This window comes from Protopterus annectens, chromosome 8.part0 (genome assembly GCF_019279795.1).
Source record: "Protopterus annectens isolate FY-2018-M chromosome 8.part0, PAN1.0, whole genome shotgun sequence".
Taxonomy (NCBI): domain Eukaryota; kingdom Metazoa; phylum Chordata; order Ceratodontiformes; family Protopteridae; genus Protopterus; species Protopterus annectens.
Window position 1 is genome coordinate 1,535,444,040 of NC_056741.1, and position 72,089 is coordinate 1,535,516,128.

Sequence of the window (72,089 nt, forward strand, 5' to 3'; positions counted from 1 at the left end):
CTCTAAAGTTGGTTACCACACTTTACTAAATAATAAAGAATCAGGTTGGATTATCCAGCTGGGGGGGGGGGGGGTTGTTTAAACCTGGTCTTAATGAGTTGTCATAGTTTTTTAACCAACCAATGACATTTTTGAATGCTAATGATGTTTTGGTTTTAAGGGTCTGTTAATTTTTGTTGTTATTCAGCACCTAGGAAGGCTGTTGCCGAAGCCGGTATGCTGTTTGGTTTTAGAGCTACCACAATAAAGGAGCTTTAACTTACAGCCCTCTTTGTGCTGAACCTTTTTGTTTTTTCTGTTCTTGGCTGACCAAGACCTGTAGGCTATGTATGTGTAAAAGGTTCAGTCATGAGGCAGTCTGACAACAGCCACAACTGCATGATGTATATTTTCTTGCAGCACTGCACAGACCAGCATGTATATATGTAAATGACTATCTGTGTCAAATACACATCATAGGTATAACTGACAGAGCCTTTGATACAGTGGTTATGGCTGAGGATATCACTGTACAAAGTGTGTGATGTACCATATACATAAAGGAAGCAATGAAGAAAAAAGGGCTAGTCATTAGTGTCAGGGGGAAATGAATGTCTGCATTGTATGAATGCATGGAGATATGCGAATCTGTAATGAAAAGAGAATATTCGTATAGCAGCATCCTCTTAAATTATACAAGTATTCTGAATACCTCATTTGGAAATATGAACTGTGGTGCTGAGAAGAGATTTTATATATGTATGTACTGTATTATCTTAGCACATGAGTATTGATGAATCATGCTATCACTAATTATTACTACTTTACCTGTTAGTGTCTTAACTACTGGAGTGTGGATAGCTATGATATGGTTGCTTCAAATTAATCTCCCTTGAAAGATGCTTCATTATTCTTTTTCTCACACATGGGACAGAGTGTGTATCCTTGTTACTATATATTCATTCACACTGCCAATGAATATAATATATTTCACTAACCCAAGTAAGCATAACAAATACCAAATTATCTGAATATGAATTACAAGATAGTACAGTTTGTAGTATAACTGTAAGAAGTTACTAAGTAGATTATATGCTTTCCTGTAGTAAAAACAAATTATCCATGTCATATAATATAATATATTATAATATAAAAGCAAATGTGTTTAGTTCCCACCCCCCCCCCCCTCCCGTACCATAACCTGAGAGTGGTCCATCAAGAATGATATTCAGTTTGTCCTCTATGCTAGTGATTTCTTTATAAATGTGTGCTTAGTAAAACAGTATTACTAATAAATGTCATAACTGGCCAAAGAGAGCTGGGTTCTCTTGTCGGTGACATGCTTCTTATCTCTCTGTTTGAGAGGAATATCATTATGTCGTCAGGAATGGAAGCTGGGAATGATTTATACAAACAGTGTTTAATATCTGGAAGTATTAATGACTTTCATTCCAGGTTTTTGATAATATACAGGTATCTGAAAGGACCAGGATGTTAATTTCTAAGTAGAATTAAAAGCATATCATTGCCAAATGCTTCTGAATGCTGCATGATTGCCATGACCCAATGATTGCATTTGTTTAAGACTAGACTACTGTTTAGGTTAAATAAACTATAGTACTAATCCTACTAGTTAATAGAAGTTTGAGAGTCTTGTTATAAATGTAGCTTGGGTTGCCTTGCGAGATGATGGCTTTTTATGTAAATAAGTATTGTAATCGGGCTCTGTCTTATTTTCTTTTATAAAAAGTAAGATTCTGTGTTTCACAATAGGGCTAGTCACCTCAAGGTATAAACACTGGCTCTGGGTGATTTGATCATAATGACTAATGTTGATATGACACACTAACCCCATATAAAAATTGGAAAAGGGGACTGACAATGAATGCCATAAGCAGTTCTTGTTACAGACTGCGGAAAGCTCTATGACAAAATATCACAGCTTTCGCCTTCTCTTCTCAACATGCTGTTGTAGGCTACATGATTTTATATGCTTCCACCCTACCTAACCTTTCTTGGGGGTTATCTTTCCACATGCTGTATAACTTTAAACCGTTTCTGTTCTAGAAACATAGATTTTCTCATCAATTGATAAATTGTACATGTCCCAGTTCTTAACATTCTAGTTGTTGTCTTCACATATGCCTTCTTCCAAACCCAATAACATAACATTTAGGGACGTTCTTTTCATCTGAAACTAGTCAATATAGACAAAACAGTGATCCTTCCCCTATAAATATCAGCCACTTAGTGATATAAAGACAATGATCTCATCCTTCTAGAATATGAGATGAAAGCGAGAGACAGAAAGATGACTTGTCTGGCCTGAAAATGCAAATTTGCCATCGTCCATGTCATCTTAAGTTGCCCACCAAATAAAAATTACACAAGCTATTAGATGTATCATTCTTTTGTATAAATTGTTTAAAAGTATTCCAAAGAGCCATGTAGAAACCTTAATGTGCACTAGTAGAAACAGCCATTCATAGAGAACAGGTGTTACAGTGAAAATATGCAAAAAATATACCTCCCAACCTCTGAGTATTAAAAAACAGGTCAGAAGGAGGAGTACTTTATTTTTCACATTAAAACTTTTTTGTATAACAGACCATGTGTAGTTACTGGTAGAGATTATTTCTATAGGCTTAGCTTAGTTATTTAATATGATATGTATCCTTAAAACAATTCTATATAAGGAACACAGCAAATGTAGGAGGAGCAGGGATAAATTTGAGTTCACAATTAAATCTATGCCTAAATCATAGCATTTGAGTGTTACACATGATAGACAAATCCCCAAACATGTTGTAATGGGAAAGGAATCACAGCAGCCAGTAGCAGCTTTTTCAGTGTACACCTCTTATAAATTTATTTAACAGCACAATTTTTGTGTACATAACAGGTGCATATTTATTACAATTGTCTTGCCCAATAATTGTTACATTCTACAGTACAGGATATGTCTCCTTTGGAGAGAATTAAAATAGACAATTGCTAACTATATACCGGAGGAAAACAGATCTGTTCACTTGAAAGACCTGTGTTTCTGCATGTCGTCATGGATGTTAAATCAAGCTACTATAACAAAGTAACTGGATATGAGGTAGTCTCCAGCTTAAGAACACAAACATTTCCCACTGCCTTGTGACTCTCCATTAACACGCAATGTCCTGGACATTTATTGAAAGTAATAAACTTCCTTTGTGTTTGCAACAAATTACCCTAAAGGTACCAGATGAGTGTGCACCTGCTAGCATTTTTGTTCCTTTTTTGATTTTTTTTACTGCAGCATTTACAAGGGAGACTGCATACTTGAGCATAGAACTGCGTTGGTGATGTCGCAGTAGCGTTGTCGCCTCACAGTAAGACGTTGTCCTGTTCGATTCTCAGCTAGAGCGTCTTCTGTGGGGAGATATGCGTAAATGGGCGTACCTTCATTGAAGGTTGTGCGTCAGGGCTGGCAACTCGGCATGTAAAAATCTACTGCCAATCATTAGCAGACCAGAGTTCCGCTGTGGCGACCCCTAACCGGGAAAAGCCAGAAGACACAACAACTGCATACCTGAGCATGAACTCTCTCTGGATAACTATGGTAAATAGCCTTAGTATTGTCATTATGTATAGTGAGTGTCCTGTACAATCTCAACAAGCAATTCACCTGACTCCCAATGCAGCTTTTTGTCTCATAACAACTGGCCTTGAAGTGACTCCTCAGTAATATGGTGCAAACAGTCCTGTTTTCTAAAGTGCTGTCTAGAAACAAATCATTTTGTTAATAGATGTATGATAGATGAAAAGCATGTATTCCCTGGATGCATTAGAAAAACAGTACATCTGTAAATTATGGCTTCATTCTGTAACTTCAATATTACTAGTTTCATAAGTTCAGAAGGTATTTCATTCAGCTTGTCAGAATCTGCAGGCTAAGATTTCTAAACAGCATACAGATAGCTTAAATTACAATACAGGTAGCTGAACTGTCACACATCTCAAATCTTAATTCTGAAAATCAGTGGCAGCTGGTGACTTCAAATCAAAGGGGGGGCTACAGGAGACAGCTGAATGGGCTTGGTCAGCTAGAAAGAAATGTGGCCAGCTAGAAAGGGATGAAGCTATGTTACAGAAATACTCATTAACTTGATAATTATTTTACATTCATCTTAAAATACAGACAAAAAAGTATAGCAGTTTTGCAGCGATATATTTACAACAACAGTAAAGAGGAGGGCAATTTGTTTAATTCACACCCAGCCCCAATTCCTGTTGCCTACCCCACCCACATTATCTGATTTGATCTTGCGAGGTTAAAAACAAAAACAACAAACAAAAAAAGATAATACTGTCATTAAGGTAAGTATTATTTTTTTTCACATAAACAACACTCAGTTCAGAGCTTATGGTTGATCTTACTTCAGTCAAATAAACAAAAGCAAGCAAGAACTGCAGTCATTCCATTTGCACATAAGCACTGCCCCATCCCAACTGCCTACCCAGAGAATCTGCTTTGAGCCTACAAGGTTTAAAATAATTTATTTTATTTTATTTGCAGTTTGTTTGCCAGGATGGTTCATTGGGCTACTAGGAGCCCATTTAAAATGGAATCCTGGGGAGAAAAGCTCCAGTCAAATGAACAAACAAAAACAAGTTACTTAGAAAGCAAGTTACAACAATAGATAGTACAGTAATACGGGTAATAAATGGCATTAGTGAAATGCAAAAGTAGGCAATCTTTAAAAAAGAAAATAAAAGTGTTCTACAATCATAATTAAAAGTGTTCTACAATCATATTTATATGCAAAACCTGTTGATTGTTAACAGATGCTTATAAAAGTGTTCTACAATCTTAATTAAACGTGTTCTACAATCGTATTTATATACAAAATCTATTGATTGCAACAGATGCTTATAAAAGTGTTATACAGTCATATTTATATACAAATGTAATGATTCTGACAGATGCTTATCAGAGTTAAGAAATCATAGGAGGAAGTTTGCAGATGAAATGGATCCTAGGGAGTAGCTTAATTTGGGGGACTTTATGCAGGATGGGAACAGGAGCATTCCCATTGGGATGTTAGGTGGGAGTGGAGTAAGGTTTTGAAGGAAAAGAGGCTGCTAGTGGTACAGATTAGTGGAGGGAGAGAATTCCACAGGCGAACTAGGGAGAAGGACAGAAGATGATTGCCTGGTGGATGAGAGGGTTTGTTTAGTTCAATGAGATTTTGGGAGTTAGCTCTTAGGGATCTATTGGGCAGATGCATTTTAAAGGTGCTGGCAAGGGAGGGGCAGCGAGAGGGACTAAAGATAAGTTTGTGTGCTTGGGTAAGTTGAATATAGGTGAGGAAGTTGGGTAGTTCTAGCCAATTAAATTTGTGAAGGACAGTGCAGTGGTGTGTAGAAGATCTGTGGCCTGTTGTAAATTTTGAAATTTTATTGTAACAGGAGGAGAGTTTTGCTTTGAGGGAGGATTGTAGGTTAGTAAGGAGTGGGGCTCCATATAGGAGGGATGGGATAAGGTATGTTGTAGAGAGTATTAGTTTGGTGGAGGGAGAGATAAACCGATTGTGGCGATAGAGCATGCCAAGTTTCTTATGTGTTTTACTAATATTTGCTTGTAGGTGGATATCACACTTGAGCTGGTCATTGATTATGACTCCTAGTAGTTTTGCATTGGATACTATTTCAAGGGGCGTATTGTTCTGACTGGTGATAGTAAAAGTGTTTTTGTCTATGATGGTGGTTTTTGAAGGAGTAAATAACATACATTTAGTTTTTGTGGCATTGAGTGCTAAGTGGTTGTCTAGCATCCATTGTTCAGATAAGGAGAAGGCATTTTGGGCTAGTTTTGTTAAAATGGGGATGGAGGTGGCAGAACCGATTTTGGTGGAGTCATCTGCACATTGGATGAGATGAGTGTTAGGGATAGTCTGATAGAAGTTGTTTATGAAAACGTTAAATAGTAGGGGCCCAAGAATGGAACCTTGGGGTACTCCTGTGGGAGTATTGAGGAATGGAGAGGTAGTTTTTTTCCATCTGTCTGCTTGTTGCCTATTTGATAAATAACTGGTAAACCATTTGATAGTAGTGGGGGATAGGTTCAGTTTAGAGTTTGGTTAGGAGAAGGTTGTGAGAGATGGTTTCAAAGGCCTTAGATAGGTCTAATAAGAGGGTGGACACAATATGGCCAGAGTCATGAGCTTTGTTAACAGTTTCAAGGAAGGAGAGTGATAGTGGTGCTGTGGCCAGGCCTGAATCCATGTTGTGAGGGAGTTAGGAGCTGGTTATGTGTGAGGTAGGGTAACAGTTGTAGGTGGATGCATTTTTCTAGCAGTTTGGAAATAGGGAATAGCAATTGTTCAAAAATTTGGGATGTTATTGCTGCTCCCACCTTTGTGAAGAGGAATAATAAAGGCCTTTTTTCAGGGTTGAGGTACCTGACCTTCTGTGATCGACCGGTTTATTAGGATACAGATGGGAAGGACTATGGCTTCTGCAGATATCTTTAAGAAGTAAGAAGTAAGAGAGAATTTGGTCTGTGGGATTGAAACTTGGTTTCAGCTTTAGTAAGAGTTTTTTAATAGTAGAGATGGGGTTGGGTTGTATGGAGAAGAGAGGAGGTTTGGAGGTGGAGGTACTTGAGAAAGAAGAAGTACCAGAGGAGGAAGAGGCCTGCGACTGTTGGGATGTGGAGGTAGGATGGTTAGTTAAGGAGGTTGTTAGCTTGGCAATGGAATCAATGAAGAAAGAGTTGAACTGGGTAGCTAGGTCAATGTCAGCAGCTTTTGGGTCAGGTCTTTTTTACCAGGAATAAGACGAGAGGAGATTCCATCCCAGAATTTTTGGGGGTTTGTGTTGTGATTAGTTTGTAGTGTAGAAAAATAAGATTTCTGGTCTGAAGTAATAAGTTTTTTTTACTTTGTTATGCAATAATTTGTATTCATTAAGGGTGGTATTAGTTTTGTTTTTCTGATAACGTTTCCAAGCTTTGCCTAGGAGACTCATAAAGCCTAAGGTATCTTTAGTTTACCATGGGATGGATTTACTTTTAATTCATTTTGTTTTCAGGGGTGCCAGGGAGTCTATCAAGTGCAAGAAAGTTGTATTGAAATAAATAACAGCATTATCTAGGGGTAAAGTTTTTTAGTGGATTCCAGTTTGTTTGTTTAAGCAAGTTTATAAATATATTGGGGTTAAAGTTTGTTAGGCACTGGTTAGAGATATAGGTATGGGATAGTTGTAAGGAGGAGTACAGATGGTGGGCAAAGGTAGGAAAATGGTCACTGAGTGGGTCAGGAAGACTACCACTGTCAGAGATGTAGTGAGGATGAGATACTAGAATCTTGTCAAGTGTACTTCCAGTAGAGAAGTCCTTGGAAGGTCTAATTGTGGTGTTGGTGAGCTGAGAGAAGTTGTAGAGGTTTATATTTAAAGGGTTTGTGGGAGATTGAATAGTATCCCCGTTGATGTTTACATCACCCAGGATTATGGTCTTGTTAGTTACGTTGGTAGAAAATCAAGAGATAATGTCTTTGAGTATTGTGACATTGTCTCCAGGAGGGATTTAAAGGAAAACAATACAGATGAATTTATGTTTGTTTATCTAAAGTAGGGTTGGAATTAGTTCTGTGTTATTAAATTGTGGAATAGGTTTGGTGAAGGTAGTAACAGAGAGGGAGGATGAATAGAGGAGAACAACTCCCCCACCTTTTTTGTTTGTTCTATCTTTTCTAATTATGCAGTAGTTGGGTGGTAGTAGTTCAGAGTCTTTTATGTGGAGTTTTAACCAGGTTTCAGAGATAGACAGTATATCTGGTTGATTGTGGAGAGGCCAAAGGTTAGGGATTTTATTGCATATGTTTTGAGCATTTAGAGCTGTACAGTTGCAGGGATTTAATGGTTGTGTTGTGGGAATGTGAGGGGGAAGTTGAGTTAGGAGAGGGAAGGTGGCCCGGGTTTGGGTGGATATCGCCAGAGAGAAGGATAGTGATGATATGGCAAATATGTGAGAAAAGATGTTTGGATAGTTTAGTTTCATGTTTATAGGATGATAGTTTTATTGGAGTAGTATTGGTAAGGAAGGGTGCAGATTTGCTGGAGATGGGTCTGCGTTTATAGGGGAATAGTGTAGTATTGCTGTAGTAGAACAGAAAGGGGGAAATGAAGACTGAAAAGAGTGTGGGTTGTTTGTAGAATATATTAGTTGTGTGGAAGGGAGGAGAGTGATAAGTGTTAAGAGGTGTAGTAAGATAGTTTAGATAAGACAAGCTGAGAAGAAAAAGTAATTGGGTTAAGGTTGAGGAAGGTAGGATTGGCATGGTGACTTTTCAGATTATAGTTGTATGAGAGTTAGGTAGTTGCTGGGATGGGCTGTAGTAGATAAGATTGGATTTTTCTGAAAGTTAGAGTGTGGGTTCACTTAGTGGTGTGAGATAAGTTGATTGGCTGATTGGAGAGGATGGGTGTGGTTATCTTTCTATAAGTGCAGAGATGCTGGTGTGGGTGGGATTTGTGGGTAGGGTAGGGGGAGCAGAATGAGCCCACAGGGCAAATGGAGCAGGTAGAGCCAAGGAGAAGGAAGAAGGCAAGACTGTGAAGAACAATCAGTGGACTGAAAGGTAAGCTCAGAGGTAGGAAGGTATGGAGATGAAGCACTGGTTTACTATAGTTATTGACAGGTAGGAGCAGAGATGGTCAGAGAGATTGTAGGCTGAAAACAGGGTAATAATTAAGCAATAACCCATGCCTGGGTGTGGATAATGCTGGATATACCCACGGTTGGTGTGGTTTGCTCATGAGGGAGAAGCCCGAGTGGCCAAACAGACAACCGTGGGTAAATCCAGCATTACCCACACCCAGAAGTGGGTTATTGCTATTATACAATGACATTATTTAAGAAAAAGATACTTACTTTTCTTAAATAATGGCATTGTATAATGCCTCCGTGCTGCCCTTCCGCAGCTGTCTGGTATTCTGCGGCAGTTCTGATGTACTGCGCATGCGTATGCTTACGCAGTACATCAGAGCTGTGGGTGGAAGCAATGGAGAAAGCAATATCTCCATTGCTTTTTACAAAGTGTCTTGCTATGCTAAAGGAGTTTAACATAGCGAGACAGTTTTAAAAGAAGCAACGGAGAAAGGAAGATCTCCGTTACTTTTTTTAAAGCTGTTTCACTATGTTAAACTCCTTTAACATAGCAAGACAGTTTTAAAAAGCAACGGAGATCTTGCTTCTCTGTTGCTGTAAAAAAAAAAAAAAAGACTTATACTAATGGAAAAGGTTTGGGCGACCGGACCTTTTTCCATTAGTAGAAGTCTTTGATTTACAACGTGCACGCTGACCAATCAGCATGCACATTTTGGAATATTAATGTGGGGTCGTGGTATAATAGACCTTTTAGAAATGTTTCAGTATTTGTTTAATGTGGAAGATAAAAGGAATAGTTGGAGTAAGTATATGCTTCCACCTAGTGGTCAAACAGTTAATAACAGGAGCACTTAGAGGAGTGTAGAGAAAGTTGAAAAATAATGGGGTAAGAGAAGTCTGCGGTAGGCTGCTAGCCATCATACGCAGGGTTAAATACAATAGTAACAGGTAAGGTTATTTTTTCCATTAGGGTACATACACTTTTCTGGGCAGTTCTTTAGGACAAACAAAGAAATTAATGAGAACAGTGGAGGATCTCTTGTCAGGAAGCCAGGTATGTCTTGGAATGGTGGAAGACTTCAGGGTTAACTTTATACACAGAAGGCAAAACCAGAAGCGGAGCCAGCAGCCTACGGCAGAACAGGACTGGAGGGGACAGAGTGTGGTTTAAAGAAACTATTAATGAAAATAAAAGACCACAGTTACATTACTGTATTTCTTTCATATCACATAGCCAAGAACTTGCATGTGATGTTACTTCAGTTCACCCATACACACTTTACTCATGCAAAAGTAGAGTTCGTTTCAACAGCAAAACATTGACAAGCTATCCTAATTTACCTTGACTAACCCTGTAAAAATACTAGGATAAAAAAAAACAAACAGATGTCATCCACAAACAGCTCTACAGAACACCTTGCATACTTAGTATCTCTTTGACTCCTGCCAAGATATTATCCTACAATAAAAAAAAAGAAAATCATCAGCAGTCCCAAAAACACACTGTGTCCTTAGTATCTGCTTAACCCTGCAGGGGTAATATTAAAAAAAAGCCAGTCATCAACCAAAACACATAGACCACTAGCATCTGGTTGGCCCTGTCAGTGTATTAAGTTGAAAAAAAAATCATGAACAGTCCCAAAAACACATTGCCTCTCTAGTATCTGGTTAACCTTGCCAGAATATTATATTAAAAAATAAAAAAAAAACAAAGTCATCAACCGCTTCCCAAAATGCATACACCACCTACTAGTATCTGGTTAACCCTGCCAGAATATTATATTAAAAAAATAAAAAAAACAAAGTCATCAACAGCTTCCCAAAATGCATACACCACCTACTAGTATCTGGTTAACCCTGCCAGAATATTATATTAAACAAATAAAAAAAAAAAACAAAGTCATCAACAGCTTCCCAAAATGCATACACCACCTACTAGTATTTGGTTAACCATGCCAGAATATTATATTAAAAAAATAAAAAAAACGAAGTCATCAACAGCTTCCCAAAATGCATACACCACCTACTAGTATCTGGTTGACCCTGCCAGAATATTATATTAAACAAATAAAAAAAAAAAAAAAAAAGTCATCAACAGCTTCCCAAAATGCATACACCACCTACTAGTATCTGGTTAACCATGCCAGAATATTATATTAAAAAAATAAAAAAAACGAAGTCATCAACAGCTTCCCAAAATGCATACACCACCTACTAGTATCTGGTTGACCATGCCAGAATATTGATAGAAAAACATCACAAACAGCCACCAAAACAGCCAGCTCACAGCAGATTCAGTCTTCTACTGTTATCTGATTTAATCTGCCCGACTCCAGGCCCAGGATGTCGGAAATAATAGTTAAATTCCTCTGCACCATTTAAAAAGTATCTGGTCAAACCTGCCAGGAAAATAATTAAATACAGAAATGATTTGGTCAACCCTACCAGGAAAAAAATGCAAAAAGTATCTGGGTGGCACTGCCAAAAAAAAAAAAAAATCACTCAGAACTTAAGTACTGTTTTTTTTGTTTTGTTTTTTTTTAAAGAGGAATAATTTCAAAAAAATCCTTCCTTGCCAAACAGTCCTTGGCTTCTCTTACCTAACAGTAATTTGACTGATTGACAAGCAAAATTGCAGTGCTTCACATAGTTTCTTTTTTCTCCTGCTCTCTCAGTCATCTCACTCTCTCCTTCGCAAATTAACTGTGTTAAAGCACAGGAAGACAATACAAGAGCAACAGGACTATTCAACAGCCACAGCATGTACTCAGATTATGTGACATGGCTTCTGACTTAACAGTCCAATCTGGTTCTAATTTACTGCAGTTAAAATTGCAGTGACTTCTGGACATCTTCACTGATGTCTGCAGTCTTCCCTATCCAGACTGTTTTAAAAACAGTCTGGTGACAAGCAAAATCATTTTTTTCTTTTTTTTAAAGTGGAACTTGAGCACGCATGCGTGCAGCTTAGCTACAAATTCCACAAAATGTCTTCAGCTTTACACACTAGTCTGCAGTTTGAACTGTTACTAGTGTGTAAAAATCACTATTTAAATAAAGTCCTGCTCCACTCTGCCATCGTATACTGTCATGAAATTTTATTTAGAAGAAATGACAGCTTTTCAAAATCAGAATAAGGCAAAGATTACATGTGCTTTGTGAATAAGCATGTCTGCAGAGTATGGCTCATAAAATATATAGAGTAATTAGTATATCTTGGCCAATTCAGATCATATGCATGTGCAACAGGCTTTAAATCAGATTATATAATGTAAAACATAAGAAGTTGTGCACGCTGAGGTTGACTATGTACCTTTGGCTGTGGGCTTATATTCTGAAATGAACAGTAATGTGACAAGAGTGACACGCTAGAACTTGAGCAACCATTGCAATGTACAAATAAATAAGAAGCACGGGAAACCTGAAGTTCCAACAAATACTTAAAAATAAAAGAACATTTGTGTGGGATCATCCAATGCTAACTACTACTAAAGATAATGAAAGAACCACTTGTCTCAAAACTACATATCAAACTTAAAACAAAGTTAATATATAATCCCAACAATGGACTGTTATCATGCTGTTTTAATACTGAAAATGCTTAAACATATGACAACAGCCTCTCTATTATAGAACAGGATGATTACAGCACAGAGGTTTACATTTGTAGAATGACAAATTGATTAGTTACGTACTCCATCCAGTAGCCCTTCCAATGTTATTATTAATGTTATTAATTAGAAATGCATACCAAGAGACATAAAAGTATAAACTATTGAGACATGATAAGTATAACCTTAAGGTATGTAGAATCGGGAGATTAAAATAGTTTCAGTAACTCTATGAAAAAGTGGGATAATAAAAATAATTTCCAAGCATATTTAAATATGGTGCCAAAAATACAGGCAAGACCATGCCAACTACGGATGCAGGTGACCTGAACATGTAGTTGCGGACAAGACCACTGCTGGCAAACATCAAAAACACAACAGTCCTAGTATGATGAACTTTAAATATGCCCAGACTTTGGAGTGGGGTCCATTCTTGCCATGGCATTATATGTTTTGAAAAGTAATCCCAAGACAAGTCAGATATTGCCAGAGGTATAGTGGCAGTGAGACGAACATAATGAAGTGCTGTGAAAAATAAAAGTATTAACAAAATAACACAGTAGTCTGGAGACCTAGGAAATGTAAATAGTAATCAATTTTGCAAATGCACTTAAGAGAATATAATTTATAGAAAATACTGGAATACTTAAAAGGAAATAATGAAAAACAAACAGCAAATAAATTAGAAGTCTTCTTCTTTGTCAGACCCTAGAATCCCATAACAACTTAATGTATTGCTGTAGAAAAGGCTAAATAATTTACAAAGACAGATACCATCTAGCCCTGCATTAGAATAGTAAAAATAATAAGAAGCCCAGACTTCTTATGGTAATAAAAGATGACAAATAAAAACTGGACTTGTGAATAATTGTATGAAACGTCCCCTTTTAGGAGTGTGAGACCCTTAATTAGTAGTCCCACAATTACGAAAAATAAAATGGGATCACAAAAACAATGCAGTGAATCCCACAGCTCATGGTAATGTAATTAAAAATTTTGCAAGGGTCTTAGCCTCAGAGTTAATACATACTCCCAATAGTAGAAGCTCAATGTGAACCTAATGTCAAAAACTGCCATAATGAAAGAAACATCTAAATTACTACATTTTTTTTGTATCGTTGCTGTCAGGCTCAGTCACTGTCCAATCGAACAAACTCATCCCTGTCCAAACCAAAGTACTCTGCTGAGTGCTGACTGTTTCTCACTCTCTTTTTCCCAACGCGCAAAGTGTGAGAAGAGACCGTGAACCAATCAGTAACCATTCAGCCATCCACATTACATACGTGACTGTGGATGTGGCGGTCCAATCCCCTTCCACTTTACTGGGGTTACAAACCGCATAGACTTCTGGACATCTGTACATGAATGCCTTCTCTTCTTAATTTACAGAAACTAGTTGTTTTTTTTTTTTTTAAAACCCGGAACTTGCCGAGCTTGCGCAGTTCGAGTTCTGGGACTTTCACAGAGAGCCAGTCGGACTCACAGCTAAGCAGCCAGTATACTGAATAGTATTCTAAATTAAATAATTTATTTTTTTAAATGATTTCTTTTTCTTTCGTTTCACAGGTGGTGGGGGCTGCAACCCTGCAGTCCGATGGCATGAGCCGCCACTGCTGAAAATGTTTTTTGAACTGCTATTTCCAGAGTAATTGCTGAACTCCATACACTATTTTGAACCTTCTGAGTTATTTTATGCTGGGCAGTATGTTTTTGCAATTTAGTTTCATTTGCTTGCAAAAGTGACTTAACTTGTTAAAGCTAGTAATAACATTGTACTGCAATGTTACCTTACAAATAAGTTTCAGGTATCTGTCCTATAACTGCATTGCACAGCTGTCACTTACTTTACTTATTTATTTATTTGTATTTGTTTTGCAGGGTAGAGCACTGATTTCTGACCTTTTTTTCACAAAAATCTTCTTGTAGACAAGTTCCTTACAGAACTGTTACCAAAAAAAAAAAAAAAAACAGCATTCATAAGTTTGCATCATCTCCATTTCTTACTTTATTGTCTAGAGCTGGATACTCAACCGTGGGTCATGTACTAACTATATTTTTTTCATATCATTTTTATTTTTGACCCAACTAACAGCATCTGGTCAGATTTTAGGTCTTAAAATAATATGTAATGTAAGACATTTTCAAAAGAAGAAGAACTTAGGTGTCTAGGTTAAGATATTTCCATATAACTTTAGAGTGAATGATAAAAAAACCTAAATTAAACTCGAGAAAGGGGAAGGCTACCAGTACCTGGTACCTTTCACATATAAATATTAAGTAAAACTGAGGTGAGAAAAGGCATTGATAGCAGCTAAATGTATGCAAAATGACTAAGGAATTAGCGGATGTTTCTTAAACTAAATATGACAATATGAAGTTTGTATCCAGCTCAGCAGGGAGAATGGAACAGGAAGAATAACTATTCTTCCAAGCAGTGTGTGTGTGTGTGTGTGTGTGTTTGGAGGGGGGGGGGATAAGTTGAGAATCTAAAGCATATGCACCAAGTCCAGCAGGGTGGTAAGGTAGAAGGTTGTCCACATTTATTTAGCAGCCTAGTAAAAAATGGAACAAACAGATTTATTAAAAACTGTTGCAGCAGAATAACTGAATGACTCATAATTTAGTACAGTGTCACTAGGAGCAGGAGTTTTGCAATACAACAGTGGAAAAGTACAATGCACATTTGTCTTTTTATTGCATGGCTTCAACTTCAAAATGTCAGGGGAGCAAGCACTGATATTACCAATATACCAATTGATCAGTGAATCTAATATCTTGTACGGCATCAGATCTGGTCTACTAGCAAAAATAAAAAAAATGCCTGAGTCTAAGTAGAGACAAAACAACAAACTGCAAAAGTATCATTCAAGCAGAATAAATTACAGCTTTACAAGGTTTGATATGATCTGACCATTCAAACCATCATATCCTTCAAACTACAAACAATGAAAACAGGAACAAAGGCCCCGGAAATGTAAGAACATCCAGCTAAAAACATGGACTGCTAATTACCAAAACATTTAAATACCAAATTGTGCACAGCTCTTTCCACTTCAATGGCAATGTAGGATAGTTTCAGAAAGACATTTTACAGAAAGTGACAAAATAATGGGAAATAAGCAGAGGATTAAAGGGACTGCAAAATCTGTAGATTTTAATGAACTGTATTGCAAAATTTTACTGCACATGGTCATTTATTTTTGCTTCCTAATAATGGATGTGTAAGATGTGTCCTCTTTTCTTAAATTGTTTTGTTGCCAGCAGAATGCTGGTCATGTTGTGTTGTTTTCTGTATAATAGATGGGTTCAAAAAAATCACGTGTGTAAACTGAAGGGATAAAACAAGTTTAAAAATATCAACATACCTCCAAATATAGGGACATCCTGTAATCCAAAAAGACAAAATCCAAATGAAAACTTGTGAAAGATGTTGGCACTGACACTGATACTCCAACATGTGGAACACAAATTTATTGTAGTACAAAAGGCACACAAATACAAAATGGTTAAGTGCTTTTCATCTCTGAAATAGCAGACTTCTTCAGACCGTCAATAAAAACCAAAAACTCAGTTTAAATATAAATCACATGGTTGTTTAAAAAATTCATTAACCAATAGTATTTGATTTATTATTAAATGACGTCAGCAAAAAGACTTAAACACATGAGATAAGTTGAATAAACTAGAATAATATAAAAATAAAAATAAAAATAAATGGTGAATGCATTTATAAGTTCAATGAATTCATAAATGAATAAATAAATAGATATGTGAAATAAATACACTAATGGTTGTCATCTCGCTAAAAATATGGTTTCTCCTATTCCTTGTTTTTAAAATTATAATACTAACCAATATGAATTTCTATGTGCGTGTAAATTATGTGTCACTATCATAGCTAACATTAGTTCTCAAAGAAGAACAGGCTTAACATTACATTTTTCACAAGTGGTTGTTTGAAACAACTATTTGTTTAAAACAAATAAATAAAATATGATACAATAAGGGACAGTGAACAAAAAACTTTTTAATGAGTTAAATTCTTCAGTTTTAAAATGCATGCAATAGAGGTGACTTCATTTAACCCCAGGGGGTTGTAGGAGTTCAATCTTAGTTGCCAAACCAGCAATTGTTTTTCCAAGATTAAATGGTAAAGACCCTCTTTTGTACTCATTACTACTTGACAAATCACTCTGAAGAGAAAGTGGTGAGTGAATGTTTAATATTTATTTGCAGTTGTTCATGTTTTATTGTTGATCCTTCATCCCACTAATATTATTATTAGTAATAATATTATACCTAATAAGTGAACAGATACAGTTAAAGATTGATGCAAAAGCACTTGTGAGGTGTCTGCATTGTTCTGTGCAGCTTAAGTGCAACCCTTTGCACTTATTCAAGGTATACACCATCTGAAAACTGTGACTTCTGCTTTATAATAACGAATGGGATTAGGGTCAACAAGAGCTGCTTCGCAAACTGAGCAACAGTTTCGGTATTAAATTAACACAGAACCACAAGTAACAGGCAATCTCTCCTATTTTAAGTAAATAGCTTGCAAAATGGTCTGAAAACTGCGCAGATGTATTATTTGTTAGTTTACCTAGCACAGCAGGAGCCATCTTCTGCAATGTGGAAAAAGAAGCTTCCACCTAAATACAATGATTCTCAAGATGAGTGACTGTACCATGTATTACACTGAAGGTAAACCCAAATCTTAGAAGTATAATTATCTGCTCAGGCTGAGGATTTGCATGAATAATGAAATACTGGGCGACACACTACAACAAAAATTAGATGGTCAAGTAAGAAAAGAAATGTAGCATCAGTAACGTCTGCTAAACATTTCCTACATGTTAAAGTGAAAGATTAGCAGGCATTCTGAAGGACAGTTTAGAAGATAATCCAATGCCTTTTCCATAGAAATAGTCTGGTTGAAAAACTTTGCCTTTCTTTTCTGCTGTGTTGATCTAGGATTTTTGACTGAGAATTGCACCTAGTCATAGAAGTGATATACCAGGACTTTTCAGTAGATTGCAAGAACAATGATTTGCATTTCACATTGAGATGTGCATGATCGAGAGAGCAAAAGTAGTGTAACTTTGGAAGAGGAGCTAAATCATTTTGTACATTATTTCTTCATGAAATATTGTCTGATAAGGGAAGCAAATAATAATAGACTGGATTTTTACAACAGTAACTAGTACCGATTTGATGAATGTTTAGTACTACTGGTAATGACAGGATTCTTATTACATAGTCTGCAGAGGAGGTACGATTACCAAAAAGAAGATGCAAATTAAATGGGTATGCTTGTAAACTTATACCTGTGATATACCTCCTGACAGTAGCAGATTTAATGAAATGCCTGTTTTGCACAGTCAGAAATGTACTGCAGCACAAACATTAATACAGGTGTATGTAGAAATAGGCTGTGTGCCGTGAAGACTAATTTCTATTACTTGTTTTTTTGTTAAATCAGAGTTTCAGTTGAGTGTTGGGTTTTATAAAGAAGCAGCAAATAAATTGTTCAGAAAGTATTTTATGTGAAAGCCTCTTTCCCATTAAGATGAAAACCAGGAAAATACTGCAGGTGGTAGACTGACAGAGGATTTGACTGTATGTCACATGGTTGCCCCCAGTTTTTAGGCATCTCCATAGTTTAACTCACAAATGAATCAACCAGGGGTGTGTTACTTTAGGGAGTAAATGATTAACATGTATCTACATCTTCTTTTAATGTCCACCACTGTATTTGGAGGGATTTTGGGGGACTCCACATAAATGCAGAATGCAACTTTTATGTGTGCTGGTTAGTGCACATTACTAATGGATAGTTGAGAAGAGTGAGACAGGGTAATGCAGATTGAAAAATTATATTGAGCTACTTACTGCTTGATGTGATGGATTTGAAGTGTTCTTTAGACACTCGGTCTTGCTGGCTGGATTCTGCTAAAATTCAAAGTCTGGTTATATTTGCATTCACAGTCTGTTGCATACAGAAACTTGCAGAATATACACTGATGAGAGAATATACTTTGCAGCATCAACTTTAGAGAGCAGTAACAAATAACTTTTTATAATAAACCAAACGGAACAACGTTGCAGCTTAAAAGTACTGTTCCAACTTTACTTCTCATATAGTACAGATGATGTGAAAGATATAACATTTACCTCAGGACAAATGAGTCCCTACCATACCTCTAACATAACTGGATTTATACAGCTCTTTATATACACTTTTAGTCATGCATAAACATATACATTTCCTCTTGATATTCTATTTTGGAGAATTGCTCATCCTGTAGAAACAATACTAAGCTTCCTTGTTTAACAATGTCTTGTACGAGACCAGCTTTTCTGACAGTGTGAACATCCTGTATTCAATTTGGATCTTTGTATAAGAACATCTGTTCTTGTGCCAATGCTGATAAACATGTCCTGTTTTCCATGCAGAAAAACATATTTTTGAGGAAACACATTGTAAGAGACCATTCTTTAAAAGCAGATTTTGCATTTTTGCTCTTGCATACATCCAGTTTTTAAGTCTGTAAGGGAAAAATGTCCATTCAGCAGGTTCCTTATTTTGCAAGCCATGGTCATTTAGTATGACTGTTGATCACATATTACTAAACTCTGTTTCTGCATTTAAGCAAGCATTTTCTTTCAGCATATTTACAACAGAATTAATTTCAGCCTTATATTCATAAAATCTAACAATTCCCTCTGTCTTTAAACATTAAGAAACAAACCTATAGTCTTCTTTTGATACAAGTCAAAATGCAATTTTACATAGTTAATACATTATTATTAAGTATTACTACAAAACTGAATGTATTTAAAACTTTTTCTTTTGCAGACCTTTCTGTGAAAATATTTTATCAATTATGAGCTTTGTCTGCTTTAATGTTATTTTTTTTAACTTGATCAATTTATTCTTTTGCAATCACATAATTCAATTTATGACTTAGAACTGTTCCATTAACTCTTTGCAACTGTTGAATTAACTATAAGAGACAATAACTATGTGCTACTGCAAGCATTTATACACTGCTGAAAATATACAGTTTTAATGTCATTTTAACCATCACATTGTGTTCATGTCTCTGAACTGCTCAATAACATCTTGGTAAAATACTGAACTGGGCTTAGATAATAAATATTTGAAAGCAATTATTTTACTGAGGTAAAACCAATGATATTACAATTTGACAAATTACTTTCAAACTTATTACAATGTATTCTGTACAGTATGTATTTACATTGACTGTTTGCTGTTCATGCATTTCAATCTAGTAGGTACCCTGGACCCATTTTTTCTTTAAATATGTTTTTTCACACATATTCATTACTAGACATTAATTTCATTTGTACTGAATTATTCTACATTTGTACATACAAAGACTATCATTTGTACTGAAATTTTCTACATTTGTACATGCAAAGACTATAAAGTACATTTAGTCTAATCTTACAAATTTAATAACATTAATATTGAGCAAAATCTTGGAAAATGTTTATGTCTCTTTAGAAATATTTAGTGGAATTGATACCAAACCCATATGTCCTGTTATATTAAACTACATACTCAGCAATTAAAAATATTCATGCTTTTTTATACCAACATTGTTTTGCCAAAAAAAAATATTAAAATAGTGACCAATCTTGTTCAATTTTTTTACGTCTTTACTCTCTCTTGTATAGCTGTAATCAATTTTAAGCCATCTCTTGTTTTTTAAACCATCTCTCGTATAGCTTTACATTTTAACAGGTTGTAAATACAGCTATTAACAACTTGTAAAATATCTTATCCTGTCAGGTTTAATCCAGTTTACCAGTATTTTTAATACACTAATACCTGTTTTTCCTCCCCCTAAAAGAGTATTGTCAAGAAGGAATGAGATATTTTTTCCTGTAGCTTTATTTTAGACCCTTGTTGTTTATTTTTTCTGTAGCTTTATTTCAGACCCTTGTTGTTTATTTTTTCTGTAGCTTTATTTCAGACCCTTGTTGTTTATTTTTTTCTGTAGCTTTATTTCAGACCCTTGTGCAGTACTGCTTATACAGTCAGTGTAAAACTCAGAAAGTACATCTCCCCCTGTAGTATACTGCAGCACTATTTACCTGCTTTATGCTGTGAGAATAGAATGTATAAAGCTTTTGCTGTTTATTACCTCTAGTAGGTATTTATACCCTCCTGCAGAATTGATTTGAACTGTACTCCTGGCTGGCTCGCCATTGAAAAATTATGTGGCTCTGCTTACTGGAGCTTACTTGCTGTGGGATTTGAACTGTATGTATACTATAGCCCATTTGCTGGCTGTACTTGATGCAACTGAGTTTTTTTTCTTTTAACATTTACTTGCAAATAGATTATCAGTGACATCTATGCACAATTGTGACATTTTATTACAATTACCAAATAGTGTTGCATGTAACCATTTTATCATTTATGTTTTAATAACAATGATGCTTTAGAAAAACTCAAGCTACTTGTCTGGTAATCAGTCTTGTTTTTTATCTTATCTTTTTAACATTATTTGTAACTATTCATCTAGTCTAGGAAGGTCTGAGCTCACATTTCATACTCTGTAAACTATAGTTAATTCTTTTGGCATTTTTCCTTTAATGTGATTGTGATTTGCATAACTATGCATTTATACAACATAAATAGACATTATTTTACAATTAGCTTAAATGGATTTCAGTATTTTTTTATTTATTTAACTAACTGTCCTGCCATTAATTTTACAAAAACTGTTTGACAAATACCATCTGTGATTTTCTTTTTAAAATTTAGAACTTTAACTGTTTGGTGTGGTGTTACTATACAATTTAAAAAAAATGTAAAAAAACAAAATAGATATTAGTTTAACCAACACATGTTTATATTTATAGTATTTATATTTGCTGACATCTGCCTTTTGCTTTTGTGTATTGTAAACAAATGTACTCTAGATGAAAAGAACATACATGCATGTCTGTCATATATCTGTATATCTTTATACAAGCATGTCAGTCTTGTGACTTTATTTTTTACTCTTATTATCTATTTTATTTAATTTTATACACTAGAACAGTTTTGTTTACCTTTTGACTATGCTAAGAATGGCATTCATATGCTTTACTTTACTGTAGTACTGATAGATGTCTTGCTTTAACTGAATGAAAGTAAAATATTTAAAAATGATTTGCCCCTACCATCCTAGCATTTATGCTTAACCATTTTCAAAACATAAACATATTATAAAATATATTTCTTTTGCACAGATTAACTGTGTATGCAGGAAGTTCCCAGTCTTTGTCAGTTTAGCTAATTTATTTCCTTCATTTTGCAACTGCTGTTGAATTTCCTGTAATGTTGCATGGTCTTTCTGACATTCTTTAGTAAGCTGTTCTGCTGAATTTGAAACTCCTATGCACTTTTGAAAAGATGTATGTATAACTTGTATAAACTTCCTGAACTCATTTTGTCTCTCTTTCTGAAGTTTACTACATTCCTTTGTAACAAAATGTACTAGGGGTTCTATCAGTAACTGATTTGACTCACATGTGGTGACAGGACATAACTGTTCAACATCTGAATATAATGGAAACACTTTACCCTTAGTTAATTCTTTATCATGAACAGATCTGTCTTCACAGTCTATTTTTTTAGTAATATGATGCAATACTTTTTTATGGCATAGTACACGAAATGCAGGTTTTGTTGAAGCACACAATAAACATTTGTCATATTTCACATGGTTTTCTTTGAGATACCAGTCAAATATTGTAATGCATTTGCATAATGCCTTACTATCAACCTGCCCTAATAAGGTTTTACATTTACTAATGTGCTGTGTATACCAACATAGCAATTTACTAAAGTTTGGTTTACTCCTGCATGAATTATAAATAATATCCATACTGTCTAATATACAAACTGTCTAAGAATATACAAACTATGTAAGAATACACAAACTGTCTTAAGAATATACAAACTGTTTAACATCATCCACACTAAATATGTGACACAGAAAAAAGTCTTACCAGTTAGCAAGAAAACAGGTGATCAGGCTGTTATTGCAAATGGCTAGAAATTTTTCAGAGTCACTTGAGAAGCTGGTGAAGAACAACAGGCAGCGGACTACTGTGCTAGTGGACATTCACCTTTTCTTGAAGAATTTATGGCACTGCGAATTTCTTGAACTAGTCTCACTCCGGATTTTAGACGTCTAAAAAACTTTACTACTGCAAGCTGCATAAACTGGAATTCTTCTGTATGGATTTATACATACGTACAAATGTTAGTTACTGCAATTTGACTGAAGTGACCCTCTGCAAGGCTTACCACCACTCCCCCTGTGTTTGAATTGCAGATTGTAGGTTCAAATGCAGGCTAGCTTGCCATTGTCTTTGAACTGCCCATTGCAGGATAAAGGAAAAATGTCCATTCAGCAGGTTCCTTATTTTTCAAGCCATGGTCATTTAGTATGACTGTTGATCACATATTACTAAACTCTGTTTCTGCATTTAAGCAAGCTTTTTCTTTCAGCATATTTACAACAGAATTAATTTCAGCCTTATATCCATAAAATCTAACAATTCCCTCTGTTTTTAAACATTAAGAAACAAACCTATAGTCTTCCTTTGATACAAGTCAAAATGCAATTTTACATAGTTAATACATTATTATTAAGTATTACTACAAAACTGAATGTATTTAAAACTTTTTCTTTTGCAGACCATTCTGTGAAAATATTTTATCAATTATGAGCTTTGTCTGCTTTAATGTTATTTTTTTTAACTTGATCAATTTATTCTTTTGCAATCACAGAATTCAACTTATGACTTAGAACTGTTCCATTAACTCTTTGCAACTGTTGAATTAACTATAAGAGACAATAACTATGTGCTACTGCAAGCATTTATACACTGCTGAAAATATACAGTTTTAATGTCATTTTAACCATCACATTGTGTTCATGTCTCTGAACTGCTCAATAACATCTTGGTAAAATACTGAACTGGGCTTAGATAATAAATATTTGAAAGCAATTATTTTACTGGGGTAAAACCAATGATATTACAACTTGACAAATTACTTTCAAACTTATTACAATGTATTCTGTACAGTATGTATTTACATTGACTGTTTGCTGTTCATGCATTTCAATCTAGTAGGTACCCTGGACCCATTTTTTCTTTAAATATGTTTTTTCACACATATTACTAGACATTAATTTCATTTGTACTGAATTCTTCTACATTTGTACATACAAAGACTATCATTTGTACTGAAATTTTCTACATTTGTACATACAAAGACTATAAAGTACATTTAGTCTAATCTTACAAATTTAATAACATTAATATTGAGCAAAATCTTGGAAAATGTTTATGTCTCTTTAGAAATATCTAGTGGAATTGATACCAAACCCATATGTCCTGTTATATTAAACTACATACTCAGCAATTAAAAATATTCATGCTTTTTTATACCAACATTGTTTTGCCAAAAAACATATTAAAATAGTGACCGATCTTGTTCAATTTTTTTATGTCTTTACTCTCTCTTGTATAGCTGTAATCAAGTTTAAGCCATCTCTTGTTTTTTAAGCCATCTCTTGTATAGCTTTACAGTTTAACAGGTTGTAAATACAGCTATTAACAACTTGTAAAATATCTTATCCTGTCAGGTTTAATCCAGTTTACCAGTATTTTTAATACACTAATACCTGTTTTTCCTCCCCCTAAAAGAGTATTGTCAAGAAGGAATGAGATATTTTTTCCTGTAGCTTTATTTTAGACCCTTGTTGTTTATTTTTTCTGTAGCTTTATTTCAGACCCTTGTTGTTTATTTTTTCTGTAGCTTTATTTCAGACCCTTGTTTATTTTTTTCTGTAGTTTTATTTCAGACCCTTGTTGTTTTATTTTTTTCTGTAGCTTTATTTCAGACCCTTGTGCAGTACTGCTTATACAGTCAGTGTAAAACTCAGAAAGTATATCTCCCCCTGTAGTATACTGCAGCACTATTTACCTGCTTTATGCTGTGAGAATAGAATGTATAAAGCTTTTGCTGTTTATTACCTCTAGTAGGTATTTATACCCTCCTGCACAATTGATTTGAACTGTACTCCTGGCTGGCTCACCATTGAAAAATTATATTGAGCTACTTACTGCTTGGTGTGATGGATTTGAAGTGTTCTTAAGACACTCAGTCTTGCTGGCTGGATTCTGCTAAAATTCAAAGTCTGGTTATATTTGCATTCACAGTCTGTTGCATGCAGAAACTTGCAGAATATACACTGATGAGAGAATATACTTTGCAGCATCAACTTTAGAGAGCAGTAACAAATAACGTTTTATAATAAACCAAACGGAACAATGTTGCAGCTTAAAAGTACTGTTCCAACTTTACTTCTCATATAGTACAGATGATGTGAGAGATATAACATTTACCTCAGGACAAATGAGTCCCTACCATACCTCTAACATAACTGGATTTATACAGCTCTTTATATACACTTTTAGTCATGCATAAACATATACATTTCCTCTTGATATTCTATTTTGGAGAATTGCTCATCCTGTAGAAACAATACTAAGCTTCCTTGTTTAACAATGTCTTGTACGAGACCAGCTTTTCTGACAGTGTGGACATCCTGTATTCTATTTGGATCTTTGTATAAGAACATCTGTTCTTGTGCCAATGCTGATAAACATGTCCTGTTTTCCATGCAGAAAAACATATTTTTGAGGAAACACATTGTATGAGACCATTCTTTAAAAGCAGATTTTGCATTTTTGCTCTTGCATACATCCTGTTTTTAAGTCTGTAAGGGAAAAATGTCCATTCAGCAGGTTCCTTATTTTTCAAGCCATGGTCATTTAGTATGACTGTTGATCACATATTACTAAACTCTATTTCTGCATTTAAGCAAGCTTTTTCTTTCAGCATATTTACAACAATATTTACAAACAATTAATTTCAGCCTTATATTCATAAAATCTAACACAGATAGTTAGACTAAGAGAGAGAGAGAGGAGATTGAGAAGGGCTGTCTGCTTGTAGAATAAGGTGAGGACTGCACAAGGGTGTTTCTCTCATTACTGGGAGACTCACCAAAGTGAGCAGCAGCACAACTCTCCAAGGATGTCCTGTGTTGTTAAGGGACTCTAAGCCTGCTATTCGAGCCAGGAAATGCAACAGCCCTTTGATTCTGAGATCTGGAGCACTGGGATAACTGTCTATATCCTACATGCAGCCCATCAGGCAGGGAGACCTGTGATCTATTTGTGTATCTAGGATTTTATATCCAAAGGTGAAAATGTCTAACATAGGGTCAGTATGGAAAGTAGCTGTAAAACATGTAGAGAGAGGGGTGCACTAAGGTAGACCAAAGTAAGGTACATAAAAGCTCTACTACTATCCAAATATTAGCTACAAGGCTTCACTCCTGCAACATGAAGCATTAATACTTTCATTTCATACTACCTTATTTTCAGGAGTTAGCATTCATTTCTAGAAGTCACACAAGTATCTGATAATAAGATTTTACTGGATTCCATAGAAGGAAAAACATGACTTTTGATGTGTGCTTTACTTTAATTCCTGAGTGAAAATATGAAGTACAATGTACTGTGATTGGAAACTGTGCCTGCCTGACTACATTAAGTGACATAACCTAGTAAATGAGTTGTGCATAGAAGCTTACATGCTGCAGATTTTCTATATCCAGCACTGAGTGATTTGTAAAAGAGTTTGTTTGTTTGTTTGTTTGTTTGTTTGTTTTGCTGCCTGCTAGCTGTTCTGCATGTGAGGTCACCGTACAGCAAGGTCAGGTAATTTGCTCTTTCCCTGCTGTTTTGCAGTTTAGACATTGATATAAATAAGATAACAGAGGGTGTAGGGTGCAAAGGGGCTTACCCCTTGCATAAAACTTGTGTATGTGGTGCACCAGTCACAGTTGTACTGCATTCCTCACCACAACTAGTGGTATGTACACATTATATGTCATGTACTCAGTATTATTTCTTGACTTTGCAGTATGCAGTCTCTTGTCATAGTTACCAAACTAGCTACAACTACAGTTTCAACTTGCACTTTCATTTTTTTGTGCTTACCTGGTAAGCCTACAAGGCACAACTGCCTCTTTTTATTAGTAATGTGCAACACTGTTTGCCATTTGTCTGATCCAAGTCACATAACCAAAGTCAGGGTATTAAACCAGGACTTCAGGATGAAGTTCATAGCCTTAATCCATTGCACTAAATTGCTCCTACTTGAGGTGAAAATATAGTGTACTGTGTTTAACTGCAGCACTTGCATAACTGCATCCATTAAGTCATTTTTATTAATGTTTTTTTATATGTTGATGTATGATATTACCTGGTAACTGCACTTATTCCTTTACATGTCCACAAAGTAGCCCTTTGCTTTTCTGTGGGTATTTCTGGCTAAGTGAAGTAAACATTAGGGATATTCCTGCAGCAGGAATGTGTTATAACCCTTGCTGTTTATGGCAATTGTGTACAACTGGCTTTGCAACCATATGTACTGTGGCTGTCACAGATGCCATGCAAAACACAGACCTATGCTGCGTGCAACACACTTGTGATGGTGACTGAAATGAATAATGCATGCAAAGGCAGTTATGTCAAATGTATACCACAATTCACCGACTGAGCATGAACTATGGTCTTTATGCAGGCAGACATGAAGGTCAGACAGCAGTATGGGACAGATGTGCCTGCAAAATGACCATCTTATTCATCGTGAGCATTATGTTTACTACCAGGATGAGGCCTTAACAAAAAGACAAATTTTCCTGAAGAAGTTCTCAATTACAGTTTTCCTGACCTTCTTTTTGGTAGTTGGCAGACTGTGCAGGCAGGTCTCCCTGGCATCCTACAGAATCCTCTGCTGCTTAATGTCAATGTTTTTGCTGATAGAACATCTGTTTTTGGTGATCTCCTTCACAGGATCTTGAGATGAGTATGCTTAGATGTCTGAGTTTGTTAACTCAGATCATTGTTAGGCTAAGTTTCAATATGTTGATTATAATTTTTTTTTATTTTACATTTGTTAACCGGGAAAGTCCGACTTGGAACGAGCCAAGTTTCAGCAGAGGCCCAGGGAGAAATGCTCCAGACGCATGTCTTTGTAACGTGGGAGGAAACCCAGACAAATGCAGGGAGGACATGCAGACTCTGCAAAGAAGGCACCCCAGCTGAGAATTGAACTGGAGAACCTCTTGCTGTGAGGTGACAATGCTACTGCTGCACCACTGCACCATCCACATATTAATTTTAAAAAGTGAGACAGAAATTGGGTTCAAGATTCAAATGCAAATTTCTAAGTTAAGAATTTTATACCCTAAAACAACTTGCAGGTATTTCTTGTTGAAATGTTATTTTTTGTCCAGTGTCTCAAAAGACTGATCCCAGACCCAACTGGCTGACAGAAGAGAAAGGGAAAATGGAACTAATTTCAGAGTACTTGCCATGTGCATTTTCTTTTCTTAGTGCTGTTTGCACTTTGCAAGAGAAAAATCCATTGCTTGGTATCAAACACCAGTGAAATTCCAAAGAAAACAAACATTCTTTGTCGTAAAGTACATGGTATCACCAGAAACCCAAGCAGCACAATGAAAGGAAGCTTGGGTCTTGGTACCAGAAACTGGCTGCATCTAAAACATAATGAAATCTGCACAGTATGTAGCTCCAACAGAGCATGAGGTCCATGGTGACAGCGAACATTTCCAGTAACCACTGAAGTATAATACAGTGAGGCCTGTATCAGCATCAAACAATAACTTTGTCCTAGAAAGGCTACTTTGATGCTGTCCATCATTTAGTAACCCCCCCCCTCACACACACATACAAGCATTACATACTATGGGGGACACTACTAACAAACTGGTATCAGAAGTTTCTGTCAGGGGGGAGGGTTCAAGGCATCATGGCACCAGAATGTTGATACTTTCAATGCCAGTACACAAGAGCAGGACACAGACTTGCAAAGTAACAGTACATAAAAGGGAACTAGGTTAAGAGGGAAAATCTAACAGTTACCAGCAAGTATTTTCCAGTCTGCATGCACATGCGCACACACACACACACACACACACACACACACACACACACACACACACACACACACACACACACACACACACACACACACACACACACACACACACACACACACACACACAAAATCCTGATTCAAAATAAAACTGACTACTGTCACCTTTACATGGTGTTCAGAATTTCAAAGAGATCCTTTTGATCAGGGATAATTCAGATCCACCCTCTTCTATCTGTAAAAAAGGCCAGTTAATTAATTCTGGAACTGGCAAATTCTCTCTTAATAATGCAATGATGCAATGGTACTTTCTGTAAAAACTGTTCAGATCAGTATAAACCAGGTTTTACAGGGAAAGACAGGTCAAATATCCATAGTTCAGAAAGGTTAGAAATAAAAAACAAATTCAGGTACTATGACTTATTCTTCATCACCATCATCATCGAGATGACTGGACTCAGTCAGTTTTTTTGCTGCTGAAACACGCTTGATGGAGACAATTACATTAAGGAAGGCATATCCAATCATAGCTGCCAGTCCTACAACCAAAGACAGGATCTGTTTGCGTCTTTTGAAGGGGTCATCATCCAAAATCAGTGGAATTTCCAGAAGAAGCCATTTTCTTTGAATTCAGTTCACCTTCATTCCCTGGGAAATAAAGAGACAAGATGGAGGTACAGAAGCTGTAAAGATTATCTAGAGACTTCAGGTGTTGTTGCAGTTTTCCTTTTGGAAGCTTTGCCTAAAGCAATAGGGCAGGGTGACTAAACACATATGCATCCAGGGAGGCAGGCAAATCACCAAAGAAGAACTTCTGTGTTCCTAGTTTCTGAGACAGCAAGTTCATGCATTCACAGGCCTCTGCAAAGAGCTCTTTCTCTTTCTCTTCATCCTCCTCACACCAACCACTGCTTTTTGTCAGCCTCTCTAGGTACTTTCCCTGAAGATGATTTGGCAGGAAGACGTTTAATGGAAAGGGAATGGCTTCTGCATACCACTTCCGTGTAAGGTCAACATAATTCTTTGAATCCACCCGAAATGAATAGATCACTGCTGGCAGCAATTTTTCCTCAAGTAGTGAGATTAAGGCCATGGTATCAGCTCCGTGTTTGGCTGACAGATCATAGTCTGCATTGTACTTCTGTTTTCGGAGGTGAGTAATGATTTTATGAGGCTGACACAGCACACCTTCATCAACAGAATTCAGTGCAGGTAAGCTGCCTGAAGAACTTCTCCAGGGGTTGGTAATCTTGTGCACTCTTGCATGTTTAGCATAAGTATAATACTCATGATCATGGCTTCAGCAATGTATCCAACTTCTTTTGACGTGCACTTGAGCCTACACAAATGATTAAGATGCACCTTGCGACCCTCAGCCCATTAATTCTCTGTGCTCAGCCCTCTTTGAGGAATGGCTAAAAAGTAACATTATTCAACATTGCTGCAAGCTTGGATCCTGGACCCTTGCCTAAACAAGTCAGAAAAAGAAATATTGCTTGACATTTAATTTTTGGTCACAAGCAAGCATGTGGTATAGTTCTAGTAGTTTAGTACTAAACACATTGGAAAGACATCACTTAAAACAATTTGTGTTTGCTTGGTCACTCAGCTGAGATCTTAACTCTATAGCTGTGCCAGTGAGGAGTCATATTGGGGATCTGGAAGAAGAGGGAGAAACCAGCCCCGGACTGACTGTGGTCTCTGTGCTCTTAAGGCAAATTGTACTTGATGCAGACAGCTGCATCTGAAAATACTGTGTGTACCTGTCATCCTTCCAGTGTACATCCCCCACTGTTGCCAGTGGTGAGGATGGAGGCTCCTTCAATCATACTGGTTAGCAGTGGTGGGTAGTCACTTCCTCTGTATGTTGGATTACATAGATGAAGTTCTCCAGGAATCTCTTGGCTGATGACTAGGAAATTCCAACACTGTCTTCTACCAGCACTTTAAATATTCCTATCATCCGTATGCTTAGCCTGAAAAGGAACACATTGGCCACTGGTTCCATGTGTCTGTAGATCTCAGGAGATGGTGCATACTTGGTCCAGGGGTGTTACATTCATTCCATACTGCTTCAGTTGTACCTTGCCAGTAATGGCAAGTGTTATGTACAAGTGATACCAGAACTGACACTTAGTTGCTCATCTGTAGTCCAGGATGGCACCTGTGCTTTCGGTAGCATGGTTGTTATCTTGACCACTAAAAAGGGACTCCTGCCCATTTTTCTAGTTAGTACTCCACTCTGACTGCATTGCTGACCTATCCCCTTTTTATACATACCAAGGATGACAGGCTAAAATGTGCCCATTTTGTGTAATGACTCCGTTATTCAGGTACTTCGCCTTGATTATCATTTGGTGCTCATACTACTTACAGAGGGTGACACAGTGACTTGCATTGCCACCTCAGAGCAAAGGATAGTCTGGATTTATTCTTAGCTGCTGTGCCTTTTGTCTAAAGTCTTTGCATTCTGTGGGCTTTCTCCAGGTACCCTGGTTTCTTCACACCTCTCAAAGATATGCAGTAGGGTGTTTAGCAACTCTAAATAGTGTGTGTGTGTGTGTGTGTGTGTGTGTGTGTGTGTGTGTGTGTGTGTGTGTGTGTGTGTGTGTGTAAGAAAGCCATGGGAATCTTCCATTCCTTGACTAGTAAACTCCATGCCTGGCAGTGTCTGTTCATGTAATTGCTATAGGAGTTAGAAGCAACTCAGCGTGGGTGGATGTTACTTACTGTACTGCTCATTAGGCAATTATAAAATGCTTTGTGCATACTTGTCTTTAAATCTACGTGGCTTTTTTTTGCTACTGAATATAGGCACAGTGGATTATGCGTTGATCTTAGCAAAAGAACTTTTCAACCAGCAGTGTACTTCTGCTCCGCAAGTTTTGTTTGCATGCATTTGTTTATTTTACAATAGTAGCTGTTTTTAACATAATATATGCAGATTATGAGAAGTTGAAGTCCCCACCCCCCTTTCTCTAATTATGTTTTTATATTTTTCTTAGGGCAGAGAACAGTTTGGTTAAAAGCTCTTTATTTTTTTTTTAGACAAAATTATGTCTGTGACAGAGGCAGAATCCTGGTGGATTGCTAATGATTCTGTATTGGAGACATTGTTGACATTTATTTATATCTGGGTAAGTTTATTGCATTTGCATTTGCATTTTATGTTATGTTAATGCATTCAAAGCAATGTCTTGTGTCATCACAAACATCACTTTTGTAGTAAGCAACCTGGCTTAGTGGAGCAGAGGGATAGACCACAGACTGCAACCTAAGTGATGGGGTTAGATTAGTGGCCCCGGTACTGATTCATCCAATCAGAAAGGGAGATGAATGAAGGGAATGCAGGCTGATCTTCTCTCCCACAGAGAGAAGAATGGTTGTGGGTGCTCCATCTTCCCTAGTGGAGAACAGGGACGACAACTTCCCATACTTAAAAGTCGGGGAGGGAGCTGCTTGTAAGGAATGTTCCTTGCAGAAGTGATGGATGTCTGGGGCAGTCAGCCCACTACTTGACCCATTCCCTGGTTAGTCAGACATATAGAGGTTGGGCTGTAAAGTAAAAACCCTTAAACCACTCATAATGCCTTCCTTAATGATGGCCTTTTTCAGCCCCCACTTGGCCATGAGGATAAAGGAATAAATAGGCTGACTGGCTGGGATGCAGCAGATCAACAGGCAGCTGGGGCACAAAGTATTTAAAAATGTATATGTATTTGTATTAAGCAGCATAGAGCTTGATACATACTGATTACTTCATTTGCTGCAGTTTTGCAGTTGTACTGGGGAGAATATTTAAATACTAATAAAGAAGAAAATAGAGTTCAGTGCATTGTATTCCATTTTGCAAGTTTTCATTAATAAAACACTATATTTTAAGCAAGATGCATTTATATAAAGCTGATTTTCTTCATGCATTCTCTTCTGATTTGAGATTACAGTTCTTGGCTGCTTCAGTAAAGACTCTGGCCTACATGTTGTTAGTTTGATGCATTAATGTAAACAATGCCCTTTGTGTTTTAACAGTGTCTCTTTGTTACTCCTATACAAATGGGTACACCCTGCAGAACACTTTCAGCAACCTCTCTTTTGTTTGCCACCCTTAGTCTTGTATTCATACCAGGTATCTACATAAAGCAGCCATTCTATGAAAGTGTAAAAGGCACTTCAGCAAGACAACGGAGTGTTTTAGCCTTTTACTCTTTAGCTCTCTACCTGTGAGCCTCCTGCAATACCAAACATGGGTCACTGCTATAGCATGGTCTCAGGACATCTGAACTAAATTATAGAATTGAAAATAGTGTTTCTGAATCTTATTAGTCAAAGTTCAAACACTGATATTATATGAAACCAAACCAACACTACATAAAAATGACTTAAACATTTCAGAGGTTCTCCACCCAGTTTTAAATATTTCCACCATGACTGCACATTATTTGAAGAAAAGTGCATTTTGGCTTCAATTAAGAATAATTTTTTTATCAGAACTTTTGGCAGTTTTAGTTCAGAAAGAACATTAAACATCAGCGACTTGACTGTTCTATGGTATAGAACATAGGGATGATTTATCCTGTCATGCCCAATGTAAAAAAAAAAAACAAAGTAGGTTAACTGTACCTATTTAATAATGGCCTTTGTTTGAGATGAATAGTTAACTCTTTAAACAATGCTTTGTTTGAATAATGCTTAGTTAAAATGTAATCAGAATGGTTCATATGGTGTCATTAAAAATGCAGGTCTGAAGGAAAGCATAGAGATCCTGCAAGACAGTTGCCTTGGGAAGCAGGAAGTATCATGAAAAAATGGGTCTATTTTAAAATTGCCAAGAGGTGTTACATCGAAGAGCTCTTCAACGACACATAAAGACCAAAGTCTGAAAATAGTGAAGGCTCAGGCCAGTGACTTTATTTCCCAGGGAAAAAGAATCACTTGACCTGAGCCATAGCATTGCCCTTTACCCCACTGTAGTGCAATCTCGGAGTTGGTATATTTAGTTAGGGGAGTGTGGTGGGGTGAAGCCCTCGACTTAGTTATGTTTTAAATAGTGTGTGTGTGTGTGTGTGTGTGTGTGTGTGTGTGTGTGTGTGTGTGTGTGTGTGTGTGTGTGTGTGTGTGTGTGTGTGTGTGTGTGTGTGTGTGTGTGTGTGTGTGTGTTTGGTACTAGCGATTTCTTTCCCAGGGAAAGAAATTGCTGTTTTGACCATTCGCGTTTTAGTGCGTTCGGTCTTTATGTGTCTCTGAAGAGGCATTCGATATAACGCCGCTTCGCGATTTTAATATAAACCTGAAAAAATATACAGCACTTGACTTGTGGTGATGCATATCAGAACCTTTGTGGGAGTTAACATGTATGACTCCTGAAAACAAAGGTTAAGAACCATATATGCTCCACTCATTTATTTAAATAAGAGGGCACACATGCTTCCTGGCAGTTCTCAGCAAAACAGAGATGCAGTACCCTAATCTTGGAGAGCCAAAATCAACGCAAAGGTAAATGATGCAATTCTTTTGGGTAGGTAAGAGAATTAAAGAGCTCAGGAATATGACTCCCAGGGGACTAAGGGTATTACAGATGTGAATGATAGCATTTTTGGGTGGTTAGCAGCAATCCAAGCATAGTTTACATACTTTAGCAAAATCGGAGAGCGAGTAGTTGAGGTGTCATATTCTGAACATAGCCTGTTTGACCACCTAGTAATGGAGCAGAGTATATGGCCTTCCCAACATATATCCCAGCACAAGAAACAAAGCCAGAAATAATGGGGGGGACAAAGGCTCAACAATAGGAACAGATTTTAAAAATTGCTCCTACAACTTAGAAAGATTCTATTATAACAGGTATGGAATTGTATATTTTCTGAAACATTTGAAGTCTGAAACACAAACATCTGTTATTATTTAGTGACGTCAACCTCAATAAGTTGCCAGAGAACTACAAATTTTATGAAGACCAGACCAAAAATATGAGACAAAAATCTGGACATTCTGTAAAAATCTGGACAGTTGTAGTTGTAGATCATAAATAGCCATATTAATGGTACTAATGCATTTTCTAACATCTTCTTGACTAATAGTTCTGAAAGCTGTCACATCATTTAATAAATTGCCCATTGAGTTTAAGTATTTTTCTTTATCCATTACAACCGTCACATTACCCTTATCCGCTGGTTTAATTACAAGGTCACCATGCTTGATCAATATTTGCATAGCTTCATGTTCTTCTTTAGTCAAATTAAAATTCCTATTAGCTACTGTATCATTGCGCTTAAAGTTACTACTATAAACCTCTCTAATTTCTTGCTCACATAAATTTTGAAATGCCAACAACACAGGTACACTGCTAGGTACAAACGTACTTCTTCTTTTACATGCTGAGTTTGTTATAAAGAATTTAATAGATTTATACCTAATAATGTAACCAAACTAGGGACGTTTAAATGTTACAACTGTACATGTTGTGGAGATATTTATGAAGGAACTAGTCATCTGTTCAAACATCCTTCAACAAATAGACTTTACCACTTTAATATTAAAGCAACCTGTAATACTACTGCAGTAGTATATATAGCCACGTGCTCCGTGTGTTCTTCATTCTATATAGGTAAAACTATTAGAAAATTGAAGAACCGAATAATTGAACACAAGTCTGAGATCAATAGGGCAGTAAGTACAAATTCCCTATATAAGCATATAGCAGAGCTTGGGGCAGAACATAGATTTATGTTTCGAGTTATACATGTAGTCGAAAAAACAGAGAGAGGTGGGGATATGAATAACAAGTTAGAATTAAAGGAGTATGAGTGGATAACTAGACTACAGGCAGATAAAACTCCAGGAATTAATGATGTTGTAACATTGAAACCTGTGTTAAAATTTTTACAGCAAAGTAAATTAAAATGAAATGTAATTTTTTAAAAGTTTTTATAATTTTTGAATGTAATGGTCATATGACTGTGTGGCTGCAAGTCATGTGACATAGACCCATATTGTATATTCATTGTGTTTTTAACATTGAAATGTATGCACTGAAGAAGGGTTTTTGACCTGAAAGCTTTGCCGTGTTTTATAAACAGTTTATCTTCCAGCATTTGTGTGATTCTTGACCGCCTTTTTCCCTTTGCAAGTGGTACAACAGCATAACACCCATAAACAAGAAAGTGTCAGAGTTTTAATGTTAACACTGGCATTTCTACAGGCTGTTTTAGTCAGAGATGTCCATTTTATTTAGCAGTTGGTTACTATTTTCAATCATGGCTCGGGCCACAAGAGGAGGGATACATTTAACGTATATGGACAGCTTAGAATAGTCACTCAAGCAGTATATTTTTGGTTTGTTGGAGGAGAATGGAGTCTTACCACCCTACCCTCAAAAAAAAGAAAAAAAAAAAACAAACATCAGGTTTACATCCCAAAGTAGTAGTTGCAAAACAGAAACTTTAAATGCTAAGCTATCATACAGCCTTATGAATCATTGTTGCTAGTAGAGAGACAGAGCTGGATGCTTCATTTGTGATCAGCTAAAACTGGATCTGACTCTAATTTGAAAGCGGGAACATCAGTCAACCTGACTTTTGCTGTAATTGCTTAATTTTGAGTGTACTGATAATAATTTATCCCTGAATTACTGACTTGCTTAAAATTAGATTACGGATTTCCTTCTGTGGCAGAAGAGAATGCAAGCTAGGACTGGAAGCTGCTTGAGGTGAAATACAAATGAGTTGCTATTATGTACTGTGCTCTGATCTTTCTCTAGCTGTCATTCTTTCTTTGGTATAAATAAGGTGTTTTGGTATTGCAGCATGCACTGCATAGATGTGTTTTCGATTCCTACCCTCATTTATTCCACCTACCTCCACCATATCCTATTTGCACTGTAACTAGAAGTACTTACAAGCATATAAGCTTCTCAGATTTGCTCAACCAGCTGAGCTGCACGCATATTGTACTCCAAGTAGCCTGTAGCATTCCACTGCTGGTCTATAGTGCACAAAGCAGACTGTAGCTGCTCCATGTACTTCCAACACTGCACTGTCCATTAACACATGTGGCAACTTAGGTTAAACAACACTTATGTAAGATAGCGAGGAAGTGCGACTCTGGCAACAAACTTGAATTGCATTTTTTGGGGTTTCTGCGGTGGTACAGCAGTAGCATTGTTACCTCACAGCAAGAGGTTCTCCCGTTCGATTTTCGGCTTGGCCTGTGAGTGCCTTCTGTGTGGAGTCTGCATGTCCTCCCTGTGGTTGGGTAGCGTTCGAAAGACATGCGTGTGTAATTGGGCATGCCTTCGTTGAAGGTTGGGCGTCGAGCTGGCACCTCAGCATTTCGTAAAAATCTACTGCCAATCATTAGCAGACCGGAGTTCCGCTGTGGCGACCCATTACCGGGAAAAAGCCAAAAGACAAACAACAACTTACTTAGTAAGTTTGTTTATATTCAGTTAGATTTCCCAAATCTCTCTAGATTTTAATGGAAGATTAGCTTGCTTATATTCCTTCTACTGCCAGCCTTGTAGCACTTTGTAACCTTAGGCAGTACCGCTGCTGCCCGATGTTCACTGATTTTGAACTTTTACTTAATGCAAGGCATTCTGTTATCGAGCAGTACAAGTAATTAAGTAACATGGTGGCCTCACAAGAAAGACTCTGAGCAACACATGCTTCCACAACTGTCTACACCAATCCATACTAAAATGTCTTTCACTGAGGCTATTAAAAAAAAAAGTTGCCTAAGCCCACGAAGACTAGGTCTCCATAAAAACAGCACCTTATCACCTTACCTGGTTTCAAACAACTCATCACATCCCCCACTCATATTAATAAAACTACTGGTACCAATCCTATCCTTTACTGGATACTTACCACTGACCCTAATCTCTACCACAGCCCCTGCACCCTGCCTGACTCCATTAGTGATCACCTTCCTATTCACATCCAGAGACACTACTACAACATCCAAATCCCACATATAGAGAGATTGCATTAAACTATCATCATTCGACATTGATTCCTTTAATTCTAAACTAGCACCCATTAACTGGTCCTTCCTTCACTACCTTCCCCTTAGTGAAGCTGTATAAAAAATGTATCAGATTTTCCTCAACATCCTAGACTCACTTGCTCCCCAAAGAAAAATTAGTATAAAAGCCTCATATACAGCTTGGCTATCAAAAGAAACATGCTCCCTCATGTATAAAAAGGACAGTATCTGGAAAGCTTGCCAGAAAACCAAATCCCCTTCCCTACTACAAAGCTACAAGGAGATCAGAAACCTAACAAAAAAGGATAAAAACGTTTACAATGTGGCACAATTCAATCACCTCTCCAACCCCCAAATATTCTGGTCCACCATTAGCAATATTCTGCACCCTGGCAACTCCTCTACCACAACCCACTTCCCCAATAACACTCCACTAGAGACTGCCATCCAGCTCAATAACTACTTCATAGACACCATCCACAAGCTAACTTTTATCAAGCTTAGCCTTGCTCAGATCATAATTTCAGTCCTCCCAACTCTTCTTCCCCCTCTTCCTATATTAACAAAAACCCGTTCTATCTTAAACTCATACCCACCTCCTATATCAAATCTCTTCTTTGTAAAATTAAACCTTGCTCCCCATCTGCTGATAAACTTCCTCCCCTCTTTCTTAAGCTTGCTGCTGATTCCAAAGTCTTTCCCATCTCAATACTAATAAATAGATCATTTCAAGAAATGACAGTTCCTAACATCTGGAAAGACTTCTATACTATTCCACCGCACAAAGGAGGTAACTCCACTGACCCCTCTAACTATCAACCTATAGCCATCTTTTCACCTCTTTCTAAAATTCTACAAAAATGTATCCACTTTCAACTCCTTAAATACCTTATACAGGACAACCTCCTAACAGATACTTAACATGGTTTCCGGCCTAACCACAGCATTGCTATAGCCCTTTTCTCCTTTACTCATACAGTTGCTGAGGCCAGAGATAATAACCAACTTGTGTCCTGTCTCTTCCTTGACCTATCCAGAACATTTGATACTATATCTCACCCTAAACTACTAACAAGACTAACTGAACTCAGCCTTTTTCCTGCCACCATGCAGTGGTTCTCCAGCTACCTTTCTAATAGGTTAAAATCTGTCCATTGTCTCACTTCTTCCTCCCTCTTCTTGCAAGTAAAACAGGGCACCCTAGGGTTCTATCCTAGGCCCCTTCTATTCAACATCTTTACCAACAAACTCCATTCCACCTGCAACCACTCTACTCTTTTCCAAGATGACTCCACCCTTATCACCTCTTCTAATAACATATCTCATCTACTTTCCCTAACTCAAGACACATTTAACTCTGTCAAAAAATAGCTTAATGAAAACCAACTTATCCTAAACCCCAAGAAAACAAAACTCTTACTCTTCCTACCAAAATCACTCTCCGACCATAAATCTTCCTTTACCATTTCCTCGGTCAATAACACTATCGTTAAAGTTGACCCAAACACAAAACTCCTCAGCACCATAATAGATGACCAGCTTAAATTTAACCAATATATTCACCAGTGTACCAGAAAGACACACCATGAATTAGGACTACTGTATCATAACAAAAAATACCTTACTCCTGAAGCCAAACTATCCCTAACAAGGGCATTCCTACTACCTGGCCTTCTTTAAGCTGCTCCTATCCTCACAAACCTACAATCCACATTAATCTCACAACTTGAACAAACCTATAATAAAATCACCAGATTTGCAACAAACCACCCTTACAGATCCCACCATTGCATTGCACTAAAGCAACTGCAATGGCCTGAACTCCCCCACCAACGTCTTATAGCACAACTTCAAATTACCCACTCCATCCTTTACAAGCCTACTGCTTGCCCATTTCTCTCTAGTCTTGTCTCCTTCTACACCCCCACCAGATCACTCAGAAGTTCTGACCAACAGCTCCTTGACATACATAAACCCAACAGAAATATAGGTAAACTTGGCTATGACTACAATGTGTTTACAGCTTGGAACAAACTTCCTTACTCCATTAGAAACACCCCTAGTACTATCCAATTCAAAAAGCAACTAAAACTCTTCTTCTGAAGCTCAAGGATCTGTCTGTGCCAGGAATCCACCTAATCAGTTCCAGTCTTTCCAACCTTACCTCATTGTTCCATCCCTTTTCTCTACCTCTATTATCACTCTTACAGCTTCTCTCTCTCTCGTCAAACCCCTTTCATATAGTAGCTTCTCTTTACTCACATTTTCCACTGCATTTTTTAATGTAATTCATGTATGCATCCAACTGAATTCTATGTATTGTATCCTTTTTTGTTATTACTGAGATATTTACGTTGTTGTCATAAACAGTGATGTCATTTCTTTCTTTTTTAACTCTATTCTCTTTTGTTAGTGCTCAATTCCTTTTGTTTTTTTTTGTTCTGGTAAAATCCACTCATACTATTGTACACTAATTACTATGTAAAAACCTTTCTTACTGTGAATTAATTTTATGTAAATACATTGGAGCTTTTCTCCTTGGGTGTCTACTGAAAATGGGCTTCTGGCTAAGTTGGACCAACCTAGTTAACAAATGTCAAATAAATAAATAAAAATTAATTAAATAAATCACCTTCTTTCACACTTACAACAAAGAGTTACCAGGATTTGAATAATTTTAAATCAAGTCCACTAAACCACTCTACAAATAAAAATGTTGTGGTGGTTGGTGACTGTATAATCGCACACACTGGCTCTCCTTTTACCAGGCCGGGCAAGAAAAGGGTATTGGTGAGGTGCTTTACAGGTGCCAATATATCTGATATCTTAAGGCCCTTTCACTGAATATGGCTGGCATGATGGTGGCCCTTCTTGGCATGAAAATCTTGGCCTACAAGCCATGAGGGATATGTAGAAAGGGCCGTGCAGAGAAATGTCAGAACTCTCCATGCCACAAATGCAGGCAAGACTCTGATCCTGAACAGGGTTCTTTCTTCTCCAAGAATGATGCCTAGTACAGAAAAAAAGGGTAATTGGTTTGTTCAGTTGGTTAAATAGATGGTGTAATTCCAGGAGTATTTAGCACATGTCAGAATAGGACGAGATGTTTTACAGTCCTAATTGTTTTGTAAGGGATAACCTGCACTTTTTTATGCACCTTTATATCACTGTTGCAATATTCATCACCTCTGGGATCTTCTGCCAAGGGTAGCCCAATGTCCAACCAGTATACCAAAACATTTATTACCTAGGAGTGTTGTGCATTAGATTTATGCTCCCCATGCAAGTGTACTTTATAAAGATGATGCAAAAATGCTCCCAACTCAGAACTTCATTGTCACCAGTCTGAAATCAATTATCCTATGTCTGTCTGAAAGCCTTTCACTTTATTGGTTTACTGAGCCTATTTATTCAAGATAAGTATCCCATTGGGGTTCCTATTTCTTTTTATTCTCTTTTTCAGTGGGTCATGTGTCCTCCAAGAAAGGGAAATGTCAGTGTGGGAGGCAGGTTACTCATAAGGACTGCCATAATTGGTGCTTGTCTTGCTTAGGTGTGTCTCATGACCACTCTCAGTGTTCCATCTATCACGCTTTTGTACTTAAGACATTGTGTAGCAGCCTTTCTTTCATTTCCATTTATTTTGACAACCAGTGTCTGAAATTGTTGGCACAAGGTACCATAGGAGAATCCGCTTGTCCCGAGTTACAGCCACAACTCAACAAGAAGCCCAAGAAATCTATGTCTAAGGCTGTTGCTGTCCAGCCTCCAATGGATGCCTCTCTTGAGATGAATGAGAACTTGGAGGACAGTCCAGTATTGCCATCAGTTTCTTCCACTTTGACCTTCTCAGAGGCTAGCATGGAGCCTGCTTCTTGCATGGCCTCTGAAGCCTTGAAAATGTCTGCCACTGACGTTAAGGGGAAACCATGGTTGATCATCTCTGAGGATCCTAAGGGTATTCCTCAGATCCTTGTTAGGGAAGAGGTGCTGAGTACCTTGACTGAATCCAGATAGTGGTTCACACCATCCCTTTTTGTCAAGGCGGACTTCCCCCTTAAAGAAAAGGCAGAAGTCTAGGCATGTGGTGTCAGCTACTGGTGGTCTACAAACAGGATGGCAAAGCTACACTTTACTCTTGTTCAATGTTTTGATAGCTTTAAAGTCTCCTTTGGGGATTTTGTTCCCTGCACCCCATGGTCTTCTACAACCAAAAGGGCAAGGGGCCATGAATACTCATATGAGGATTCTGACTCTGATGATGACTCTTTAGCCTACTCATTTCAGTTGCATTTCCCTTTAGACTATGGGTCAGAGGATGAGGAATCTCAGTCCTGATCGTCCTTTGGAGAAACTCTTCTTTGGAGACACAATCCTGCGTATGATGAAACATTTCAAATTGGAGTACTCCCAAGTATCCAACGCTCAGCAAAGGTATTATGAGTTGTTCCAAGTGCACGTTACTAAACCTGCTGCTGTCCCTCTTTTGTTTACTGCTGTACTAGATACCTTCTCTGCTGCTTCCCTGGCACCAGACTCCCAACCTTCAGTTTCTAAGAAGCCTGACAGGATCTATAAGATTACAGATGCCTGGATGTTCTTGTACAAATGTTCTTCATCTGATCCAGTGGTGATTTCTGTGCTTATTAATCAGCCTTCTAGGCTGTTGCCCTCTTCTAAGCCCCTTTCCTTGGACAAGGGCAGTTGAGCTATGGAGAGGATTGGTAAGTTTACACTTCTCCTACTATAGCCTTTAGGGCTATAAACTACCAGACCCATATGACAAGATACAATTTGTTGCTTCTTTACCAGACTGAGAAGATTGTCTCTGACATGCCTGACTCTGAGGGTAAGGCCTCAGCTCTTTCCTTATGAGTTCCACTTCTCAGGTTGCCCGTCAGTCTCTAAAATGCATCTATGATGCGGTGGATGCCTCCTCTAGGGCTGCTCTCTCTGGATCTATGATGAGGTGCTATTTCTGCCTCTGTCTTCAAGCCTTTCCTTAGGGTATTAAAGCAAAACTCCTGGATGCTCCTCTGGATAAGCCAGAAATTGTTTGACACTGCTTTGACAGAGCTCTTTAAAACCATGCAGGATCATGGAAAGACATGAAAAATTGAAAAACAGCTTTGTTTCATTCCCAAGTTTCAGAGAAACAATCCTAGTCCGATTTCCTTTTTGAGTAGAATATCTTGACAGTCTTCAAAGGGTAAGAAGGCTCATAGGTGTGTGCGTGTGTGTTCTGATAAGCTTACTCAAACACCTAGGACATAAAAGCAGTCCTTTCCTAACAAGCCTGCAGCAATCTGACTTTCTGTCATCCTTTCTTCTAGGACAGGTTCCTTTGTCAATCAGGATCTCTCTGTCCCTACCAGTTTGGCAAAATATCACCACAGACTCTTGGGTTCTATTCATTATCATTCAGGATTACTATATGGCATGGAGGACCCTTCCCTCCTTGGCTGGTATTCCTCAACCTCCTGCAGAAAATCTTCCTCATTTTCCATGAGTATTGTATGGTCTGCTAGACCAAGTTACCATTTAACCCATTCCACAGACCAAAAGCAGTCTCGGGTTTTATTCCAGAATAGTTCTGGTTCCCATGAAAGAGGGGTGTTGGAGACCTGTCCTGAACCTTTCCTTTTTGAACACTTTTCTCTTAGTGACATTCATCCAAATGCTTTCTCTTTGGACTGTTCCCTCTGTTGCTTCCCCAGGCCTTTCTAGTTTCTCTGGACCTAAAGGACATCTACATTCATATTCCTATCCACTCTCTATTCAAGAAAGTTTTGCTTTTCTCTGTTTCCTCCTCACATTTTCAGTTCTCTGCGTTGCACCTTGAGCTCTCAATAGCCTCAAGGTTATTCACCAAATGCCTAGTTCCAGTGGTCACCTTTTGTAGGCTTAAAGGCAGTCAGATATTTCCCTATCTGGGAAATCTCTTGCTTCAGGCCCCATCCCAAGACAAGGTACTCTGAGATCTTCATTTTACCCAATTTCTGTTACACAGCCTGAGGTTCACTTTCAAACTTCAGAAGTCAATGTTGACTCTATCTCAGGATCTCATTTTTCTAGGCTGCAGGATTCAAATTGTATGCTAGCCTCTCTCGCTCCCTCTGAGGTTTTGTCTCTCACAAATTACTTTCTTTATCTGCTTCCCTTGCCCTGTATTCTGGCCAGGAAGTTTTCTTAGGGCTCTAAGAGCCATGGCTTATACTAGCCGCATGCTCCCCTAGGCCAAGCTACATATGAGAAAGTTTCAATGGCATCTATGATCAGTGTGGCTTCAACACTGCCACCCACTTGACTATCTAGTTCTTCTGCTCCCTTCCCGCATTCTGGAATTTCACTGATGGATTCATCAGATACCTCTCAATATAGGGGTTCCTTTTCATCGTCCTCAGCCTTCCCAGGAACTCTCACATATGCCTCAGAGTTGGGACAGGGAGCTGATTCAGGCATCCTGAAGGTCCAGGACCTTTGGCCCCCTCAGCAGAGGGCAGATCACATCAGCATCAAGGAAATAAGAAATCTCATTCTGGATCTTGGAGCTTTCCACTCTCTCTGGGTGGCAGGTCCCTTGAAAGTTTATATTGACAATATCCTAGTCATCTCTTACATCAGAAAGCAAGGGGGTACAAGGTCTTACCTTCTTTGTCATCTAGTTCTTTAAGCATTGGAAATAGCCATCAATCTGCAGGTGACCCTACCGGAAGTCTATATACCTTCACTGCACAATCTTGTGGAAGATTCCCTCAGCAGGTCCAGGACACAGCCTCACAAATGGATGCTTCACAGAGATGTATTTCTGGACACAATTCATTGGCGGGTAATCCTGAAGTGGATCTCTTTGTCTCCACTCTGAACAGACAACTTCCTCAGCTCTGTTCTACAGTCCTAAGTACTTTGGGTTGGAAAGTGAACACCATGTCTTTTTCTTGGAAGAAGATGTTCTTTTATGCCTTTCCACCCCGTTTTCTTCTTCCCAAGGTCCTTCATAAGCTAGAGAAGTACTCTCCAAAAATCTTGATACTGATTTCTTTTTGGCCTGGACAGCATTTGTTCCCCCTCTTATTCCATTTGGCAAGGGCGATCATCACAAGTATCTCACCATATGGACCTTCTCACACAGGACAAATGATATCTCCTTCACCATCACCTGTCCACTCTTCAGCTGATCCTTTAGGTGGTAGAGCTTTGATGCATTTCTGACACCTATTTTCTGAGGACATGTTAAGGGTCCTGCAGGAGGTCTGGAAACCCACTACCAGAAAATCATATATGTTCAAGTGGAAGAGATTTTCTGTCTGGTGTCTTAAGGATCCCTTCTCAGTGCAGTTCCCCATGGTTCTTTCCTATCTATGTGAACTGCTGCATGCTGGCCTGGCATATTCTTCAGTGCAAGCTCATTTGTCAGCTATATCTGCCTGTCCACTACTAAATCCTTCTTGGTCCTCTAAATTTGAGGTCAAGCAATTTTAAAAGGTGCCATTCATATCTGATCCCTAAGAAAGCCCATACCCCCTTCATGGGATCTTAATTTTGTCCTTGAAAAACTGACTCAGGCTCCTTTCAAGCCTGATGCTGCTTTTTTGCAACATTGCTCCTGGAAGATTGTTCTTTTGGTTGCTTTAACCTTTACCAGATGGGTGTCTAATCTGCAGGCCTTGATGGCAGTCCCTCCTTTTTTTTTTGTTTGCCATAGAGACAGGGTGTCTCTTTTTTAACTTCTCCAAGTTTCTTGTGTTTCTAATACCAGGACAGGAATGGACCCCATTCCTAGGTCAAAATATGATTAACAGTCATGGAATTAGTATTGTTTCAGTCTTTGATGTTCTTCAGAAGAGTACTTCACAGCACCTGCAATGTGCCCTGTAATAACTCCATCTGCAATTCGTACTGAGTTTACATATCAGTAACATATTTAAGTATAATTTGTAAATTTTCTTTTATAAGACCTGTTGCTCCTATTACAATTGGAATTGTCTGAGTATTCTTCCACATTGTCCTTGTTTCTGCTTGCAAATCCTGGTATTTTATGACTTATTGTTTCTATATACATAAGACACTAAAGTCACTGGATGTAGTAATTTCAGTGATCAATGTTACTTTAGTTTTCTATGGACTACTATATCTGGTTTTCTCACATCTCTTTTTTGAACTGTTGGTAATAGGTGATCCCACATAATATAAAGTTCATCATCTTCTATAATGCTTTGCGGCTCATGTCTCCAGTATTTTTCAGCTACTTCAGCATTATAATGTTTGCACAATCCCCAGTGCAACAGTCTTGCCACATTATTATGCCTTTCAGTATACAGTCCTTCAGCCATTAGTATATCACAACCAGCACAAGATATGCAGCTGTTTCCAGTTCTGTTTTACAAAACCTACATTTGTCTGTTTGTTCCACATGTTCAATGGACTTTGTAAACCAACTCGTACATAGTTCACTGTCTTGGACTGCCACTTTTTAACTTTTCATCTTTTGGGTGGGAGGTTGGAATAATGGTTAAGGTGTTTACCTTATAGAGACAAGGTGCAGAGTTTGATTCTCACACTGGGTAATTGGCTAGGCTTTAAATGGCCCACAAGGGCAGTTAGCCTAGTACTAATCTATGAACTATGGTTTAAATTCCTCTTCTTAACCATTTCTGTGTTCAGTCCTAATCACATGAGGTTGTTCCAAGAATTTTCTATACTTGCAACAATATTTATGTATTTTCCACATTTCTTGCCTTCTCATCAGATCCTTTACCTTGTATTCTTTTTTTGGCACATTTATTTGCTGCCTGAGTTTTATCTATTTATAGTCTGATTTCCATTCCTACTGGATGTTGATATGCTTCTGTTAAACTAAGCAGAGAAGTCATCTTAGGCTTATTCTCCTGATGTTTTAAAATTTTCACTACATTTCAGTCTTGTGAGGTCATCAGATATGTATGCAGTCCTACAATTACAGATCTAAACATGCAATCAGTTTCAAGGAGGCCCATACCTTCTTCAGAACAGGGAATATATAGTCTTTTTTAAAACAATTTTATTGAGTTTAAGTAAATATATATAGACATTTGCATGGTCTTTTAACACAAAAAAAATAGCAATTCAAAAAGGTGATCACATAGACATTCAAATAACAATATTTAACAAATAAAATGAAATTACTAAAACATCCATTGATTATTATTGTAATGACTAAAATTAGATTTTTCCATATATATAACACATTAAGAGGCTGACATTTAATTTATATAATATCATTATCAATCTCTTTTCAACAGATTCTGTAAATTGACCCATAAATGATAGTTATAAGTTTTTCTAGTTGTTCTAGATGTCATAGTTGTAATCTGTAATTGGCAAACTTCCATTAGAATTTTCTTAAAATCATTATAAGATGGAGAGGAGTCAGATATCCAGTTCCTTGTTATAGTTTTCCTGGCTACTGCCAGTATTGCCCAGAGTAAGGAACGTTTACCTTTTTTTACACAGCAAGATATAGGTGTATTGAAGAGTATTAACGATTTGGTCAAAGCAAAATTCTCTGTGAATATTGCTTGTAGAAGTTCATTGATACTTTTCCAAAATAAACTTATTGCAGGGCAGTCATGAAACATATGGGTCCAGACAATTAGACTTACATCTGTTACATATGTTTTGTTTTCCATTAATTTTGTTCATTAGTTAAGGGGTGTAGAAAGATCTATATAAAAATCTCCAGGAATATATTTTCCATTTAAGTGAAAATGTTGTTTTCCCTGCAGATTCTAATATGTTTGTTTTATCTAAATTCCTTGGAAGTGTGTTATTTGTTTGGGTATGCTGTGTGTAGTGAAGTAATCTTTAAGTATCCATAATATTGGGTTGTTTATTCATTTTAGTTTGTAAAGTTGTGGTTTCAATATTAGTAGCATAGCTGAAGATTCCCAGAATATTTTCCATTTGGCCTGCTATGAAGTATTTAAAAACTGTGCTATGGATCTAATAATAGTGGTGTTAGAATAAAGGTGCAAATCAGGAAAGGCTATGCCCCCTTTGTTCCAACTATAAAGATGGTATTTGAGTGGTAATCTAGGTTTCCTGGGAAACCAAAAAAAATTTAATAACAGGGAATTGAACATGTTAATGAATACTTTATTGGGAAGTATTAAAATAGATTGTATAATGTGAAGTATTGTAAGTAGAATTATCATTTTAATGATAGTTAATCTTTCATCAGTTGTAAATATATATGTATTCCATTTCGTTAGTAAGGTTTGAATATTTATATAACATTTATTATAGTTTAGTTTTTTGATTAATTTAATATCTTTAGCAAAGATGATACCTAAGTATGTAATTTGATCTGTGATGAAAGTGTTTGTATCATTGTTAATGTTTCTCTTATTATTGCTTGAATGAATAGGTAGGATCTTAGTTTTATCATCATTAAATGTCAGTCCAGATATGTTTTGAAATGTGTTTATGGCTTCAAATAAGGCTGTTATGGAGGAATTATCTCCCTTAGTGGTGATGAGCACATCATCAGAAAATAACTGAATTTTAGAAGTTATTTCATCATTTATTTCCAAACCTCCTATATTTTTATTTCCTCTTATATCATTAGCCCATGGTTCCATTATAAGGGTAAACAGTAAGGGAGATAGGGGGCATCCTTGTTTTGCTCACTTAGTGATGAGTATTTGAGTTGATGTGTATGTTTCAATTTTGATATATGCCAGGGTCCCTTTATAAAGATGTATTAGTAGGATAATAAAATTATCTGAAAAGTTTAAACATTGTAATAATGTGAATAGATAATCCCAATGTATTGAGTCAAATGCTGAATTAATGTCAAGACTAACCAGTGACAAGTTTTTTTTCTTTCTGTTTGAATACTCAATTAAAATAAGAGACCGTTTAATATTATCATAGGTACTTCTGTTAGTTACAAAACCTGTCTGGTCATCATTAATTAAATGGGGTGATTTTTTTTTAATCTATCAGCATAAATATTCATGAACATTTTATAATCAATATTTAAAAGAGACATGGGTCTATATGAAGTACATCATTTAGGGTCCTTACTAGATTTTAGAATAGGTGATATAAATGTATATTTCCAGGATGGAGGCAATATTATGTCATTCTGGGCTATAGTAAATACTTTATGGAGTAAATAAATAGCTATTTTAGGCATAATTGTATATAGTTCAGGTATGATACTATCATTGCCTGGTGCTTTGTTCTGTTTAAGCTTATTAATTTGAGTTTGTATGTCAACTAGAGAGATTTGTTTGTCTATAATTTCTGACTGCTGTTTATTGAGTCTAACATACAAGTTTTTTTTAATGTATTATTTTATTTTATCTATAGGTTGAATGCTATGTAAAGTTTGATTAATTATTTGAAAATGTCTGAATTCATCTATTATGTCTTGTATATCATAAACCTTTTTCTTTTTTCCTAATGAGTATATTTCTTTAATATGATTTTGTTTATTGATTCTTTTGGTTTTGTTTGCAAGGTTAGTTAAATGTTTCGGGTTTGCTGACTAGGCAAGGAATTAAAATTTTTCTAAGGAAATCATAGTCTTATGATGTAAGATAGCACTATATTCCTCCTTAGTTTTGTTTATTTCATCTCTAATATTCTTAGGAGTGAACTTGTCATTAATTTTGAGGTGTAACCTATCTAGTTTGTCTTGTATTTTTTTTAAATCTTCATCCCAGGACTTTCTTTTGCTATAAAACCATTTATTTATTTGTCCGTATAAGTAAGCTTTTAATGCATCCCATACATATATGTCATGAGAGTTGGATGTTAAGTTGATTTTTATAAAATGTTGTGTTTCTTCTTCAAAGCATGTTTGAAATTCTTTTAATTGAGTTATGTATGCAGGAATTCTTCTTATATGAGTCTTTGGGGTATCATTTAAGTTAAGTTCAAATATGATTGTATTATGATCTGAAACAATCTTAGTGTTTATTAAATCATTTATTATTTGCGTGGATATAATTACCCTATCTATTCTGGAGTATGTTTTGAATCTATTGGAAAATAATGTGAATTGAGCTGAGCTCAAATCTGTATAGTCATGTATATCTTTTTGATGATATGTATCCATGAATTGTATTAGTTGTTTAGCTTGTGAGGTAATCTTCATTTTCCCTAAAGTACTAGAGTCTTTTTCATTTAAAACACAGTTAAAATCTCCTGCCATAATAATATTACCCTCAGATTGAGATACAGTTTGGTTCAATTGTTGTTTAATAGTGCTAATTCCAATGCCCGGTAACCAATAGTAGTTTACTAAAGAGAACATTTTTGTGTTTATTTTGATTATCACCAAGCAAAGCATCCCTTTATCATCCTGATAAGATTTAATAATTCTAGGTAAAGGGAGAGTTCTCTTCCAAAGAATTGCTGCTCCTCTTTTCGTTTTAGAATGTTCAGAACTAGCAATAACTATATATTAGTGTTTAAAAAATTTATATTTTATTTTAATAAATTTATTTCTTGTAAAAATATTATGTTTGGTTTGTGTATAGTTAAGTATTTAAATAAACTTCCTCTTTTAATAGGGTTATTCGGACCATTTATATTGATTGATAAACCTTTTAATGTGGTCATAATAGCATTATAATCGAGTAAGAAATTCTTGTGTTTTGTGTGTTATCTTGTATATGTTTTATATAATCATCTCCAAAATATCTGTTATTTAAATTATAGTCAATGTCTGTTACTACAAAATACACAAAATGTGTTATACGATTCTTGCACCTTACAATTATATATATTTGAATTATAATGGATGTCAGGAAGAACTTATTAAGGAAATTAAATGCAGTATCTTCTTCTTCTTCTTTCGGCTTTTCCCAGTTAGGGGTCACCACAATGGATCACTTGTCTGCTCATGATTGGCAGTGGAGTTTTACGGTGTCGAGTTGCCAGCCCGGCGCCCAACCTTCCACAGAAGGCACACACATGTACACACTCACACCTAGGGCCAATTTAGAGTGTCCAATCCACCTACAGCATGTCTTTGGGATGTGGGAGGAAACCCACGTGACTACAGGGAGGACATGCAGACTCCACACAGAAGGCACCCCAGCCGAGAATCGAACCGGAGAACCTCTTGCTGTGAGGCGGCAATGCTAACCGCTGCACCACCGTGGCCATCCTAAGAAAATTAAATGTAGTATATATGTCATAAAAAATGGGGTAGCTACCCACCTGGAGTTGTAAACTCCTTGCCCAGTGACATCTGTCACTCGGATCAAACTCCTAAATAGCATCAACAGAACACAGCCTCCACTATATATAAATGTTAAACAGACAAAATAGTAACTCTATATATGATTACATATTCATTAAAACCAGTAAAACAGAGTTGTAATCAGTGTAATTCATCTGGTATTGCTTATACCCTAGTCATGTTTCATGAGAATTAAGTAACTAAATATATTCCAAAATAGTATGACATTTGTTAGAAATCCTCTGTTATTGAAGTCACTCTTTATGCTTGCAAACAACCCACATGAGAAAGAAAAAAAAAGCACTTTAACGTCTATTGAGCCATATGTTGTTAGATATAGTGAAAATTGCTGTTACAATAGTTAATTTGCTAATACTCTCTGCTGAAATCAGTAGAACACATGACCCTTCGGGAGAATTAAACTAAGTTGGCATACAAATCTAATGTTATAACATATTATTCTTGGTATCATTCAGAAGAAAGGATTCTGATATTTAAAATAAGCAACATTCTAATAAAGAAAAATGTCATTTGAAGTAACTGCTAGCCTTGTTAAAACAGAAGCTATATAGTAATATAGTGTTCAAAACAGATTTGTATATGTATCTTTAGCATGAAAGCTCAAATGACAGTTTAAGCACCTGAAGTAGAACATGCCATCATATCTTAAATGAGCTTACTTTAACCCATGCTATTTTCATATCAACTATCAGCCTCTGAATGAAAATTAGTTCTAATTTATAATAAAACAAATTTTATCAGGTTAAACAAGTAACTGCAATATATATGGCATTCATTAGTTAAAGTAAATGTACACTTACTTTTCCTTTTTTCTTCTGTTAACAGAGATATGAATAAAAAGACACAGTTGAAAAACGATTTCCTTTCTTTTTAAAGTTAAGATTTGTCCAAACATTGTATTAAGCAGGCTTAAAAAACATTTTTAAAGTATAAACTGCTGATTTCAACATTTCTGAAGATTTTCAACAAAATTACATGTAATGACTTCCTGGTTAGGCAGAGCGACTAGCTCTAATGTCATCAAATCACGTTGCAATGCTGTGAAGCTCATTCGAGATTGTAGAGAAGATTTTTTTGTGAAAATAAGGCAATTCAGGATGAAATAAGCTCGTGGACAACAAGCTCGAGCTTCACAGAGTCACTAGAAGTTGTCTTTCGCCGTATTATACAACAAAACCCCGCCAAAAATGACTTGTATGTACTTGTTTTCATTAAATATGGGGAAAGTTCATGTGTGTGAAATCTGTAAGCTTTACACACAGCACAAGTCTATAGCCAATGCCTGTGTTACCCATTATTATTAAACAATACCACACAGCTTCTGTTGTAGCAAAAAGCATTTTAAATAAATCACTAAACCCCATTAATACATTTAACATTCACATAACTAAAAAAAAAAAAAAAAAAAAAGCTATATTTAAAACTGTAAGAGAGTGCACTTGTGAATCATAGTAAAATGTTAAGAACTTATTATTTCATAGTATCACCATAAGAATTTAACATATATAAAAGCTTTAAATTAATTATTAAGATATAAACTATGAGATAAAAAACAGTATCAAATAAGGAAGACAGAGAAATATATATGAATGTGTTGTAAGCTCTTATCTACTTATATCTATGTAAACTGTATTTAATCTGAATGCTGTTAGTTTAAATTAAATAGATATTATAGAGGGAATCTAAAATGTTTATATATGAGAAGTGATTATTATATTTTCATAATAGATTTATTTATTTACCATCTAACTTTAAGATATCTTTATAACAATATTTAAGACTGTATGTTTGTAATTAGTATACCATTTTACCTCAGTTTAAGTAAAAGCTAAAATTATGTGTATACTGAAGGTTATATCGGAATGGGAAGGTGAAAAAAAGAAACAGGCTTACCTTGTAAGTAAAAATATCAACAAATTAACTCAGTGACATTATTTCTAGAAACCTAACAAACTACAAACAGATATACTTAAGTCACTTGTTTCTTAGTCTTTTTTGTTTCTCTGAGGTTTTCCATGTAGGATTAGATGCCATTCTCTCAAGTGTAGGATAAGCCCATTTCATCTCTTCTATTTTTTCCAAGATTTTATGATCTTTTACATAGTGCAGAGCAGATTCCAAGTCTTCAAACATTTTGGGACCCTCCGATGAAAATATCTTCAGCTTCACAGGGAGCAAAATATGAGTCTTCACCTGTGCTTTCTTCAGTTCCTTTATCAAAGGTAGGAATATTTTTCTTTCAGCTATAACTGCTGATGAATAATCATTGTCAAAGTGTATTATAGCTTCATTTAATTTAATTGGTGACTTGGACCATGCAGTTTTTAGAACTAATTCCTTGTCGGAAGATGAAAGGAATTTGACAATGATAGATCTAGGTTGTTTTTTGTTGGATGCATTACTTGTGGTAAGAGAACAATGTGCTCTCTCAATACCAAAATACATAGCTTCAGTGAGATCAAGAGTTTTAGGTAACCAAGTAGTGAGAAATTTAGTCATGTTGTTCCCCTCTATGCCTTCAGGTAATCCAAATATTCTTAGATTGTTGCATCTGGATCTGTTTTCAAGATCATCTAGTTTATTTTGTAGGAGAGTATTTTGTTTGAGTAAGAATTCCACATTATTTTTATTTTCTATAATTCTTCCATCCATATCATTTAGAGCTTCTTCAATACCTGATATCTGAGATTTATGTTGCAGTAAATCACGATGAAGTAAATTCATTTGTTTGGTAGTCTTCTCCTTGAAATTGTCTGTTTTGGTATTTAACATCAGTTTTTGTGGTAAGGTCTTGCATGTTTGTTATCAAAGTCTGAATCTCTGTTTTAAGGCTGGAATCCTGGTTACTGGATTTAGTGAAGCTCATGATGAATTTCTTCAGATGAAAAGAAGTTATCCAAGAATAATTAGACAAGAAAAGCTCCCTTCTTTTAGTTTTAAAGTTGATATTATTATAGGTGAAGTTAAGTTCTATTAAATCATGTATAAAAGTATTTTCAGTTTTTAGTCTGAAGGCAGAATTCCAGTCAGAATAATATTTCTTTAGAGGAGCTGTTGAATTCTGCTGCTACTCACTGCCCATCTTGGCCACACCCCCAGAATATATAGCCTTGTTATGCAGTGATTTTTATAAGTCATATGATGAGCATGAAGGATCCTTCTTTTTCTGTCCAACCTATCCAACACCTTTTGGTGCTAGTCAGTCACTCCTAAACTGTACTTTAGGACAGGAAGAGCAAATTGGTTTATAGCTTGGACTTTGTTCCTAGATGTTAACACTGTTTTCAGTATTAATTTAAGTCTTCTAAAATATTCCTTACTACGTTTTTTTCACATTTGTTGATGTTTTATTGTTGAGCCTTCATTAATTTCCAAATATTTATACACTCCCTCTTGCTCGAGTTTTTTATATTACATTCCTGTACCAAACTGGTGTTTTCTCTGTGTTGCGACTTTCCTGATTTAAAGGTTGCTTTTGCACATTTATCAAGACTAAATGACATTCTTATATCATCTGAAAAAGTTTTGACCATTTGCAGTTGTGCTTTCAGTTCCCCATCTGATGAATTATACAGTTTTAAATCATCCACAAAAAGAAGATGAAAAGATGTTACACTTTGTTGTTTTTGGGAGCCAAATTGTAGCCATGACATAATATGTTAAGTAGACAGCTTAATGGGTTAAACAGAAGACAAAAGAGCAGCAGGGACAGAGACTCACCATGGAATATCCCACTTTGGATTTTTATGACTGGAATAATAATTTGTCTTTATCATGGCTTAACTGCAAAGTGGTTTGCCAGAGTTTCATGGTCACTGTAAAGTAATTGATCAGAGTAGGGTTTATCCTATACATTTTAAGCACTCTTTTATCCATGAATGTGGGATATTGTCTGTGATGAGCCCTCTTTAGCTTGGGCAGTAACTAAGAAGTCTCAGTCCTCACCACTCTCTCTGGTAAGAGAGTGTCCCTAAAACCAGGGAAAGAAATACATAATTTCCCCTAAGAGTACACTGGGAATAGGTTCCTAACCTAAGACTGGATGATATGTTTCACTCCAGTTCCCCAAATGAGTCTCCACACTAACCACTGCAGAGCATTATGTCCCAGTTCTAGGTATCTGACACACTCACTCTTAAAAGCCTGATATTCACACATACACACACACACACTTGGGAAAGACTGACACAGATTTACCTGTTGTGTTTATTTGCCTAAACCAGTCAAATACCACAGTACCATTCAAAAGGGGTGTTCAATTATATTGGGTAAAATAGATAGAAACAACTGGTATCCTGTATTCCAAGCAGTAAGGCTTTTCGGAGTGGCCATGGTGTTATGACAATAAAGCATAAACACTCTCAAGTTATTAAAATATTAACTAAATAAACAGCCACAATGAGAGGTAGTAAAACATTTAATAATAAATCAAATAATTTAAACCATGTAAATGTTGAACAACTGATTCAAGGTTTCACAGGCCGGAAATATGAAAATAATACTATAGGACAGATCTTGCTTTGATTTTAGAAAACCTCTAACTAGCTGAGATTTCCCAACTATCTGAAGATTAACTGTCCCTATCTAATCTAAATAACTCAGCAAGGCAAGATTATACTCTTACTTCTGCAAAGTAAGATGAAGAGTTTATGTCCACATTCCAGGCTGTTGTCTGTCCTCAGCAACTGGAAAAACTACTCTGGAAACAACTGGACTACTTCTGCTGAACAGCTCTGGAAAATCAACTGAATGATAACTGAACAACTTTGGAAACAACAGAATGATGACTGAACAACTCTGGAAACAACGGAATGATGACTCAGGAACCTGCTATTATAGCAGATATTTTTAAAGGTAACAGGAAGCAGCTATGAGAATTCCACTTTCTTATATCAGACTTTGAAAAGTAAACAAACAGTTGCAGTGAAGATTCTATTCTCCCAGCCTTGGCATACAATGACATTGCATCTAGGTCAGCTGACTCTGGCATAACATGCATTCAGAATTCTCTTAAAAAAAACAAACAAAAAAAAACATACATTTGGTCCGCCAGAAGAACACTGTTTGACATTCAAACACCTTGCATAAATCAGAGTGCTAATCAAAAGGCAACAACTTATTTACAAAATTATAACTATTCATGCTGGCATATGTAACACAAGGTAATTTACAATTATTTACAAAACTTCAGCCAGTCACGCTAGCACAGATAACAATATCTAATATCCTTACACTGTCAAATGTTTTTTATAGTCTATCCATGCCATACTTAGATTCTTCCCCTTTTTGCAGTTTTACACTATGACTTTATTTAAAAACAAATGATTTTTGTTCCATATGACTTTCTTTTATTACCCTTTTGTTCTAATGCCATGATTAGGTTTTCTTTTATATAGACTATAGACTCTGTCAGCATCAATTCCTGTGAATAAGCTTATATGTTGTTGGAAGGCAAGTTATTGGTCTATAGTCTTTAGGATAGCTTGCAGGTTCGCTCTTAAATAGGAGCATTGGTTTTCCTGTTGTCAGTCAAGTTGGTGTCTGTTCGGGGCGCGCATACAAATAGTTCTTAATCTTGGCTAAATCTTCATGTAAAGATGTTAATACTTTTAGCCAGAAGTTAGGTACTGTATCTGGGCCTGGGTTTTTCCATTTAGGAGCTTATCTTAACTTTGTTTCAATCTCTCTGGCTGTTGCTTCATCCCATTTCATATCCTGCACATTTGAACTTATTATTCTTTTACTACTTCTATCCATTTAACATTTTTATGTTCAGGAGGATCTTAATAGCTACTTCTCCAAAATGTATCTATTTCTTCTTTTTTTGGTGGTGTTTCAATTCCTTTATACTTGTTTCCCAATTCTCTATAAAACTTTTTTTGGGTCATCAATAAATAGCTTATTTTGTTCTTTTCCTTTATATTTATCTGCATATCTTCCAAGTTTTTCTGCTTATGCTGCTATGTTTAGTTTATTATTTACGATAGTGCACAATAGATCCTGATCTGTTCTGAAACTGTGCATGCTTTTATCACATCTATCAAGTATTTTTGTTGATCTGTTCCCTCTTCTATACTCGTTTAACAGTGACACCTCTTGTCTTAATTGCTTTATAGTTTTTCTGTTTGATACACCTATGATGACATTTGATTTCTTTCCTTTCCTGCCCAGTGTTTTGTGGTAAGACTTTATCTGTTATTAATTTAGCTGTACAGTAATATATCCTATTTACTTCTGTTATATTGCATGAATCTCTGAACAGTCCTAATTAATGTGTTCATTTGTTTTATCAGACTTTTAACTTTTTGGGTTTTATTGACTTTCTATTGTCTGTTTCTTTGATTGATGTTAATATGTCTGTCCATCTTTATTAAATCAAGCAACTCTTCTCTTAGACCATTTTCTTTTAAATTGAGGGTACATTCTTTGTTCTCCATTCCTGCGGGCATTCTATAAAAAGTTCCAGAACATTTTCCTGTGCCACATTCTCTTCAGTTTCATCCTGTGTCATCTGTTACTCTTTCACATGGGAACTCACTGGCCTATCACTCCACAATGCTGACTGTGTCATAGTTGCCACAACTTCCTGTTCCTCCCCTTGCCGTGTAACTCCAACTGAACTTTTGTACTGGTTTCCTATGGAAGGCTACAAAGTATCTTCATAAGGCAATTCATCAGATATTTCCTGTTGCTCTGGTTTCTCCTTAATTTGGGGATCAATTGCTCTATCCTACTGTCATTTTATCAAAACTAGATTTTCTACAATAAATCATTCACTTTGGTAATCCATAAGCTCAGTTTCTGTTTCTTTAACTTCTCCATTGCTAATCCTCTTTTCCCCTTTTCCTCTGTTTTCTTATTTTTCATATTGTAAAATGTTCCATATCAGGATGCCTTTGCCAGTATTTTTTTTTCAAATATCTTTGGTGCTGCTCTTTTTGTTTTCATTAGTTTTGCTTTCTCCTTTGCATAAATATGGCACCATATTAAATCTCTTTCTCTTTCCCATGTCCACATTTCTTCTTCAGATGCCTTCTGCTCCTCCTGTTACTCCTTACTTGGGGCACTCGTTCCATCTTGCTGTGATATAACCTGTTAGGCTTTCTACACTAAATCCTTCAGTTTGCATGAATTCCATAACTTCAGCTTTTATTTTTTTAACTTCTACTTTACTAATCTTCTGTTCTACATTCTGTCTTTGTGATCTTATTTTTTGTACTGTGAAATTTTCCATATCTGAATGCCTTTGCCTGGATTTCTTTTCAAATATCTATGAGGCTGCTTTTTTTAGTGATTATTTTGGCTGTTTTTGCATAAATATTGCACTCTATCAGATCTCTTTCTTTCCCATGTCCATATTTCTTTTTTATACCTTTCAAAAAATGTTGTTCTTTATATTTTTGCAATTCCTTAGTCACTTCTTTTTCCAAACACCCCAAGGTTTCTTGGTTTATATAATGTTTTTCATACATCTGTCGTATTAAAGAACACAACTTTTTATTTGAAGCTTCTCTCAGTTTTTCTTGTGCAAGTATTTTCTTTCCTCTAATTTCTCTCTCAGTTTTTTTGTGTTTCATCTGTCTGGAAATTCTGGGCTTATTGCATAATAGTAACAATGCATAATTTCTTTCTTATCTTCAATAGCCCACTCTTACATCTTATGGCTTTTTTCAGGCCTATCAGTTTTTGTGATTTTTTTTGTGGACTACTACTTCCTTCTGCAACAGAGGGGGCATCCTCACCCTGGACCTGGCCTGGCCCCATTGTAAGAATGTTTCTGTGTCTTGCGGATTCTACACTGTCATTTTTTCCATTCCGGCAACAGTGGACTTACCAGAATTGGGCCCTTTTTTATCCTGGGTCTTGCGGATGTAGCTATCTTTTTTGTTTTTTAATGTACTACTGTCCATGATATACAGTATGCTATATAAAATACTGTCTATATATCAGTGTTGTCTTGTTGAGATTTTGTGAAAAACGATCAACCTCATGAAGGTACTCACCAAGACTTGAGGATGAATTAAATCCCAGCAATACTATTCTCCTTTGCTTGCTAATTTTTCATCTCTCCATTCGGACCCCTCTCTGTATGAATGTATTTCTGTATGAATCCTTCTTTTATGCCCAAGGTGGTTAAAGAACTACCACTTAATCAGTCTAGCCAACTTCCCTCCTTTTTCCCTTCTCCACAGTCTATTAGTGAGAAGATTCTTCATTCCTTGGACTTGTATAGGCAGCTCAGGTATCATTTAAACAAAACATAGGTCTTTAGTAAGTCTGACCAACTTATTGTTTCTTTTCATACCAGGACATTGGGTTTGGCAGTTTCTAAGCAAACCATCTCCTCCTGGATCTCCAAGGTCATTCCCTTTTGTTGTTCATGTCATGGCAAGCTGTTGTCTACTTCTGTTAGGGCTCATTGCACTAGAGCAGTGGCTTCATCAGGGGCTTTTTTCAGGGGTTTAGACACCAACTCCATCCTTGAAGCTGATACTTGGTCTTCAGTTCAAACCTTCATAAAAGATTACACATTGGGTGTTATTTCAAAGGCAGTTTTTGCCAAGGCCATCCTGCACGGGGTTTGTGGAGGGATCCTCCTTGCCTTCCCCTATCTACCTTCTCAGTAGTTTTTGTCCTCTCCCAGAGGTGAAGAGTGCTGCAACATTGTCATGGAAAGACATAGGACAGTTGAGTAAATTCTTACTATAACAGTAGATGTCCTTTTCACTATTGCACTACTCACTTACTCCCTCCTGACCCTTTTTTTTTCTCCTTTTTCTTGGTTGGTATTTTCTTTCTGGCTGAGAGGTTCTTCCCCTTCTCTTTCTATTTTCTGGATGTACATGATCTCCTTTTCATGGGGCCGTAGTTCTTCTGGGGAACTTTGGTTCTCAGTTTGACATGTTCATGCATCACCTTTATATCCTACATGTGTGCTGGAAGCATACTTCTGCCGTATGATGCTCCTAGGTACTAAAGGCTTTGGATATTGGGTTATCCTTGGCCTGACAGGCCAGAGGGGATGAATACTGAAACAGTGAACTGTAGGGAATCTATTGTTATCTTAAGATGTTAAACAACTATAATTTTCCAAGGCTTCTGTATACTGGCTAAAACCTTAGTTGTTCCCATAGTACCTCTTTTTTTCCCTTTTTTTAGCTAGAGTACAGCTAATGGAAATCCAAATGAAATTAACATTCCAAATCCAATATACTGTCATATTGCAGTGGCTGTGCTGAATGCTAGAAGTCTTAACAAAATGTCTGACCTTGAGGCTGTCCTGCACTTGGAATTCATTATTTCATGTGCTATTACTGAGCCTTGGTACAAATGTACAGAAAGCACTTTCGAAATTACCAGATTTTGCACCTACTGTGCCTTCAAACCTGATGGAACTGGTGGTGGCATCTTAATATTTGAAACTCTAAACAAAAGGCAACGAAGTATAGAAGTGAAACCAACACAAACCACTACTGAAAATGTTTTATTGACTAGATTAAGCATTTTCAACAAGATTGTAACCAAACACTTCTTCAGAATTTGAAAACACAATTACCACAATCCTTTAAAAATTCTCCAGTTCAGATCACATGAAAATTTACCTCCAATAGGAAAGCTACATGTAATTAGAAAGACCAATAACTAATACCTAGGGAAGATATAAGAACCTAAATAAGAAGATGAAGTCTTATAAAACTTACCTATAAACCATGATATAAATTGTATGTAGATATGTTATACTGCATAGACAAAATTATTAAACAATATAAGAACAGAGCTTAAGTAAGCTGGTAATAGAGACCATATCATTTAAACCGGGTGGTAAGTAAGCATTCAGTTTAATTTGCCATCTTAATTCCTTCAGTTCAAAAAGTTCTCCCCATGGTCATCCCCTTGAGTTAACATATACAGTATCAATACACACAAATTCAAAACAATGTCCAGGATATCTAAGGATATATTTAAAATGTGCATTGTTACTATTCTGTTTCTTAATATCCAATGCATGTTCATATATATGGTCCTTTAAACGCCTCTGTGTTTTCCCAACATAGAAACCTTCACAGGATTTGCACAAGGCCAGCTAGATGACTCTCTCTGAGTTACAAGTACAATGAAAAGATGTTTTGATAAAGATGTTGTTGAATTTAACTCCATTTTCCCCAAAATAAAATGGCACTTGTTGCATTGGCCATTTTTCTTATTTGACCATCCACTTTTACAATTGTTCCCCTTTCCCAAACGTTTTTGTATATCACCAATGAGGCTTCCCAAACCACTTCTTTAAATTCATCAAAACAGGAAAATATACAGCAGTTCTTTTTCAAAATTTTGAAAATGGTATTGTGGTGACAAAAACATGAGTGAATTCTCTGTTACCTGATGTATGTTTAATAGAAGGGTTTATAGTATAAATGCCATCTTCAGATAAACGGGGGTTATAAACCTAATTTCTTCTTTTGGTCATAATTTCCTTACATATATTGTCGACCAAAGACCTCAAGGTAACCTCTTGCATAAAACATGTCACTTAATTTTCTGGCCTCAATGTTGAATGTGTCATTTTCAGATACCATTCGGGCCAGCCTAACAAACTGGTCTTTCAACAAACCTCTTTTTTGATATTCAGGTTGGGAACTCGTGTAATGTAAAAGACTATTGGAGTATGTGGGCTTTCTAAATATATTACTAATCAATCTCCCATTGGTTACATCCTTGAATATTTTCACATCCAAATAACTGATGTGAGTATCACTATAGGAGAAAGTAAATCTCAGGAAAGGGGTAGTCTGATTGAGATAATCAATGAAACGTTCTAGTTCGGCTATGGGTTTATTCCATACAATAAACAAGTCATTCAAGAACCAGACATAGAAATCTGATGGGTGCATATTGAATGCCTAGAACACAAACTTATTCTCCCATTGTAACATGGTGATATGAGCAAACATGGGGGTGCAAAAGGCCCCCATGGTTACCCCCTTCGTCTGTAAAAAGTATTGCCCATCAAAAAAAAAAATACCAAAATTGTTTTTTAGTATGAGTTCCTAAACCTATCCTCAAATATCCTGGACATTGTTTTGGATTTGTGGGTATTGATACACTATATGTTAACTCAAGGGGAGGACCATAGGGAAATAATATTGAACTGAAAGAGTTACAACAGCAAATTTAACTGAATGCTTACTTGCCACCTGGTTTAAATGATAAGGTCTCCATTACCAGTGCACCTAAGCTCCATTCTTATATCATTTAATAATTTTGTCTATACAGTATTACATATCTACATGCAAATTATATCATGGTTTATAGGTAAGTTTTATAAGTCTTCATTGTCGTATTTAGGTTTTTATATCTTCCCTAGTTATTAGCTATTGGTCTTTTTAACTACAGGTAGCTTTCCTATTGGAGGCAATTTTTCATGTGATCTGAACTGGAGGGTTTTTAAAGGATTGTGATAATTATGTTTTCAGATTCTAAAGAAATGTGTAGTTACAATCATGTCGAAAGAGCTTAATCTATTCAATAAAATATTTTCAGCAGCGGTTTGTGTTGGTTTTGTTTCTATACTTCATTTCCTTTTGTTTAGAGTTTGTGTCGATTCTTGGTTTTATAACTCTTGACTGTCCAGATTTTTACAGAATGTCCAGATTTTTGCCTCATATTTTTTGTCTGTTTTTCATAAAATCGTGGTTTTCTGGCAAACTAGTGGCAAATCATTAAAGATAGAAAATAATGACAGACATTTGATTTGCAGACTATATACCTTTCAGAAAGTTCCTGCTAATGCCACACTTATTATTCTATCAACTTGCTAAGTTTGTAAGAGCAATATTTAAAAATTGTCCCTATTTTTGGGCCTTTTTCCCACTTTTATTTATGGCTTTGTCTATTTTTGTTGATCTAAGAAGTTGAGAGGTATACCTGGTTTGTGTAATCTTAATATTTGACAGGGACCATAGCACATATAGACAGATTCCCAGAGGCCTATAAATGGATCTATTTGAGCTCAGTTACACTGAACAAGATTCGCTATAATTTTATGGCCTGTTAAGGAACACCTTCTCTGTAACCCATCAGTCCTGTAAAGTGTCTAAATGTACTTGATAGACTCCCAATAATTAAGAACTCCATTATTTTGGGAAAGTTAAAGTACCCTTCAGTAAACTGGTGCTTCTAAACCTCAAATGTAAGATGTGCTAAACAGTTCTTAGATTTAATAAACTATAACTCCCTGGTACAATTTAACAAACTACTAGAGGACATACTATTATTGACGTTTTTCTTAGGAATACAGCCTCTTCATGTAGTATTCTCCTGGTATCATCTTCCACAGTTGTCTGATCATAACCTAGTGTCCTTCACCTTCAATATCTCTAAACCTGCTGATACCAATATCTTGATAAGCAAGCAATTGATACATACTAATCTTATCAAATTCTGTGACTGTTTCAAAATTCACTTATGGCAGCATCAGCTGAGATGCTGGCTCAGCAAGTAATTTCTCAAAGTAGTTCTATGCTTCCGTAGACAAATGTGTACAACTGGCAGTACCAATAAAGGAAAAAAAACTGCAGATTAAAAGTCACTCAAACCTCAGGAAATTGACTAAAAACTTGAGAAAATTGCTGTTGTCTCATATTGCAGCCCATGAACTTCATTTCCTAATGTAGTTAAAGAATTTCTAATTCTCCTTGGTTATAAATGCTAACATAATTAATATAAAAATTGCTCTAAACTTGCTAATTATGGCACCATCTACTTTGACCCAGTAGACCTTGCCAACAAACAGGCAAACAAATTCCATGCAAATTTTGCCCAGAGATGACTATCCAAAAGCTCACTTAGTACGGAAGATCTTAGATGCCCTCTCTGTCATCACAAAGAAGCATGTACTGTAACTGTTCTCCAAGACTAAAAATACTTTCTGCATTGGACCTGATAAGAAACCTGACTGTTTATTAAATAGTACTAAACAAGACACAGGATAGTGACTCTTTAAGCTGTTTATTCTGAGTTCAGCTACTGGTGTTATCCTTGGTTTGGTCCAAAGCAGTGGTGATGCCACTCCTAAAGGGTTGCCCCATTCACTTGACCCAGGTATTATAGGCCTAGCAGCTTGATGGCTCTTGCTAGCAAAGCCATGGAATACATTGACTGACCTAATAAGCTATGACGTTGTTGCAGGTCTAGCCTGATTAGATTTTTAATTGGGCTTCATCATGTGTAGATCCCACCTTAAGAATTTGGTGATCTTCAAAAGAGTAACAGAAGCTGTAGTCAGACTGTCCCCAGTGTACCCCTGTCCCCAGCATACAACATAGACAATACCCAACTCCAGTGTTGTATACCATAGAACTTGGCTTGGTAGTTTTCTCTCTCCTTTACTCATCATGTAATGACAGTAGTCAGAAAGTCCTATTTAGTGCAGCTGATTGCTAATGGAATATCATCCAGATCTAAAGAGGTCATTTTTCTATTATATTCACTATTGCTTAGGTCAGTTATTGAATACAATGCTACCTTTGGGATGTACCTCATTAGACATGTCAAACTACAAAGACCCCAGGGTTTTATAACTAAAAAGTTCTCTTGCTTAAAATTCCTCACCTAGCAAAAAAAAAAAAAAATACTGGAAGCACTGTCCTTTTATTTAGTATCTTACAAATTCCTAAGGGGAAATATATGCTTTGCCTTCTGAGCCATTAGGGATGCAGTGGTTCTGAATATTTTTTATCTCCCCAAATCAGATAGCCCTAAAAATACTAGAACAAGGAAATGAACTGAGGAGAGAGAAGTTCATTGCACAGTGACATCCCCACCTCTGGAATAAACTCCAAATGCAAGTTAAACAGTGTGATACATTAATTATATAAAAAAGTATAATATATAAAGTATAATAATGTGCACCTGAAATACCTTCCTTATAATGGGAACTGAATGATTGCAGCCAGGTTCAAGGAGGTTATAGTCCCACTATACTCAGTCCTCATCAGACCAATAATCGAATATACTGCACATTTTGGCATGTACCTGTCCAGGTATTTGCAAGAACTGGAGTGGCCTTAGAAGGTCATTACAAAAAAAAAAAAAAATACAGGATGTAAACATGCCCTATGCAGATCACCTAAAAGGCTGATCCCTTTACTCTCTTCTACTGACTATTAAGGGGTGATCTATACCTAATTTGCAAGGTATTCTCAGATCTGGTCCTGATGGAACTGTTACTCATTCGCAAATCCAACTGCATGAGGATTACCTTTTACTGTGAACAAAACATGATGGAGGGACAGATATGGGTCTCAGAGATTGCCACCTCTGGAACAGGCTACCTATTCACATGAAGCAGAGCCCTTCCCTGACCATTTTTAAATGCAATTTGGATTAATGGATGGAGAACTGTAAATTCACTTCTGGGGTGGTGCTATGTGCTTTATGCACACAGGCAGTCTATAAAATATCCAGAGCCATTGGCACAAACCTAAGCCAACCTCTAGCCATTAGGTTAAAAAATCTGATAGATTCAGGTAATAATGCCTAGACTTGTAAGGGATCTTGAGCCGTTAGCCTAGTAATCTCATATGAACCTGTGGATAGGTATTCACAAATTCAGCACTACCCTGATTTCCTCAGTGTTTTTTGGTCTAAGTGCGGACAATAGCAATGAGAAAATGGCCTTAAGACTCAGATGTCTTGCATTTCCTATGATCCTATAAATAGCAGAGCATGTTATGAGCCTTGAATTAGTTGGGTATCTAGTCACCATATACCTCCCCCAAAGACAGCTGTTAGTATATACTGATGTATGAGTAAATCTGATTGCTTTTTTTTTTTTTGTCTCCTCTTTTTTGTAATTGTAGTGTTATTTTAATTTTTTTCTCTCTGGGTTTTAGAAGTTCATGGTTAAGGTGGAATGAAATCCTTTGTTTTCTTTTGGTATGGCCTGTGTGTCGTTAATTGCTTTTAATTGTGGGATGAGGTCTGTATAAACAGCCTTTGAGTTTAACAAGGAGCACTATTTCAAGGATTTCTTTAGACATCTGCAAGAACTGACTGCTATGTAAGTAAATGATTTTTCCTAACCACTCACACCCTTTTGTACCAAGTATTTCTTGAATTGTCTGTCCTTGAGGTTACTTTAATAAATCTCTCCTACATCATTCAATCCTATTACTGATAACTGGTTGTATTGTGTAGGTCCAATCCTTAAAAAAAATAAACTTTGGTTACCCTGAACTATCTTCACACCCACTAGCGACTCACTCCAATATCCTGAGTTCTAATACTTTTTTTCCCTCACAATGTGATTTTAAAATTCCTCATTTGTCCCAGTACCTAATAAGGTTCCAATATGAACAATTTATTCTCAAATTCATCAGTCACAAATAACTGACAGCACACTCAACGTACCACACAGCAGTAGTGTAACTTTCTTGTACTGGTGCAAGCCTCTATGCACCCCCTCCATTTTATTAAATATATTTAATAAGTGGTTGCTCTATCATGAGGAAATGATAAACACCCTAAATGGGAGAACAAACTGTGTGCACTGACTATGGGACAGCTGCAGCACAAACTGCCCAGGGAAAATTAAACTACAACTGAATGGAAAAATAAGTTATAACAGGGCTGCAATATATCTAAGAATAAAAATACTGAGCATTTTAAAATAAAACAATGCATTAAATAAATTAACTGGAGGAATATTAGCATGCAGAAAGACAAGAACACTGCATTGATAATTGAGGAAGAAGCAACATCCTGTAATTGCAGTGTATGGTGATGACACATCTTTAATAGCTATGTAATCACATTTAGCCATAATTAATGGCTGCCCTTCCATTTGGCAGTGGAAAGCACCAATGTCTCATTAAAATAATTCTAGCAATGTTTCTTTATAAATCTTCTAGCTCAAAACCGACACTAATCAGAAATATATAAATATTTTAGCTATAACATTACTCAAGCCTTAAAGAAAGCTACTAAGAAAATTATTAACAAACTTGAATTGCTGTGAACTTACTGACCTAAAATTATACAATAACTCCATATACTGGTAAATTAAATTGATGATTCATGTGTCAGTGGTATACCATATACAGCTATTGTTTTAGATCAAGTTCATGAAAACTTTTGCAGTGTATTCTCAGACATACTTCTGGAATTAGACACTAAAGACCACCATGGCTAAGAACAAAGAGGAGGTAAAATTACAAACAGATTATCTGCTAATATTCTAGGTTAAATACGCCTCACACCATTTTAAGGATGTTGTACAATTACCATCAGATTCTCCGCTAGTATTTAGGTTAATATTTTGCAGAAAGTGTTGAGTACATGACTGCAGATGGATATCAAGAAACTCCTTTTCACAGTCAGAGGCAGGTACAGTACCCAGAAAATAACAACATTTCTGTAAATAAGAGAATAGGGGGCTGAATTTCCTGTATTTAAAAATCAGAATGAGGAAAAATGACACTACTGTCTACATTTTAAGAGGTAAAGTTGAGTCACTTAAAATGAGGCCAGTTACAATTTTTATCCTCCCTGACTTGCATATCTTGAACAAAATAAAAAAAAAAACTGGCACTCTCTGTCCAATTATGTTGTAGCTGTCTGTACTCACTGAGGATTGTAGAGTGCCAGAAAGTGTGCTCTGGTGGAATAAACATCCACTCTGCTTCAGATAAGTATGGGAGAGGCAGATACACATGCTCTTTCTGCAGATACACATGCTCTTTCTGTATCTGTCCAACACTGTATCCCAAATTTAAAAATTCAGAACAGACAACCCTGCATCATTAAACCATTTTTTTTTAATTTATTTATCTTTTTGTTTCACTGAGGGAAAGGATAGACCTTGAACTATCACAATCAGGTCAAGCCAAAGCTATTCCCCTCTTTAAGGAAGTGTCATATAAAATGTCAAAATACTGTTGTCCTATAAATATTCTAAGTCCAATGGATAAATATTCAGATGTTCATCAGCAATTCCCCAGGTATCCACATAAGCTAAAAGCTCATACAAATATGACATGGCTTCAAAAGTAGCCACATACAGTTATTATTAACCTGGCAGACTATTTCTGTAGTAGCTGTGGCAAAAAGTTCCATACCGCATCCATTTTTGGATGCTTATCAAAAGGTTTGCGCTTGGTACATCACAACATTAACATCACACTGAAGGAAATGGCTGCAGTGTACAGCTGCTTGAATGATTCTCATGCTATTACATTTGTGAAACCTGGTAGCAACATTGTATAATGTTACAATTAGTATTGTATTATTACAATTAGTATTGTATTTTTTAGTTATGTTTATTCCTCTTCTTGTATGTGTTGTTTCACTTTCCTTTGTAATCACAAGAATTGAGCTGATGCATGCAATTTCATTTAGGCTGCATGTGTGTAGTTGTAAATGACAATAAAGTTTACTTTGACTAATGTCCAGCTACCAGTCTATTATAGGAGTATCTCATGGGTCCGGTAGGGACCACTCCTAACTTCAGGATTCATAAAGAGAATGAATCCATGTACAGGAGACATAATTTGTCAGTGTGTTGGAGAATCCTTACTGACTCACAGTAAAAGCAGTACTTATAAAAAGAACTGCAGTAGGATTGTCAGACAAACAAACAAGTTGTAAATCTGCTGCAAGTTATAGAACTAATTCATTAGCAAAAACACAGTTGAAACTTGGAAGCGTCTATAAAAGATGTCTGGATGAAGACAAGTCAGCCAAAAAATACAGTTGTCACACTAATACCCGGTTACCTAAACTACAGGCTTTATAACATTCTAATTGCACACAGCATCCATTTATTGTAACGAATTATCATATTCTCTTCATAGTCCCCTGCCTTTCACATTACATACAAGTTCACCACGAACTGGCCACAACTGCAAATTCACATTTTCTGTTAACCTAAACATCTGCCTCATAGAGATTGCTTCTTTAGGCAGCCTAACAAATTAAATTCCTCTTTTCTTCCCTGGAGTTAACAAATCTCCCTACACATCTTTTCCATTGTGATTTATTTTCTCATTAAGTGTCAGGGCTGTCTGTTGAGCTGTAGTCTTCTGTGCCAAATGGACACAGCCTTTAATGCAATATGCAAAACTTTGAGTCTTTTGGCAGGACATGACTTGACCTTCTAAAGTTTCAGGCTTATAATCGCAGATACAGAGACAATCTGTGTCTGGGGTGTACTTACTATGTATCCAAGCTGTATTCCCCCACTATTAACACTGGCATTTTACAAGTGTCTCTATTTTTTATCCAGTAAGAAATAAATAAATAATGTACTTCCCTTTCTTGGCTCAAGTGGATATTTAAGAACTGTATTTAACACCAGTAACCTGATTCCCAGTGAAGGACTCCTTCCAGTCCGAAAGCTAGAGTAATTACAAAACCTATTTTCGTCCAGCAATGTGTATTGCATCATGTCAGTGTTCCAGTATCTTTGTGTATGCAATATGCAAAACTTAAAACTGGACATGCTTCAGAAATAAGATCAAATACAAGCAAATGGTTTTCATACTCTAGTACTAAAAGCAAACAGAGAACTTAGGCCAATTATTCAGCATATTCTGTATATCACAAAAACAAGTTCTGAAATGGAAGACCGTGTCCTTGTCACTTTCATCATACAAACTGGAAAAGATTATGTTAATAACTCTTCTATAGCATTTAAATGAATTCAAAATTTCACTAGAAGTTTAATTATTAAATATTAGGCCACCAAAGATGTAGCAAACCAAGGTCGTTAACAATATGTTTAATAATGACACAGTCACAGACTGTGTTTTTCTCTCATTTCTTATTTAAGCAGGAGTCCTCTGTAGCCATAACATACCCCCTGTCCTTGAGCTTTGTAGACTATCAATTTCAGCTGCTAAATCATAGTCTAAAACATGTTTTTGATTCAACTATTTTCTGTTGAAATAACTGTTAACTCTTTTCAATAGGTCCATTCAAGGCATTTTACTTACTGATTTTCTGTCCTTCAGTTATGAATTGAATCTAAATATAAGTTACTAATTCACTTAGATCATGTTTTCAACAATGAATACAACCCCCTCATGGTAGACACAGTGACTGATAAAATTTACGCACTTATGTAAAAGGTCATTTGACAAAAGATATTTTAATAAATATACGCAGAGCCTTTAACAGCATATATCACTACACATTACTTTTTAAGGAGCTATTGATACCAGCAATCCAACTGTGAAGCTACCAAAGGTACACAGTCAAAACCAATGACATTCTGAATTGTTTCCTCAACAATGAGTCATGATACCTTTCTTTGCCTTTCATTTTGTAAACTTACCCCTTAGTGCAATCTGGATATATTATTGCTGTGCTAATTAAAGAGTATCCTCATGCCCCTTCCTTAAAAAAAAAAAAAAAAAAAACTTCCTCAGAATTCACATTGAAAGCCATGTGTATTTCGTAGAGAAAGACATAAAGGTTAACATGAGCAGAAAAATATCTTTTTTTCATTTGCAGCAAAAGATATTGAATACAGGAGCATTTTTCTTCTTTAACTATTTACTGACTGGCCCAGATCTAATAATCTCAATTGGCACAGCTGAGCATTTGCAGGGACATCCCAATATCACTCCAAAGAAATGTGGAAAAATATCAAACTATTTACTTTTTTTTGTCTTTGTTTGCATTTTATGTGCTCCACTACTCCAAAGGACTTTGCTGCATTTATAAAGAGACTGAGATAACAGCTCATTGAAGTTGTTTTAGTTATCTCTCTCTCTGTATTTATTGATAGATTCACTTTTTGCTGTGCTGTGTGATCTTTACAGACATTCTTGTGTGCTTAAAATATCACTTCAAGGTCAGGCATGGCAGATTCAAGACAGAACACCCAGAATCAGATGGATACCTTGGCCACCGCTCTATGTGATGACATTGTAATTGTGGAAGAGATTATCTCACTGAAATAAAATGTGGGCAAACAGAAAGATGCACTGAACAGCAAGTCTAAAGAGTGTTGATGCATGTTGCTAAAATCAAAAAAACAATGTCTGATCACGGCAAAGTATGCAGCCCAACTAATGGAATAGCATGCTTAGTCTATGAGTGAAGAAACCAAAATAGTGTCTGGGAAATCGGAGCAGATGGAAAAAATTATGTGGCATTGGCTTATTGGAAGGGATGAGGGGATAAAACCCAAGTTTGTTCAAGCTGTGATAGTGAAATTACTAGCAGTGGGATGCCCACTTCCCTGTAGTTGAAATTAGCATCCCAATTAATGAGATTGGAAAACACATTTTATTTTCTACTTCTTGGACTATAGTTATGGGGAGGCAATTTGGAGGCAGCCAAGGTACCCATGTCCAGCTCTGGTGGTGGTCAGTACACTAAGCAGAACTGCAGCAGACAATAGTAACATGCTGTTCCAGCAAAGCAAGTGATTTGTGGAAGGGATCTTGTATTCTGAAAGAACTGTAGTGGAGCTCAAAGATTCAGCTCTTTTTTGAGTGCCGTCAGACAACAAACAAAGTTTATCCTACCATCAGAAGCAAAAACCTACACAGAGACCATCACTAAGGGGAGAGATTAAATCCAATATCAGGATAGTCCTTGGGAGACAGAAGTTGTTCACAATTCCAAGAGGAAGAGGCACATAAGGCCTTCAAGTTCTACTCCTTGTTCAATATAACTGAATAAATGCAAGTGTCTTCTGCGCTCAAACCTTCCATATTTCCATCCCCCCACAAATCTATGCCTAAACAGAACTCCATGAACATTATTTTTTTCTACAGCTGTAGCCATCAAATAGTTTAGGACCATTACAAACATTTGGGAAGTATAAAAAAAAAAGAAACAAATGAAGGGTCCTTATTTTGTATACCCATCCCGCAACTGAAAATGGCAGAATAGATTGAATGCTCCCTGCAGTGAAAGGAATCCATCTGTGTCGTGGCAATGGTGACATCTGCTGGATCTTGAGGGTTCTGGTGTTGTTTCTGTTTGAGGGGTACACAATGGAATTTATGGTTATATACAGCTTTGATGATGTAGCCCACCCACAAGAAGTGCACTTGTGCACATTCTGCATGGAATATTAGACAACTCTTTCTATCCTGCAAACTGCTGATGGAATTATATTATGAATGAGGTTTTCTTTTCTTGCCTAAACCTCTAGCCTGGTGCTGACCAATGACTGCTTCATACAAGGCATTATAATGTGGGGAAATATGGGGACGAGGCCTTTTGATGAGATTTCAACAGTTTTGGTGCATTTTTTATTTTAAGTTATTTTGAATCTACCTCGGGTAGAGCACTGATCCCATTGGACCTATTTCATTTTCAGCCTGGGATAAACACAATAAATGCATGGTATAATACAGAGAGTGACTGACAGACACAATATATACATGAATTATATACAGTGTGGAAATCCAGTTGCCATGTTGAAAGAATCACAATGAAGTATATTTTTTATTACTAAGATACAACTTTTTATTGACATCAGGACTGGTCATAGGTCAAAAGATTGAAGTAGGATTCTTCTGCTGT

At 36.4% G+C, this 72,089-nt stretch overlaps 1 pseudogene; it reads right to left on the reverse strand.

The window, feature by feature from the left end:
- Positions 1-28,726: 28,726 nt before the first annotated feature.
- LOC122808509 lies at positions 28,727-53,270 on the reverse strand (annotated as a pseudogene).
- Between the last annotated feature and the right edge of the window lie 18,819 nt (positions 53,271-72,089).